The sequence below is a fragment of the Cryptomeria japonica genome, chromosome 6, assembly GCF_030272615.1.
Source record: "Cryptomeria japonica chromosome 6, Sugi_1.0, whole genome shotgun sequence".
Taxonomy (NCBI): domain Eukaryota; kingdom Viridiplantae; phylum Streptophyta; class Pinopsida; order Cupressales; family Cupressaceae; genus Cryptomeria; species Cryptomeria japonica.
The window spans coordinates 98,415,424-98,487,512 of record NC_081410.1 but is presented as its reverse complement, the minus strand read 5'-3'; the positions used below and the strand labels follow the sequence as shown (position 1 = coordinate 98,487,512).

At 37.0% G+C, this 72,089-nt stretch overlaps 1 protein-coding gene across 1 annotated transcript; it reads right to left on the bottom strand.

The window, feature by feature from the left end:
• Positions 1–32,293: 32,293 nt before the first annotated feature.
• On the bottom strand, positions 32,294–33,510 carry LOC131039748 (zinc finger CCCH domain-containing protein 56). Its single transcript, XM_057972584.2, has 2 exons — positions 32,831–33,510; positions 32,294–32,740 (listed from the first exon to the last, which is right to left on the bottom strand). The coding sequence occupies exons 1-2, from the start codon at positions 33,222–33,224 to the stop codon at positions 32,415–32,417; spliced, it is 720 nt and encodes a 239-aa protein (XP_057828567.2). The 5' UTR covers positions 33,225–33,510; the 3' UTR covers positions 32,294–32,414.
• Between the last annotated feature and the right edge of the window lie 38,579 nt (positions 33,511–72,089).

Genomic DNA, 72,089 nt, shown 5'->3' with positions numbered 1-72,089 from the left:
GTATTTACAAATGATCAGAAAGATCATTAAAGAGAATACAACAGATCGATATTTCTAAAAGAAACAATCGATAATGAATGAAAAAATAGAAAGTTCTCATATATACAAAATTCCATCATATTGACCATTAAATAAATAAAGAATATTATTCTAATATAACCTATGCAAGGTGACTCACATTTAGCTGAGCTTTTTGATGATCAGCCTTGATCTAGACCACCTCTTTCTCCTGTTCTTGACTTACTGAGCTGCGGCTTCATACAATGTGCTAAACAACTAGGAGCCAATTTAGGGCAGGCTTCCACAAGACACACCTAATGTCTCAGCTCAGAACTATGCTGCGAGCACTGGTCTCTGCAATTGCACACAAAGTAAAAGTCTTAAACACAAACAATATAAACTTTTATTAATTACATAAACTGTTGTACAAATTTTTAATTTTCAAAATACTTCGTCATTGGCAACATAGCTGAATGACAAAATAGACTTTGTCGAAACTTGCAACACTTTGTTACTGATCTTTTCTAGTGTTTCCAATTGTCCAATTTTCATTATTATATATAAGAAACAAAACTGTTTTTCTAATAAAAGAGATATCATAGGTTTTCATCTAATACTATAGTTCAATGTAATTAAGTAACGACTGTTTTGATTGAATCAGAAATATCCAACATTCAGAAAAATTTCTCTGTTTGTAAATATGATGATTGGTTTCCCAGTATATCTTATTTTTGTATTGATTCACCAATAGCTGATAATAAAGGTCCACTTATACTTTTGTATATGCAGGAACCATATTTCCACTATTGAGAGATTTAGAAAGAACAAATAATTTTATCATAAAAGAGTTCATAAGAACTTCTTGATGTGAAAGGAGTGTCTTACCTTGCCAGTTCAAATTTCTAGGCAATTTTGGATTTTCATCTTAATCGATGTGGCCTAGAACACCTGATTTGATTGTGGCAGCTTTGAGCATCAACATGGAGACACTTGACCAGAATTCACAGAAATCACGCGTCATCTTTTCTTCCCTCATCTTCCCTTTAGAAATGGGAAAACATCCAGCATATATTCTTGGTTTTGCTTTTTCCTACAGAAAGGAATGTTGTTTGATGTGATTGAATCATCTTTGGCATTCATTTTCAGACACCTACAATCATTGCAAGAGACTATTTTAAGGGGGGGCTGAATGGTCTCTCTTATTTTTCTCTCTCATGGGGGGGACTTTTTCCTCATATGGGATTTTGTCCATGACATTCTTCTTTGAGAGCATTTTGTACTTTCTCTTTTGGGAAGAAGTTTTGTCCTATTGGGTTTTCTTCATTTCTCCATTTGTGGTAGATTACATTTATACTGTAGTAACTAAAATGGCTTAGCATCCAAGACCCCATCTTCACATATTTGCATTAGTGCATCATGTGTATTCTCCCTAAATTGCACTTAAGTGGGGTTGCTGATGTGGAAGTGGTCTCTAACGTAGCTAGTTCATCACCTAGGTCCTATTCACACTTGTTACTTATGTTTAATCAGGGTACACACAGAAGTTATCACTTTATATCTCAAGTCATAAGATTAAGACACGTCGTAATCTTATGTATTCTTATGTCTCGCCTTGTCCTAAATTGTTAATGTTGTAGCTAGGTTGGATCCCTTCTAGGGCCGACCTAGCACATTTGGACGACTAATGGGCCCTTGGCCTTAGTCATGTCCCATAATGCAATAATCATATCTTGTTTGAAACGTGTGGAGCCATTTCAGTTTTGGCACCAATCTTATGCATCGAATTGTAATTAAATATATTCTCCTTGCAAGCCGACTTTGGGAAAATTAAAGAGCTAAGTCACCTATAAGTACAAAGCTTCAATCATTGTTCAAACACACCATTCACTCAGCGAATACCTCCTATGATCAGCGATTACACTCAGCGAACATCTTCCACATTCAGCATTCATCGGCGAATTACTTCTGTGATCAGCGAAGCATAATACAAGGACAGCAAACCATCATTGAGCAGAGAGTTATCATTTATTGGTGGCGAACTGTTATTAGAGACAAGCGAACTTCACCCTAGGTGCAGCGAACTGTTCTTACTGACAGCGAACATCATCCTAAGGCAGTGATTCATCATAGAAGGCTGAGCAAACTTCATTTCAGTGTCTGCAACCCTTCCTTGTGACAGCAAATATCATATGTGTTGCAGATAAGTGCATATTTGAACATTCGCCCTAGGTTGAAGATATATATATATTGTGCTTAGCTTGTTGATTGCTTCAAGTGTTTAAGCATGTTGTAATTACCTCTAATTATTGCATAATAAAGATCTGAGATTAGTTGCTGGGTTTTTCAACTCCAAGAGGGAGGCTTTCCCAGGGTATATTGGTGTTCTTTGTGTGCTTAATTTGGTTATCTCTTACTGTCATGTTAATTTGCTAGTCTCATCTAAAATTAACATAAATAACCATGGGATTCGCTTTGTAAGCTCAATTTTAAGCAATCTGATCTGTCTTGTGCTTTCATATAAGTTCCTAGATCTTGGATGCTACAATCTTCACCCAAATCTTGCATGGTGTAGAGAATTCTATACCAACTCTCACAGAACTGCAATCCATAGTAATTTTTTCTTTTGCAGAAGGCATTTAAAAGAGGTAAAATACTACTCCATTCTCTACTGTAAGACTTCATGATAACCATGGGCAGATTTTCAGTTTTTTTCAACGTACATACCTATAATAAATCATTTCCACACAACCACTCAAGAAGCTCAGTATTAGCTCATGTACTACACTGGTTTTGGTTATGAAATAATCCTATTTTTAAAAGTTAAAACTCTACAGTTCATAAACTAGAACACAACTTGACACTTAGAACCCAATCGACATGCAGAGCATTTCTCGTACTATTTATTGGTGCAAAGACGGTTTAATATCATCCATTCAGTTATTCAAAGTGTAACCCAAGTTTCTCTTCCTGTGATCCATAAAAAAATCATATGCTCCAACAGCTTTCTTGAAATATTCATCCTCTACAACTTTCAATGCATACTCTAAATTTTGAAACGAGTCTTTTAAGCTTACATAGGCATTCAAACATTCCTACTGAAACAAAATTTACATTTTAGGGAATATCTAAACCTGATTTCAAAGGACACCCAAATGCTCCAATGTGTGAAGGATAATTGGTTAGGACTTCACATTACCTATGTATATTTATAAACTTTGACCCAAAATTAAACATTTTATGTGCGAATAAAACCCACTAGGATTTCCCATTACAAATGAATATTCAGAAATTTTACTGAGACTGAGAACTTCAATTTACAGATATTGTACCCCTTTTTATGCCAAAGATTTCACAATATCAAATAGAAATTTTAAATCGACAGCAAAACCTGAGATTCACATACCAAGGAATAGAAGACAAGAAGAGACCTGGGTGAATCACCTGCAAAAGTCTTCCCAACCCATAAAAACCTGCTTCCAAAATGTGTAAAGTGCAAACAATGGCAAGATTGACCCCTTCTCTCCCTCTAACCACATTAAAAAAACACAATTTTTCTTTCCACTGTGAATCGCCTTCTCAAACCTTTCTGTCATCTTTTATAAAAGTTAAACTGCAGCATCAAGTGGAGAGATTTGAAATTATAGTTTGAGCTTCCCTCCAACCATTCCTCAAATCAGGGTATCTTATCTGATTACAGTAAAACACGGGCACGTCCCTCGCCCCCACCTCAAGCCCCACGTATCCGGAACGGGGATATATCCAGGAGGCGGGACGGGGACAAGGCGTCCCCTCACTGTCCAGCCACCAGTGCCAGTATATCCGAAGACAGGGAAACAGCCACGCATCTCTGGGACATCTCGAGGACACCCAGGGGTCTCTTGAGTGTCTTGGGGACATTTGGAAGTCTCCTGTCATCCAGATGTTAAAAAGTGCAAATTGTTTTAAAAACTTTCATTTCTTTTTTTTTTGGGGTTAGGGTAGAACCCTAATTTGATGTGGACCCCATCCATGCCCTCTATGCCTTACAAAACCCCCTCAAATCCTCTCTTTTTCTCACATTTTTTTTTCTGGATTTTTCTAACAGCTAGGTAAAAAGGAGAGAAAACTCAGAAAAGAGTGATTGAAGGAGTGAAAAGAGATAGGTTGAGTGAGTGCAAGTGTAAAAGAGTGGCAAGGAGCAAGAAGAAGAGGAGGATTCTACAACAACTTGGAGAGATTTTTCAAACACAAGGCAGGTTATTTGTTGTTTTTTGTTTGTTTCATTTTCTGATTTTCAAAATTTTTGGTTGTTTTTTCTTTGTTGAATTTTCAAAATCAAATTTGATGTTGAATCTTAAGGGCAAAATGATGAATGAATCATTCATCATTTTGCCCTCAAGATTCAACATCAAATTTTAAACTTTGTCTTCAAATTTATTAAACTAAGCTAAAACTAAGTGCTTATTGAATTTATTTTCATTTTAATTTTGTAAAATGCAATGTCACAATGAGCTCTCATGACATGAGTGAGGATGAGATAGAAATTCATTCTCATAGTGGAAATGAATTAGAATATGAACCCGAGGCTAAGAAGGATGAGCATGGGGCTGATCCTAGAGTCCAATCTAGTTCCATGGCAAGTGTGGTAGCTAGTACAGACTGCCCTTCCAAATTACTAGCACAGTATGCTAAGGGTCCTTTTGATCCTAGGTCTCCTCTCAAACAGTTTGCATCAAAAATACCAAGCACATCAAGGATGAGTGGTGGCACAAGGAAGTAGCAATGCAACATTTGTGGTGTATGATGGTTTGGCAACATTACCAAAGTTAATGCACACTTACTTTTTATTTGAGGAAAAGGTGTGGACCTATGTCCTTTTTTGGAAGAACCCAAAAACATCGCATATGGAAAGGGATCAACAAGCTTTGGGGCATTCGTGATGAAAGTGCAGTTGCAATGCCTACTACTTTGTCTGGTAGGGCACAGCTTTTGCAAAGCCAGCTACATGCTTCTAGTCATACATTGCAGATGAGAGGAGTGATGTCAAGACTTTCGTCCACTTCTAATGTTGTGGCCCAATCACGAGAGGGTAAGGGGAAATGCAAGTTGCAAACTCAAAGCAACCCCATAGCTGAATTGTTCAATGTGTAGCTGAAGCATGAGATAGATGATGCCATTGGCAAGTTCTTTGCCAATGGCATCCTATTTCATGTAGCTCGATCTCCTTATTATAAAGAGATGATATCGATGGTGGCGAGGGGAGGACCATCATATGTGTCACCAAGTGAGACCAAATTGAGGACCAAGATCTTGGATAAGAACTATTCCAAGATCAATGTTTTGATGAAGAACATGAAGGCATGCTGGGTGGAGTCTAGATGCAACATAGTTGTGGATGGATGGACAGACATTAGCCATTGTTCACTCATCAACATTATGGTTACATGCAGAGGGCCCATACCTTCTCAAGGCAGTTGATTGTACAAAGAGATTCCAGCCGCATGATGGGATGTAGAGCCAAAGGAGCCATCACAAGTTGATGAAGATGCTACAACTTCAAATGCAGAGCTGGTTGGTGTTAGTGTGGGGGATATTGACCGTGAGGAGTCTAGTAGTTCCAATGATGAGGAGTTTGTGGATGATTACGGACCTCCATTCACTACATTTTGACATTTTATACTTTTTTAATATCATGCTACTCATTGTAATCATCTTTATGATATTTTTATGCTTCTCATTGTACTAAACTTTTTGATATTTTCGATATAATAGAGATCTCCAATTTGACAATTTCATTTGTCAAATTTTAGTTAGTATTCAAGAAATCTTAGTATTTAGTATTCGCAATTTTGCTATTTTACTAATTTGCCAAAGTTTCACTTGATAATTCTTATACATATTATCATAACTAGTTTTTCAAGTACTATATGTATATCAGCATTGTCCCCAAACTTAGGCCCTTTGTCCTCCTATCCCCAACCTCTGTGGAAGACTATTTGATTATCATGCATAGCAAACAACAGCAGTCTAGTAGAGTTGAATGGTAAACATGGCTGCACAGCTCTATCTTCTTTCCATCTCCACACATTGTGACCAAAGCAACAACAATGCACGTCCTAACACCAGCAATGCCAAATATGTAATAACTCTAAACTTCTTCCTTTCTATTCTATGTGGATTCCAAAACCCTAAACCATTTTTTATCCATAACTTCACCAAAATTTGGTTAGAAACTAAGGAAGCAAATGATGAAGCTATTGTGCTTCTTGGAATCCAAATCACAATCTAAATATGTAAATATGTATGCATATTCAACAGTTGATGCCATATAAGTATAGTTTTTGGTTCTACAAAATGCCCAAGTTTCTATCCCCTTAAGGATGACCTTTACTCCTAGATCCACTATGGCTCATACAGCTATTACTAGAGAGCTCCAAGTCTCACAAAAGCTTACTCATGAACCTTAGAAGAATTTCCTCTTTTTCTAAAACGTATATGTGCAAACCTAATTTGAACAAAACTGCCTTAGATGCACTTGGCAGAAACCAAGAGATGCCCAAAGATAAGAGGTAGTAGAGCTCTTTGTATATAGGAATCATATGCTTGATTTAGAACAAAAACCTATGTACTAGGGATGTGTCCCCTAGTTATTTTGACCCATTTATTAAAGTATTATTGTAATATTTAGCTTATAATGGTCATTTAAGTCATTAGTTTGTAGTAACTTTCTATTATGTAAGTCAATTAGTTAGTATTTAAAATCTTTATATTCTATCTTAAGTTCTCGACCGTTCCCATTATGGAAAGATCTTTTGCAATTGCTTATAAAAGGAGTATTCCTCTGCTTTGTTTAACAACAATCAATTATCATTTCATGGTATTGGATCATAGGTTCTTTTTTTGGCAAATTGTTTAATAAAAAAATGTGGTCCATTTACCTAGAAATTTCAAGAAAATTTCCAAAAGTTTTTCGATCAGTTTTTTTTAATCAATAATAGTGGGGTTTTTTTGGCAAATTCCTATAGAATAAAATTCATGGTTTTCTCTAATAAAGATCGATGGTTCTTACCAACAAAATTTTTGAAAGATTTTTTGATAAAAATTGTGCTTAGTTTGCACATTTTTTATTAAAATATCATGGCTTTGTTCTTTTATGCCTAGTTTTTGGAACTAGGGTTTCTTCTTGTGGTTTTGATGATATTTTATATATCGTGGATTATCATCTCCAACTAGGGTTTCTGCCGAACCCGGCTCCTTTTTTGATGATTATTTTGTGAAAACAAAATCATGTCTTTGTTAATTTTAGTAATCAGATAAGCATTAAGAGACAGAAAATCAGAATGCAAGATAGACAAACACAAAATCAATACATGACACACAAATACCTTGGGAAAACCTCCCTCTTGGAGGTGAAAAACCCAACAACACTTCCTAATCTTTATTAGCAATAATCTGTAGGTATCTTTATACTCAGAACAACAATATATATGCACAGATGAAACCAAGTTAGGGCACAGTAGTGTGATGAACTTATATGCTGATCACGAAGGATATAAACACAGTTCGCTGATACTGGAGTACCTACTGCCCCTGAGTAAATTCGCTATCTCTTGAGTCCTTGGAATATGTTCGTTGTGCCTCTTATGGTGTTCGTTGTGCTGCTAATGATGTTCGCTGAAGTGCAAGGTATATTCGCCAGTGATTGCTGATGTTAGGCTGCGGATAACAAGTTTGTTATGTTCATCAAGCAAAGTCACAAATTCGCTGATGGCAGATCGCATGTATGCAGAGATCATTCGCTGATTATAATTGTGTTATAATGCATCAATGTGCCTTTGTTATATACAAGACACAAGTCTTCTTATCTCCCAAGTCGGCCTTGTATCTTGCTGCCAAAAACAATTCAAATACACGTGTTTTACTGCCCAGATTGGGCCTATCCTATTTACAAGTTACATGAGTTTGGGCCCAGCCCAATTACATAAATGATCTCTCAATTACATATTTGTTTTACCGCCCAAATTGGGCCGACCCTATTTACAAGTTTCAATAAAACAATTTTGGGCCCAGCCCAATGTAGATACATTTGTTCATATTTATTTGCTCATATAATCAATCTAGCTATCGGTTTTCAACACTCCCTCTTAGCTAGGGAAGATTCTAGCAAATATCAACATCCTTAATGGTTACAAGTTACATAATGCATTTGGGTCCAACCCAATACAAGTAATACTTATATTTGATCCGAACTAGCTATTATTTCAACACTCCATCTTAGCTAGGGAGGATATCTACCACTTGACATGATCCATTCATGACTTTCATCTTGCATTGCCCGCAAGAATGAATGTATAAGCTTCATAGAGTATACCTGCAATAAAAACACATAAATATCATGAACTCATTCATGATGTCCATCTTGCATTGCCCGCAGAGGATGGATCCACCTTGCATTGCCCGCAAAGGGTGGAAGAGGTCTTACACCTCAGCCTTTTCCTAGAGAAGGATACACTGTCACCTTGCATTGCCCGCAAAGGGTGACTCCACTATGCATTGCCCGCAGAGGATGGAAGAGGTCTTACACCTCAACCTTCTCCCAGAGAAAAATACAATGTCACCTTGCATTGCCCGTAGAGGGTGACTCCACCTTGCATTGCCCGCAAAGGGTGGAAGATGCAGTCTAAATTGCATCACTAAGATTGAGACTTCTTCTCAATCTATGTTGTGTTCTCCACAATTCCAAGCTTCTCTCTGAAGTACTCAAACTTCACTCGAGCTAGAGACTTGGTGAGAACATCTAAAACCTATTCAACAGTGCTGATATATTTCAGTTGGATGGCACCTCTTTGTGCCATATCACGAACATAGTGATAATGAGTTTCCACGTGTTTTGACCTATCATAAAACACGAGATTATTAAACATTTTTAATACAGCTCTAATTATCACAATAAATAACAGTGGATTCCCAAGGTTGTCCAAACAACCCAACAAGAAGTTTGCGAAGCCAAACTGCTTCTCTAGTTGCCACACTTGAAGCAATGTATTCAGCTTCTGCAGTACTCAATGCAACTGAGGACTGTTTCCTACAGGCCCAAGAGATCATAGCGAAACCCAAGCTGAAACAAATTCCAGAAATTCTTTTCCTGTCAATAACACTTCCAGCCCAATCAGAATCAGAGTAGCCTTCCAAATTGATCACTGTGTTGATAGGACACTTCAACCCATAGCCAATTGTTCCATGCAAGTATCTCACGATGTGCTTGGCTGCCACCAAGTGAACATGCTTTGGCTAGTTCATGAATTGGCTAAGTGCACTTACTGCATAGCAAATATCTAGTCTAGTGTTAACTAGATACATCAAGGATCCAATCAATTTCCTGTATTCTGAGGGATCTGCAAAATCAGAATTAGCTGTAGAAATACTCAACTTCTTTAAGTTCGTTTCCGTAGGAGTAGACATAGATTTACAATCATTCATATCAATGACATATTTTATTGACTAAGGATAAGATCTTTGCCATACTTCTAGTCCTAGACAATCATGCATTAGGCCTAGATCCTTCATTCCAAATTCAATGGCTAATTCTTTCTTACATATAATGATGAGACTATCTCCAACAGTTAGAAATAAATCATCCACATATATATAAGAAACAAAATTAGCAGTTCACCATTGAATATTTTTAAAGTAAAGGTTAGAATCAACATCACTTTTGCAAGATCCTAATTTAATCAAATACTTGACAATATTCTCATACCAAGCTCAAGAAGCTTGCTTGAGGCCGTAAAGAGCTTTTCTTTAATCTGCACACATGAGATTCTCTATCTTGATTCTCAAAACCTTCTAGTTATTCAATATAGACAACATTAAGATAACAGTCTTTATATTTAACTTCCAGCCTGCAGCATTATCTATAGTGGTTCTAATATTAGCATATCTAGCAGCAAGAGCAAATGTTTCCTTCTAACTATGAGCTACACATCTAGCTTCATATTTTCAAAAACTTCCATATGGAACTCCCTCTTGATTCTTAATATGAAATTGTGGTAATCAAGTCTCATGAAGATTGCATGATATAAGAATCAATCAAGGAAGGCAACCATAAATCAAGGATGAGAAATGCCAATCTTTTCCTTACTTCACTTTTACGAAATGGACCCATAGCACAATCATTATGATCAAGGCATACCTTCAAGTGAAGACACCAAGCTCCCTCTTAAGCTTTTAGGCATGGTAATTCAAGAAGCATCAACGTGAGTAACTTATCTCTTTATTGACTAGACTTCCACCATTGACAACATATGCCAAGATTGCTCAAAAGGATATTGTCAGTCTATGATCAACTTCAACCATAGTGTAAACCTACACAACATTCTAAAAATTGTTTTCCATATTTGAATAACAGAGAGTTAGCTATATCAAAAAACTAAGGCAAGTGTATGACTTCAGAAAACATCTTACAATAAGCCAAATTGTCTTTCCAGCCAATGCATAAAATCAAATGTGAGTATCAACCACTCAAAAAAGGATACACAGTGTAGTTGAGCACAAGCGTATGATTGAAAGGCAACTTCAATAAGTTAGATACCTCATTCATCTTAGGTTTCATCATCAAGACAATACTTACTTCAAAGAATGTAATAGGTTGTATGCTTAAATGGAAGAGATAATGTCACAATGAATAAAGGCAATCCTCTACACAAGAGGAGCAGAGCAAGGTTATAATAACAGCATAACAAAAAACATGAGAGCCTATTATGAAGGGCTGAAGAGAACCAAGTGTTACACAGTCACAACCTTACATGACAACCTTATCCAAACATAAAACAGAACAGAAAATGCAGTCCATACGATGTTAAGAGGTTTGATGCAAATCAAGAGACACACCATAAGAGTATATAATTCCAGAGCAGCAAGGCTATTGAGCATTTCAAGACTTAGATAGAATACAGTGCATCAGAACTATGCAGCAAGTATCAAAAAAGGATCAAATCATAATATGAAGATAGTAAGGTCAACATTGGGCATAGATACTAAGTAGGATGTCTATCACACCAATGACTGAGGTTCCATGTTTTTGAATCTCCTATAAATTTATTCATATTCCTATTTGTGTTTGTTGTTATATCCATCATAATACTCCTAGATTTATATCTGAATACACATGCTGAAGTCTTAAGTGCCAAGGATGTATTTAGATCAATGCATCAATTTGGATCATTACATATTCATACCAAACCACATCAAATAGGTTGAGAGATAAACATACTTAAAATAGAGAGTAGAGCATGACTAACTTCAATAATTCAAACTAGATTAGAACAAATTCTTAACACAAAAACAAGGCACAAACTAGGGTGATTGTTCCAAACCTTAGGAAGAAAGTTAGGCAATACTAAGATCTGAAAACAAGTGCACAAACCAACATATGAAAGCACCCTCAGATGAAGTAGTTAACAATCAAGAGAACCTTGTGCAAACTAAGACACTAATAACAATAAGGTAATTAGATGCAAATCTCCAACCAAGTGGACCCTACAATTGAGAATAGAGGAATGAGAGCACCTGAAATCTTATTCTTGCTATCGTCCCATCGATGCCTTCAATTTGTCAAGCAGACATTGTTGTTGAACTTTCTGATTCACAGTAGACTTCTTGAATTGCTTTAGCTCATCCAGATCCGAAGGCTCAGTCAGATCCTTACCTTTCACAAACTGTAAAGGACCTCCATGATGTAAATTTAGGGCACCTTCAAGTCTGTCTTTTACTTTCAGACGTGTAACCATCTTGCAAAACTAACAGCAAACTGAAAGTGAAGGACAACTAATAATCTGATTATTTAGAATGAACCTAAAGCTCTGATACCATGTTAATTTTAGTAATCAGATAAGCATTAAGAGACAAAAAATCAAAATGCAAGATAGACAAACACAAAATCAACACATGACACACAAATACCCTGGGAAAACCTCCCTCTTGGAGGTGAAAAACCCAACAACACTTCCTAATCTTTGTTAGCAATAATCTGTAGGTATCTTTACACTCAGAACAACAATATATATGCACAGATGAAACCAAGTTAGGGCACAGCAGTGTGATGAACTTATCTGCTGATCACGAAGGATATAAACACAGTTCGCTGATACTGGAGTACCTGCTGCCCCTGAGTAAATTCGCTATCTCTCTTGAGTCCTTGGAATATGTTTGTTGTGCCTCTTATGGTGTTCGCTGTGCTGCTAATGATGTTCGCCGAAGTGCAAGGTATATTCGCCAATGATCGCTAATGTTAGGCTGCGGATAACAAGTTTGTCATGTTCACCAAGCAAAGTCACAAATTCGCTGATGGCAGATCGCATATATGCAGAGATCATTCGCTGATTATAATTGTGTTGTAATGCATCAATGTGCCTTTGTTATATACAAGACACAAGTCTTCTTATCTCCCAAGTCGGCCTTGTATCTTGCCGCCAAAAACAATTCAAATACACGTGTTTTACCGCCCAGATTGGGCCTACCCTATTTACAAGTTACATGAGTTTGGGCCCAGCCCAATTACATAAATGATCTCTCAATTACATAATTGTTTTACTGCCCAAATTGGGCCGACCCTATTTACAAGTTACAATAAAACAATTTTGGGCCCAGCCCAATGTAGATACATTTGTTCATATTTATTTGCTCATATAATCCGATCTAGCTATCGGTTTTCAACAGTCTCCTAGGGTTCTACTCGCAGCAAGGTGTTTATACATGGGACTGAGTTTTCTGCAACATTTTTTTGCAGTGTTTTGAGATCGTGCCTAGGATTTCTAGGGAGATCAACGTTCTTGCAAAAGTACAAAGTTTTTTTAGTGACTTCGTTGCTATTTTTTCCAAAGCAGTATTTGGGTTTTTGCCCTAGTTTTTTTGACGATTTTTGGCAAAATCATGCATTTTCATAACTATGAAGGATTAGAGAAATTTTCTAGAAAATCATGCATATTCAGAGTTTTCGCACGATTTAAAAAAAAAACAAATCACATGTTCCTTTTTCCGATTTTTTATCAACAAAATATAGTGTTACCCAGAAACGTGTTTCCGGCCTTAAGGCACCTGTTTCAAAAACGGAAACTATTTTGGGGACTTGGGGATGGTTCAGAAACATTTCCAAGCTGTCCCCGATCCCCGAAAAATTTTGGAAACGGTCAACTATTTTTCCGAGGACAGTTGAACGTCCCCGAGACAGCAAGGGACACCCAAGTCGTCTCGAGGACTCCTATGCGTTTCAGGTGCTAAGGGCAATTAAAAAACAATTTTTTTATTAAAAAAATAAAAAAACATTATTTATCACTTTTGAAAGCAATTAATTTTTTTTTAGAAAATCTGGATCCCTGATCGCAGCAAGTAAAGTTTTTCTGATTTTTAAAAATTAATGGCACCCCAAAAACCCGTTTCCCCATCTCCTCGTCCCGAAAACTTGGGGCAACATTGACAAAAATCGAAGGTTTTCGATAAGCTATTTTTTCATCTTGTTTTTTGTGTCTCTGAATAGCGGGAGAGTGTCAATATTGTGGTAAACTTTGTCATATGAAGAAGTTTTACAGAAACCAGTTGGCTGATCAAAAATCCAACTAGGGAGTCTCATCAATATAATAATTACTATAATATTTATAAGTAAATTATTAAAATATTTATTATTTATTAATAATTATTGAATTATTAATAAATAATAAATATTATAATAATTTACAAGCGATTAATTTTTATTTGTTTGCAAAGTTTTGTTTTGTTTAATATTTTAGATAATATCGATATACTCTGATATCATATATGATATCAATATACTCTGATATCATATATGATATCGATATCGTGTTGCTTCTCAAAGTTCAAACGAAAAAAAGAAAACATTGTTGGGTGTCGGACGGGAGGAGTTCGTGGCAGGTAGGGAGGAGTTCACGGCAAGCATTGCTCAAGAAAAATTGGAAAATAAAAAAAATATTGGTGAAAACTGAAAACGTGAAGTCAAAGACTCAGAAGTGAAAGGGTTTTTTGATTTTGGTCTGAGACGGAAAAAAGATTATGAAATTAGAATTAGAATCAAGACTATTATTTATAAATGTTATTATGTTGCTATGATTAAATTTCAGATATATATATATATAGTCGTCCCCTATTCCGAGAAAGAAAACAAAAGCGCCCCGTTTCCCCGTCTCCTCGTCCCGAAAACTTGGGGTAACATTGACAGAAATCGAAGGTTTTCAATAAGCTATTTTTTCATCTTGTTTTTTTTGTCTCTGAATAGCGGGAGAGTGTCAATATTGTGGTAAACTTTGTCATATGAAGAAGTTCTACAGAAACCAATTGGCTGATCAAAAATCCAACCAGGGAGTCTCATCAATAAGCTCATGTCGTAGAGCATTCAAAGGAGTCGTCCTTCTATGCATTCATGGAGAAACGACCAGCAAATCATAACAAGTCTTAAGCATGGTAGTGTTGGTGTGTTTTTTAAGCACACGCAAATCAAAATAAAATACCTAGAGATATCCTATTTTCTTTTGATCAAAATCTTCTATGTGCTAAACAAATGGACTGTGAATCACAAAGACAACTCACAAGGTTCCAGATCCATGCGGATAATCTCAGTTGGTTCATTGTGATTTGCTGGTAATCTCAAGGGGGACTTACATAATTGTTCAGGGAGTGAATAATCAAAGGATTCTGCTGATTCCCAACACTTGTAACTTTCTTCTCTCATTTTTTTAAAATGATTTTACAATAGGTTCATTTTGATCCTACTTCTACGAAGACATGGGAAAAAAAAGGAAAAAGGATGAGGGTGTAGTAAGATAATTCTAATCCTAAACTAATCCTACGAACTTTGGAGACAAAAATTGCAAAAGTGGAATTAAAACCAATCCTTACTTCGCCTAATTCAACAACTACACAAGAACAGTGCAATCTTCTAAGGAATTCAAAAGATTTTCATATCACTCATATTCACCAACATATTAAAACAATGAACATAGTAATAGAAGTTTTCTTTTACTCGTTCAGACTAACTTTGCAAAATAATTGAAAAACATCCAATTATAAAAAGTATGAGCACGTCCATTCCACATTAAGCAATTCTATCAAATCCTTCGTTCAATCTATCAACTTGAAAATGAAATCCATTCTATTGAGAGCCGAGAAACCATGCTAACTTGCAAAAGTACACAAAAATTCACCAACAATTGAACAATGAATAATGTCTTCGCACTTAAGAAGTAATACTACAAGAATTTCTCAGAAATCTCTCTCTTTACAAATGAAAGGAGGGTGGTTTATATAGGCACCCCATTACAAAGCAACTGCCCAAATTGATCTAAGATCAACAACCAAGATTAATAGATAAAATACTAATTAGGGTTAATGCAAAAAAAACTCCTTTTGGCCAATGAGAAAATTACAAAATTTTGGATAACCAATGAGAAAATAGGAGCCATTTAATATCTTCCACTTGTTGAGTTTAGTTCATTGCACCTGGACATGTTTGACTTAGAACCCTTGGATTGGTTGATTGATGACTGGGATGCCACCTCAGCTTGCCTTGCAGATTTGATACCTTAGACAATATCTCTTGATACTCAACATTTGCATCATCTTGGATGATCAAAATTCCAACTTTGATTAACTCTTCAAAAACTATCTTCCTTCCTTGATTATAAAATTCCTTGCCTTGGACTTGGATTCCCGAGTGGAGTTCTTGACTTCATGTTGCAACGTTCCTCAACCAAGATTACCTCCTTGTATTGACCCTTACTCTTGGATTTCCGAAGGAAATTCAAGATGATTAGAACATTTTCTTCATTGAACTTATTGCTCCTTGGTGTGGAACCTTTTGTGTTCACCATCATTCCAAAGTTTTCTTTATGTTTGAACTAATCCTCATCTTCACTTTGATCTTGTGCTTCTTGAACAATTCTCCATATTGACAAGTTCTTTCTTTTGATTTTGGATTTCCAAAACAAATCCAAGGTCAATGTAAAGCCTTTCATCCTTATATGACTTAATCTTCTTGAGTGTCTTGGTGAAGTATAAGTCCTCCTTCTTTGTTCCATTCATCTTTGGATTCCACCTAGAAGCGTGAATGTTGTCCTTGCATGCATTGTGGAATCATTTTTCCAACTGGTTTCTTTGTTATGATACTTCATCTGCGCCTTTCTAGAAAGGCCTTCCTGAGCTGACATCTATTGTTGGCAAAATGGTCATCGCTCCCCTCGGGATTCGTGACAAGGGACTAATCGCCTCTCGTGCGATCCATATCTCTACAGTTTGTATCAAGCATTGACAGATCGGTCTTTTGACACAACGGCAAACTGTTGTTTGTAACTAGGTTAATATATGGGTTCGAATTGCCTTAAGGCAACATCCGAACCCATTTAGGACTGGGCCCTATCCTAAAGGGTAACGTGCCCCCGAGATTAAGCCCAGCCCTATGCTTGAACGCCATCCTAAAACCCCATGCCACAATAACAATATTGGCGCCAAAAAGGAAGGAGGCCGACTTGCATCAATAAAGGTTAAGACACATATAAATAAAGATACTTTGCAAAGACAATATCATCAAGCATTAAGCAAATCAGCTCTGCATGAAAAGTGTGAATTTACACTAGGAAGGTGCGAAATTGTCTAGACTTATGCGAACTTGTTCTAGAGGACAAAGGCAATCTTTGGTGCAGACTTGAAGAGCTTAGAAGTGCAGATCTGTCAAGGAAGCTAAGTATCGTACTTGGGTTATTAAGGGAGAATATATAATCTGACCTGTGGGTCTTTAATGCTGGTTTTTTCCTCCTTGGAGGTTTTCCCAGGGTATTTGTGTTTGTCTCTTGTTTACTTCCTCCATTTCTGAGCTTACTGAATTATGATTTGCTTAAATGTTACAAATCTGATTACAAACTAGGGCATAATTAAAGGACATAAATCTGATTACTAATCTAGGGCACAAAATTACATGGTATCAAAGCTAAGGTGTCACTAACTTCTGTTTTTAGTAAATCATTTGTTGCATATAGCTGCTGTTTGTTTTCAGATTAAAATGTCAGGTTTGAGGACTGAAGATAGACTTGATGGAGCCCTTAATTTTGCTGTTTGGAAAGTCTGTATACTATTGATCCTTGAAGAGAATGATCTGTTGAAATTCATAGAAGAAGAAAGCCTGTCTCCTCCAGAAGATGCTGAAGAGCTGAAACAGTTCAAGAAAGATTCCCTCAAGGCTAGGAAGATCATAATTGAGTCCGTCAAGAATCATCTTGTCACTGTCATATCAAAGTTTGTGTCTGCCAAGGAAATGATCAAACACTTGGAAGGGATGTATGAAGTCAACAACCTCAACGGGGCTCTTGCTCTAAGACAGCAGCGTCTTCACATGAAAATGAAAGAAGAAGACTCAATCATAGCCTACTTCATGAAGATCAACGAACTAAAGGACAAGCTAAGTACTCTTGATTGCCAAATCCTAGATAAAGATCTTGTTATGATTGCATTAAATGGTATACCTGATGAATGGGAACCATTCATTCGTAGCATTGGTGGAAGAGCCAATCGTCCCAACTTTGAGCGTCTTCAATCTGATTGCATCGAAGAGGAATCTCAAATTGAGGTAAGAGGAAAACTCAAGAACTCTCACAAAGATAATCATGTTCTCTTGGCTAAATCTAGCAAAGGTGGACATTAGAAGAAAGAAAAGAGAATCAAAGATTTTAGATCCTCCTCCTATGATCCAAGGAAGAAGTCAAGAGATTCCTCTCACATTCGTTGCTTCAGATGTGATAAGTATGGTCACTATGCGAGAGATTGTCAGAATGACCCAAAGGAAAGGGAAGTCAATTTAAATGAAGATGTCGAACAAAGTGAAGATTATCTTCTTATCTCTGCTCTATCAAGCAATGTTCCTACGACCAATACGTGGATACTTGACAGTGGTGCCTCCAGACACATCTCAAGTTTTCGTGAGCATCTCTCAGATCTGATTGAAAAGGACACCAACCTTCATGTGGTAATCGATGATGATGCTCGATACTCGGTAAAAGGTTCTAGTACTACCTCTTTAAAACTAGATTCTGGTATTTCCTTACAAATCTGTGATATTCTCTTTGTGCCTGGTATTAAAAGATATCTTATTTCCATTTCTGCCTTAGAAGATAAGGGTTTGCAAATAGCATTTTCAGAAGGGAAAGTACTCGCTTGGCCTAAGAAATCTAATTTCAAAACTGCTCGTATTATTGGAAATAGATGTGATAGTTTATATCAGCTTGCAGTTAATCCAATTCAAACTCTCATTCATGAGGCCCCTGAATCATGCAAGCTATGACATAGAAGACTTGGACATCTACACTTTCAAGCTCTTCCCACTCTTGGTAAAATGGTTAAAGGTATGCCTAAACTCAGTTAATCTCATGATGATGCTTGTAAAGGTTGTGCAATGGGTAAGAATGTAAAGAATCCTTTTCATTAAAGCGATAGTAGGGCTAAAGAAAAGTTAGAACTTATTCATTTAGATTTATGTGGTCCTATGTCTGTAGCATCTCCTAGCGGTTTCCTATATTATGTTATCTTCATAGATGATTTCTCTAGGAAAACATGGATCTACTTTCTTAAATCTAAAGAGTCTGAAGAAGTTCTAAACAAATTTAAAGAATTCAAAGCTTTAGTTGAAAATACTACAAGAAATCGAATTAAATGTTTGAGGTTTGACAATGAAGGTGAATACACCTCAGGTAGTTTCTATGACTTTTGTGTTAAAGCAGGAATTAAGAGGGAGTATTGTGTTCCCTACAATCCTCAGCAAAATGGAGTTGTTGAAAGAAAGAACAGAACCATTGTTGAAGCTACAAGAGCCATGATCCATGATCAAGACCTGCAACCTTTTCTATGAGCAGAAGCATCCAAAACAGCAGTTTATATTCAGATGAGATGTCCTCGTCGCGCCCTAAAGGATGAGACTCATGAAGAAGCCTTTACAGGAATCAAACCTAACATCAGCCACCTAAGGATATTTGGGAGCCCAGTGTATGTTCATGTGCCTAAAGAAAAACGAACCAAGTTGGATCCATCTGGAAAGAAAGGCATCTTAGTGGAATACAGCGAATCTTCCAAAGCCTTCAGGATCTACATTTCAAGTCAAAGGTATGTTGAGGTAAGTAGAGATGTAACTTTTGAAGAAGATATTGCTTTCAAAAGATCTAAAGGTTCATTATCCAACAATAATGATATGGTGATTGAAAATCAAGATTCAATAGTTGATGCTAACCCTGAGATACAGGAGGAGTCTACTGACCTTCCAAATCAGGAAGTTCAGAATGACCTAACAGAACCTATGTACTCTACCGATATACCGCAGGATGTTGTGGTCTGCAAGAAGAGACCAGTTTGGGTTAGAAACACGATTCAAGATGCTGAAGGATTTGCTGCTCCCAGAGGAACCTTTAGAGATAGCAAGAGATCCCAAAATCACGCCAACTACATTTCTGTGATGTGTAATATCATTGAATCTGAACCTCACAATGTCGAAGAAGCTATATCCCATCATGCTTGGAAATTAGCCATGGATGAAGAGTATGGGTCTATCATCAAGAATGATGTCTGGGACATTGTACCTAGACCCAAAGGTAAGTCTGTTGTTTCCTCTAAATGGTTGTTTGAAATTAAACATAATGCTAATGGTAGTATTGAAAAATATAAAGCTAGGTTTTTAGCTCGTGGTTTTTCTCAAAAGGAAGGAATAGACTATGAAAAAACTTTTGCCCCTGTTGCTAGATATACTTCTATTAGATCTATAATAGCTGTTGTTGCAGCCAAAGGTTGGGAGCTGCATCAAATGGACGTTAAGACAGCCTTCCTCAATGGTGTCATTGAGGAGGAAGTCTATATTGAGCAACCAGAAGGTTATGTAATTCATAAAAGAGATTCTCATGTTTGCAGATTGAAGAAAGCTTTATATGGGCTCAAACAAGCTCCTCGTGCTTGGTATGAAAGAATTGATAAGTACTTACTAAGCTTAGGATTTTGCAAGAATGATGTTGATGCTAACATTTACTTGAAAGTTTATAATGATGAGATGCTTATTTTAGTTTTGTATGTGGATGATTTATTTCTCACTGGTGAAAATAAATTAATCATAAGATGTAAGAAGGAATTAGCCTCAGAATTTGAAATGAAGGATTTAGGTCTAATGCATTACTTCCTAGGGTTAGAAGTATGGCAAGAATCCAATGAAGTTTTTCTAAGTCAAGGAAAATACACTATTGATATTTTGAAAAGATTTAGAATGATGGATTGTAAACCTATGCATACTCCTATGGAATCTAACTTAAAGAAGTTAAGTGTTTCTACAGCTAACTCTGATTTTGCAAATCCATCTGAGTACAAGCAGTTGATTGGTTCCTTGATGTACCTAGTCAATACTAGGCCAGATATCTGTTATGTTGTGAATGCCCTCAGTCAGTTCATGAGCTTACCTAAACTTGTTCACCTGGTTGCTGCCAAGCACATTCTGAGATACCTGCGTGGCACTATTGGTTATGGGCTGAAGTATTCACTTAATACCTCAATCCTCTTGGAAGGCTACTCAAATTCCAATTGGGCAGGAAGTGTCAAGGACAGGAAAAGTACTTCAAGTATCTGCTTCAACTTGGGCTCTGCAATGATCTCTTGGGCATGTAGAAAGCAATCTTTGGTAGCATTAAGCACTGCAGAAGCTGAGTACATTGCGGCATCTGTTGCATCCAGAGAAGCAGTGTGGCTTCCCAAGCTCCTTGTTGGATTATTTGGTCAAGCTAGTGGTCCAAACGTGTGGAAACACACTATCATTTCATTTGGGACATGGTGCAAAGAGGCGCCATTCATCTAAAGTACATTAGCGCGGATGAACGGATTGCGGACATCCTTACCAAACCTTTATCCAGAGTGAAGTTCGAATACTTCAAAGACAGACTTGGTGTTGTGGAAAACGGAACCCTGATTGAGAGGGAGCTCCAATCTCAGTGACTCTATATGTAGTACTTTGAATCATTCTTTGCTTGTGTGTAAGAATGAATTGTGTCCAATCTATGCTTGTGTGCTAGATGGATAATTGTAATTATGTAAAGACACACTTGTGTATTACACTTTCTATGCTTGTGTGCTAGAACCATCCTATGCTTGTGTGCTAGGTGGAAGATGTAATTCTATGCTTGTGTGCTAGATCCATTCTATGCTTGTGTGCTAGATGGAACTCTAAAGGTTTAGATTATGTATTCTCTTCTTCCCTAGTTAAGAGGGAGTGTTGTTTGTAACTGGGTTAATATATGGGTTCGGATAGCCTTACGGCAACATCCGAACCCATTTAGGACTGGGGCCCTATCCTAAAGGGTAACGTGCCCCCAAGATTAAGCCCAGCCCTATGCTTGCACGCCATCCTAAAACCCCACGCCACAATAACAATATTGGTGCCAAAAAAGGAGGCAAACTTACATCAATAAAGGTTAAGACACATATAAATAAAGATACTTTGCAAAGACAATATCATCAAGCATTAAGCGAATCAGCTCTGCATGAAAAGTGCGAATTTACACTAGGAAGGTGCGAAATTGTCTAGACTTATGCGAACTTGTTCTAGAGGACAAAGGCAATCTTTGGTGCAGACTTGAAGAGCTTAGAAGTGCAGATCTGTCATACAAGAAGGATTCAAATCTGTCAAGGAAGCTAAGTATTGTACTTGGGTTATTAAGGGAGAATATATAATCTGACCTATGGGTCTTTAATGCTGGGTTTTTCCTCCTTGGAGGTTTTCCCAAGGTATTTGTGTTTGTCTCTTGTTTACTTCCTCCATTTTTGAGTTTACTGAATTATGATTTGCTTAAATGTTACAAATCTGATTACAAACTAGGGCATATTAAAGGACATATATCTGATTACTAATCTAGGGCACAAAAATTACACAAACTAGGCCAACAAATGGTATCAGAGTGGTTTGAATCCCCTCAGATAACACTAAGGGAGAGATTGTTGGCAAAATGGTCAGCACTACCCTCAGGATTCGTGACAAGGGACTAACCGCCTCTTGTGCGATCCATATCTCTACAGTTTGTGTCGGGCGTTGACAGATCGGTCTTTTGATGCAACGGCAAACTGGGCCAACATCTATCTCATGAAAATCATGAAAACTTTCTAAGTTAAAAAGAATAAGGGGGTTGGATGTTTGTTCCCATCATGGAGTGTAAAGTTTGAAGGAATTTTCAAAGGATAATTCTTATTTAACTTATGAAAATTTTGGAAATTGAAGCATTTGCGACTAAAAGCATAAAAAGGCAAGATGATTTGAAGTGAAAGCTGCTTTGCAAGTTTGGAAAATTGGAAATCCCAATTGAAGGTTATCCTGAAGTCGGAGGAAAATTGGAAGAATTTGCCTTCAATCCTTTGTGAACCTGAGAATTTTGATGGAATTCCTTAGATTCTTTAAAGAACCACTTTCAACTTTGTCTCGAAACGTAGAGATTGACTTGAATTCTCCTACAGATTGTCTTGCACCTGCCATTTGCTTAGAAATTTGCCTTGAAGTTTGGAAAGGAATTGTTCCTTGAACTTCAACTTTCAACCTCGAGAAGCAGTGGAAATCTCTTGTGTTTTTCTCTAGAAGCTTCTCTTTGTGGCAAATTTTGTACTTTCCAACACTTAGCCAAATTTTATAGAGTTTTGAATTCTTTGACACTTAGCCAAATTTTACCTCATCTCCCTTGGGCGGACTTAGTTGGTAATCAGGAAATTCTCCTTGATTGGAGCGGACTTCACCTGTGAGCAAAGAATTTCCTTATGTATAGAGGGCAAATTTGGTAGTTGAACAAGGATTTTTTTTTCCATATGCTTGAGCGGACTTGATGTTGGGTCAAGGAATTTTCTTATTCCAAAGGCGGAATTAACATTTAGACATGGAGTTTTGACTATCCTCAAGCAAGCTTGGCACTTGACTTCAACTTTTCTTTCAATCCACCAACATTTAGCCGAATTTTTCTTCATCTTCCTTGGGCGGATTTGCTTCTTGCTTAGGGAATTTCCTTGACACTTAACCATACTTAGGCGAATTTCCTTTTAGTTTTCACTTTTTGCTTTTATTCACCTATACTTAGCCAAATTCTCCCTCTCCTCACCTTGGGCAGACTTTGCATGTGTTTGAGGAAATTTTATCATACTTGAGGGCGGACTTGCATGCTGATCAAGGAACTCTCCTTACACCTTGGGCGGACTTAAGCATGAGATAAGGAATTTATCCCTGTCTTGAGGGCAAACTTCATTTGCCATTGGAAAACCATAGGCGGACTCCATTTGAGATTGGAAATCTTCTTCTTTCCAAGGCGATCTTCATGATTTGAACAAGGAATTTCTTGATCCAAGCTCCAAACTTAGGCATTTTTCTTGTGATCTTCAAATAGCTTTTTAAAAAATTTCCTTTGGATTCAAAAGCTATTTCACACTTGATTTGTTCTAGATGATCTTTCTTGACTCGACTCTTCTTTTGACCCAATGACCACCTATGATCCCGAAAAAAGCAAAAAAACAACATTCTATTTTTAGAAAAAAAGCAACTCAAAAAAAGCAAGTTCCCAAATTGGCCCCAAAATGCCAAAAACAAAACTTTCTAAAAATTGAAAAAGCAAAAAAAAAGCAGATTTCCTAAAAAATAGGAAGTTGTTAGAATTGGTCCCAAGAAATTGTGATTTTACTCCTTCAACCTTTCTGAGCACTTCTGTAGAATCAAAACACCCATTTGACCATTCCTTCTCCTTATTGATTTTGATGACTCCTCCAAATTTTGAAAAAACTTGACTCATTTGCAAAGGCGAGAGATCGGAGACAAAACCCTTAAGACACCAATACACTACCCTAAAAAGTGAAAAACAAGGGGGTCCCCATTTGCAACGGGGCGATGTGTGAAAACGTCACAACAGGTAGTTAGTAGAATGACTATTAAGGGAGGGTATTAAAATAATATTGTAATATTTAGCTTATAATGGTCATTTAAATCGTTTAGTTAGTTTTTAGTAACTTTCTATTATGTTAGTCAATTAGTTAGTATTTAGAATCTTTCTATTCTGTCTTTAGTTCTTGATTGTTTCTGTTATGGAAAGATCTTCTATGATTGTTTATATAAGGAGTATTCCTCTACTTTGTTTAACACCAATCAATTATTATTTCACCATCACCAATAGGGAACATTTCAAAGACATTATGACAGGTAGAAAATGTCCCCACCCTATACTGTTTCAGTAAAATAAAGGAAACATTTCTAAAACAGAAGATTTTGCAGGAGGAAACAGCAGAGGCAGCTTGCCATCACCCAAGGCCTAGGCAGCTTTAAATGTTTTTTTAACACAATAAAAATAAAAAAGGAGATGGGGTGCACAAGGACATCCATGCCCCTTTACACCAACCCTAAACCTAAACCAATTTGTAAAGAAGACAGAAAAAGAACAGCTACGATAAGAGAAGAGAACAACAATGGGAAGACAGCAAGAAAGAATCAAATCTACATCTTTTGAGGTAAGTTTATTATCCATTGTTCAAATGCTCAAACTCTTTTGCAATGTTTTTGTTTTCTAAAAGTTCCAAAAACTCAAAGGTTTTTTGTATGTTTTTGTTTTATGTTTGCACTTGAAGCAGTGTTTTGAATTTTCTCAACAAAAAAAGGGAGCAGCAATGAAAATAGTGACGGTGAAGAGATTCGAACTTCATAAATAAGTCATAAAATTACTATTGTGGGTTCTTATAGGAGTGCAAGTGTTGAAGGGACTGTGAATCCAAACGTATCGAATGCCCTAAACTCATTAAAGCCTATGCAAAATGCCCATTCAATCCAAAGAAAAACCTTTTTAAAATTTGCAGCAGCCATAGACAAAGACTACTAAGGCAACTATACAAAGGTTTATTCTCATCTTTTATGCACAAGTGGATGAGGGATAAAGGTTGTAAAAAAAGCTTAACTGAGAAATTCAAGGTGATTAGGTTGCACATAGAGGGGGAGGCCAGAAATAAAGAATGTCAAAAGAGATTATATAGCCTAGTATATCATTTCCTACCCAAACCATAAATGTCGCGAATCAAAGGCAAGAGAGTTCTCCTTGGGGAAAGAAAAGGATCTTTCACATCATCATAGACTCATGGGTGATTAACGACATATATATGGCATATTATAAGACACATGTACAAAGTTATTGGGTTGATCAAGTCCAATAACAAAGTACAATAAAATAAAGCACAGTAATCTTGCTAGGCACATTACCAATAATAGAACAATAGTAAATTTAATAACACATCAACATAATTCAATCAAATTAACATCAAAATCATATACATAATATTCTCAATATCAATTAACTCTAGGTTCCCAATATTTATCTGAATCAAGCACTTGAAATGGTCATTCTCACTCTAAGAAGATTTCAATGGTCTTGGCCCTGATAGCTATGGCACATCTAGGAGGACCAAATTCTTATTCAAAATCCACACACATGCTTTCCCAAGCAACAACCCTAACCAAAACAATCTCAAGTGTACATTGTACACCAAGTTGGACACACTATATGCCCCTTCTTCCATGCCCATAGCCCACCAAACCACCACCTTCTTTCTTGAGTGATCTTAATGCCATTTTTTATATAAAGTTTGAAGGGGTGGTTTCCAAACCATCACTCCCTTTCACAAAAGTTTCCTTTTAATAATTATTTAAATAAATAATTATTCTTCCCTTTTTAAAAGAGTTTTTGTAAACATCCTTTATTAATCCCTCTTTTAAACAAAAGATTATAGCATCCTTTATTTTTCCATCTCCCTTTCAATACTAAAGGTTTATTTCATAAATTTCTCCTCTTGGGGAAAAATTCACAAAACAAGCTCTTATACCATAAAAAATTTGCAATATAAACAACAATCTTCGCCAAACTATATATAAACACCAGCAGTTAATCATACTCAAACAATACCAATAACTAATTAGGTACAACATAAACTTACACAAAATAAAACAAACTCCAATAGTAACTTATATTGATCACAATCTGATTATTATAGCAAAAGGACAATTATAACAGTGATAACAATATCAACACAGAACAACTACAACTCTACAGCGAACAATGCTCAAAAGAAGAACTAAACTTCCTTACAAATAATTGAATCTCCAATGCACCTCTTAAGTCGGAATGCCCTCAAGAACCAAAGGATTTTTGTCCTCTGATTGTAGCAACCAATGGGTTTTAGTCCATTCAAGAAATTACAAACACAAAGTGCTCCAAAAATGACAACAACGTTATAGATGATCTCAAAATGCAAAGTTTTCCTAATTTTATGTGTTGCAAACCAAATGACAAAACTAGTCAGCCTAAACCTAAATTGGCACCAAGGCCCAAATTTGAATTCTTCAAGCAACATCACAAATCGACCATAGTGAGCCTTTGCGCATTACATCATGGTTCAGCCTTATAGGCCTTACAAACTTTCCCATTGAAGGTTCAAATTTTTCCTTCCTTCCGACTTGGCATGGGACGAGTGGTATCCACACCCCAATCCCTAAAACTCCTTGGCATGCATTGAGTGGCAACTCTAATCCCCAAAACTTTGACAACTCCTTAGCATGTGTCGGGCAACATCCCTAATCCCCGACCTTTGACAATTCCTTGGTATGCATCAGGTAGCGACCCCAACCTTAGACAACTCCTTGGCATGTGTCAAGCAACAATCTCGATCCTCAACCTTCGACTAGTCCCTACCATGGGTCAAACTTTAGTGACTCAATCTTTCATCTAATTTTGAAAAAGGGATATGACATATCACCATTGTATGTCTAGCAAACATGAAATTGGAAATACTAACTTAGCTAAGTATTAGACATAAACATTATTGCTTTACTCTAGTTTGTATTTCTAGTATATAATTTACATACTCTAATCGTCAAGATATACCTTAAACATATTACAAACTATCTTGCAAAAAATTACAACTAAAGGGCCAAAGGAACTAGTCTTTAGTTAACATGAGATTGGAGATACTAAATGATATTATAACTAAGATAATGAAACACTACGAATAAGAAAAATCTATAAACCAAGAACTCACCATAATCAAGGGCTGACCTTAATGAAGAAAGCAAGTAAACTACTTGGAATGTGTTTTCCTTGTAATATGTGGAATTGTGAGTAATTGAATAAAGAGGATGATCACTGAGATTATTTAATTTATAAATTTATAGTGGTTTATGTATGTGTGTTTGGTTGTAAACCATTTCATGCAAGCTTAATTCATTAACTAATTGTCGACAAACCAAACTCCCAAAACCTAGAGGGTTATGAAAAGGTCAATGGAGCAGCCTAGGTGGCAAAGTGATCAAAGCAATTGGTCTACGGTGTGTGAATCCCTTAAAGCAATGTGTTGAAATTAGTTGATTATCTTCCAAACACCATAAAATGTCAAAACCTAGATAGATACAGGAGTCAACTTCTATAGCATTACAACCAAGGTTGAGAGAGAAAATGAGGGCACAAGTAGAGAAATATAGTTCCTTTGAAAATAGAATTCATCCTACTCTTCCCTAAGTGTATACTGAATTTAAAATCTTATTAGCCAGTTTTTAGCAAAGTTTAACTACCAAAAATTACAATAGCCTAAAAGTGTGCTCTACCTACAAAAGCAATCAATTGTATCATAGGGTTTAGTCAACTTTCACTAATAGCATGTGAGCTAGAGAAGACAAGAACTATCCACCTTTATATGGCTTAGTCATTTTCATTAATAGTATGCAAATGATAGACACCACTACTATCCCTTATTTAGGGTTTAGTCGACTTTCACCAAAAACATGTAAATAGACGTCAAGAGTTGCCCACTTTTTTAAGGTTGTGAGGAGTTCAATACAAGCAATGGTGCATCTAAGAGAATGTGTTTTCTAATAATGTTGCATCTTGTAACCGTGATTTGGAAAAGGGATAGAGATATGGTGTGGTATGGGATGCACTATCTTTCCTCTTTTCAACTAGTCACTTTCATTATAAAAGTGCTAATGTATTGGGGAACCAAGTAATAAAAAGTAGATAGTGTGGTAGGGTTGCATTCACTTATCAAAACAAATGGTCACTATGTGATTGTGCTAATACTTTAATGGTGACATGGTAATCTATGTGTACTTGTCTCTACTAGATTGGCATTATGAAACACCTTCCTAATAGTTCTACAAATCTAATGGAGGGGTAAGTAGGTGATGTCTATTCATATGGTGGGATTATCTTGCACCATTCCACTAGAATAGAAAATCTAATGCAAAATCTTTGAGGACTTGTTCATGCTTAGCGGTGAACAAGGAATGAGGCACCTCCTATTTATGCTATTGTCATTTAAACTCATTAAATATGATCAATATTCAAATTGTTTAAATTGATGGATCATATGGATACTCTAAGAGCTCATATGCACACAAGGAAGCCTTGGTGTAACTCGTTATCTTATGCTAAAATTAGTTGATCCATATCATGGTCATATCTTTTGCTATGTACATGCTTCCATGAATTGTAAATGCAAGGGCATTGTAATACACAAAGATCGTTTATGTCCCTCATTGTAAAGTGAATTGCCTGTAATATTCTTCATTAGTTAATGGAATTACGATGGTGTTCGATGGTCATACATTTTGCTATGTACATGCTTCCATGAATTGTAAATGCAAGGGCATTGTAATACACAAAGATCGTTTATGTCCCTCATTGTAAAGTGAATTGCATGTAACATTCTTCATTAGTTAATGGAATTACGATGGTGTTCCTATTTTGTGTTTGCCTTGATAGATTAGTGTTATGAAATAAAGTTGCCTAGTTAATTAAGATTGTGATTAAGTTGACAAAGACAATAGTAGAAAAATAATTGCAATAACCAAGGTTGGTTAATAGGGGAGGCCACATGCCGATATTGGCATAGTGTCATGGTTAAGTTGTGGTGTTGTTGTTCTTGCCATCAAAGTTCAAACTCCATTGGAGTGTTATTGTTGAATGATTATATCAAAGATGAGATTCACTCTTACATATATTTTCTCTTGAGAATGGATCGGTTCACTCTTCTCGAAGCTTTGATAGTAGTGCATCCTTTTCTATCAGCTCTTGTTGCAATTGCCTACAAGGAACTTGCAACTCTTCAAATCTCTCAGTCGAATGGTGCAGTTCTCTCCAAAGAACTCTATTTTTTCCCAACACCAACTTGTGGCTTTCTCGGAGATCTCCAAGCTTCTTCTTACAAGATTTGGACGTGGCTGCTCCTTTACAAATTAAAAAGAAATTAACAAAACAGTGTATATATACACACAAAAAATTCTAAGTAACACCCAAATCTTCCTACAAGACTCAAAGAATTTGTCACTCTAACATCAACTGATCCATAATTTCCCTAAAATTCAGGTAAAAACTAGGGAATAAAACTATAAAGCATTGTGCTATTTGGAATCCAAATAACACGAGATTGGATGGAATTAAGGGGCTGCTACAAAAAGAAATGATTTACTGAAATGTAAAATGCACGCATCGCAGATTTTGATGCCAGGAAAACCCCTATAAGGAAAGGAAAACCTAGTTCGTAGAGGTGATTGTTCTCTACCAAAGTGTCGGTCAGAATAGACGAGTACAAAGTACTTTACAATCCATCAACTTCAACTTCCTACTTCTCAGAGATACATTATTCATTCCTCCTCCTCCCCTTTGCTTTCAACTCTCAATTGGTTCTTATAGCGTGCTAGGGGACTCTCCTTGAGTGTACAAATCTTGTTACACAGAAACCAATGAGATAGGATCAGTGATTCCTTTCAAATTCTGCTTCTTTTTCCAGTTTGGGCAAAACCACTGCTTTTGTTTTTCAAGCAAGAGGCAGATGCAAAACTGTCCATTTCAATATGAGGCAGTTGCAAAACCAACAGGGACACTTTCAAAAACACCATGTCGATAGTCCATTACCCTTTTTCTGGAAACAAACTTTTGAACACAAATTCAAAATGAGGTGCCTTTTTTTTTAATTGCTTATCTGTTCAAGGGGAACATGAGTATGAACTTTTAATGCCATATCCTGCAACACATGAAAGTGTCTTTCCCTTCAGGATGAGCTTTACCCTTAGAGCCAATAAAGATCAATTTTATCTCTTTTTCTTTTTCTTCCTCTTCTCTTTCAACTTATTTGTAGTTATCAATAATAAGTCCTTTAATTGTTTTACATGTATCTCAAGATTCTCAACACCCCTTTCAACCATTAGTGTATGCTAAACATCCCCATTCTATGTAAAGCGGGAAATTCTCTTAATATTTACCCTTTTGTCTAACATTTCATTAAACATTGATCAACTATTATTATAGCATTGCTAACTCCAAGATACAAACAGGTAAAATTGATCTTCTCGACTCTAAGGTACAAAAATTAAATACCGATCACTCAATCAACAAAGCCATTACTGATGAATGAATGTTGACCCCTAATACCATTCAATATCCCCACACGTAATTGACTAGCCAAAAGTAATCCAAAACAAAACAATGAAGAGTTTACCTACGGTTCGGGATGAGTCAACAACCTCTAGACTTTGCCATCTCTCTACTCATTCACTTTTGACACTGTTCCGGCATGACATCATCCTCTCACATGATACCTTCCCTCTTCTTAGGGAAAACTTACCTTGCAAAATCCAAACAAGGCAGAAATTAGTCTCAATAAAAAACACAGAAAAACATCAAATAATCAATACTCAATCTTGGAAAAACCAGATCTATAGAAATAAGTAGAATAAACTTTATTCATCATGTAATCACAATAAACATTTACTTAAAACAGAAACTGAATAATAAGAAACAATCTATAATAAAAGCCAGATCTATAGAAAAAAGTACAATAAACTTTATTCATCATGTAATCACAATAACCATTTACTTATTAAATAAACTGAATAATATGAAACAGTCTATAACTTAAAATTCATCATAACGTCAAACATCAAATTCATTTAGTTATTAAACAAGTTTGTGAGGGGCGTTACACTAGAATAAACCATTAGCTGGACAAATATATTTTAGTAGGGAAAGTATCCATAATAAATCTACATTGCTTGTATCAGTTATCAGCATAGACAGATTGTAATAAAGTATATGAAATAGATTGTTTAGTACCAATGATAGAAAAAGGCAAAGCAGAGTGAACAAAATGTTATTAGATACACAAAATGGCCAATGAACAATTTTATGATATTATAGAACATATGGATGCTTCCCTTGAGAAGGATATTTGCATCCTTGTGTGCTGGGCAAAAATATTAAGAAAACTTGAAGAGTAGGCTTCACTGTTCCCTTTCTAAAATACGTTTTCTTAGTCCATTAGAAAGCACTTAAAATAAATAACAACAAAACAGAGAAAGAAAAGAAAATACCTCAAACTGCGTTTCAGATGACGAAGACCTCACCAAGAGTAGATCTAAATTATTGAAGTGATGAGTCCAACCTCCTAACAGTTGGACCATGGGACCTGTGAATAAAGAGAAACAAATTTGAAATGTTCCTTCCACTGCATTCTCCATCTGGAACATACAAACCTATTATCAACACAATACAGCTTCCAAAATTGTGTTTGAAAGGTTCAATAGTTAGGCTCTAGACCATGGACCAGATTTATATTACTTCAATTATTACAAATTTATCACACGGATTGAAATTAATTGTTGTCTCACGTAATGTTCTGATGAGTTATACTAGTAATTTTTTACATGATAAACTGGTACATTGATGCACATTATTTTTGTCGTTATATTCTTGAAATTTGTTGAGCAGAAAATGCTGCATGCACTATCTCATCATGTCTTATCTTTCAGTGTTCAAAATATATAAGCATCTTTATCAGATTATCAATGAGTGCTCCTTTGATAGGCACTCGATCCCAACCTACCAGAATCCTCCAAGCACAAGGCTTAATGTGTGTGTGGGATGCATTTCAATGGCCAGAGGATTCCATAGTGGGTTTACGAGCCCAAAATCAACACTTGACTCAAAGGATCTAACAAATACCTAACTCTCTTGTGCCTGCAGTGATTTGGTTTTTGTTATAAACATTTTGTGCCCTTGGTGGTGTACAAACCTTAATTTAAAATTAAATAAACATATAAAGAGGCATTACCCTGGTAAAATCATTCTTTCAGTTGCTCTTAAAACTCAATCCACATGACACTCTGAAAAGAAAATTTTCAATAATAAATTAACAACACCATTCGAGGGATCAAAACAGAGGAAAAACGAGTGTATTAAAAAATAAAGAATAAAGGGAGCAAATATAGAGTTCGCCAATCTTTTTCATTTCTAATCTTGTTTTTCACATATACATTCTTAACAATATACACAGATCATGTACAAATGTACAAACAGACCACCTTACTCAACTTATTCATCAATCCAATCACCATAGATTCTGCTGATTTTCTGGGGGCCCTTCCACCTGGCCAAGCTCTTCTGACATGCAGATACCTGAATTACGTTATTATTGCCGCTATCGATATCTTCTGTGGACTTGTAAATTGATGTCGCATGGGCATTAGCAGTCTTGCTCTTGTCCATCATATGGGCGGCGTCAATTAAAGCACTGGTTGAAGCAGGGCATGGGACAGAATACCCATTAGGGGTTTGGTGTTTCCAAACAGATTGGTTGGGGTACACATATGAACCGGCATTGAAATCCTTATGACCTTCTTGCACGATTTTCGGAGATTCTGTGCACGCAAACCATAAACAAAACATGAATTATAACATTTTTTGGGCTTTTTTCTAAATCTGAAAAAGGGCTTGGATTTAAAATGTACCATGAGGGTAACGGCAACTATCCCCGAAAGAACAAGTCCCTGTGGCCTCATACTGATAACAGACGCGGCGCCGCTTAAAACCTTGCTGCTGTTTCTGTAAAGAAACACACCCATTACTGTTTGAGGCCCCTTTATTGACAGAACAATCCTTTCTGCTGCCTTCGTTATTATTATATCGGGCTCTGTGAAATTCATGATCTGCGTCTCCGAGCATGGGCATTTTTGAAGGGTTTCTGAGCTCGTGAATTCCGTGGGCAAATTTGCAGGAACTGAAGCGGCATCTCCCTTGCATGAACTTGAAACACGGCTGGGTTTTAAAGTAAATACTATTGCGCGTGCATTCCTCTGAACTTTCATCGACACCTTCCGGGTCTGTTTGGTTCTTGTTTTCCATGATGTAAATGTTTGACAAAAAGTCTGGGAGAAATAGAGGAAAGCTCGAGTGTGTTTTGGTCCTGAAATGGCAGTTTTGAAACAGTTCCCCGCCATATAAATAAATTCATAATGAAGATTTCCCAACTCATAGCAAAAGAAACGCCAAATTTAGAGGAGCGCGCTGTTACAATTCGCCGTCCGCTGAAAGGGTCGCACATTGTTTTTTGAAAAACAACCAAAAATTCTAGTTCGATGCTCCCAATTAGCAAGAACACAAGAAACTGATACTAACTTTACTAAGAGCATGGTCTCATGGGTTTGCTCCCCGCTTAATTTCCTATAGTTTTGGCGGTTTATCTAATTTTCTAATTAGAATCTTCCTTAGGATTCAATCTCCCTAAATTATGCTGGTTAAGTGGTAGATTAAATTGGAAAATTAAAAACCTAGGAATGTCGATAGGAAGTTGTTTTTCGTGCGGAGGGTTGTTTGATGAAAATATAGTTGAGTAATGAATGGGAGATGGTAGTACTAAAATAAAATGTGGAGAATAAAATGTGGATTTGGATCATTATTTATGAGTACTTGCCTTTGTAACCAATTACAAATAAGGTTTTATTTTTGTTTTTAAAAATATTTTTATTTTCTAAAGTTACTTAAGTAATTTTTAAGTTTATATATTATAAAAATTTATTTTTTTGTATCCAGATTGGCCAATACAACTTTTGTTGTTATAAGCGGATTTTTTAGGAAATCTAAAACAAATAATGTTCGTGACAACATCTAGGCAAGAATATAAGCACCAATTAATTTTTATCGCCGCTTTGAAACTACTTTCTTCCCCTCTACCAAGCAGATTCCAAAGGATTCCCCATAAAACAAAAATTTATAATATAAAAATTGGTCAATTTAAACATATCACAATGAGGGCAACCAGATTAATTATTAATCATTATATCAGTAGTTTGGTATTAAATATTTAGATTAATTAGTTTTATTGATGTTTTTTATAAAAATATTATCATATAAAATTTATTTTATTTAATTAATATACATAAAAAAACCAAAAAGTCATGACAATTAATCTTGAACTATGATCTATTAGGAATTATATTTTTTTTTTTAATATATATAATTTATCATATATTTATAATATTAAATAAAAAAATCATATTGAAAATTTATTTGATAACAAAATATACTTCTACTTCATCCAATTTACATATTATATTTCTAAATTAAGTAATTACAAATAATCTCTTTTAAATGAAGAGATCATATGCTAAAATCAAATTAAAGTACACAACCATTTGACATGGAATTACATCAACAAAGATGTGAAACAAGTAAACAACTAAATTAAGTAATGGCAAATAATGCCCTTTTAATTATTAGTATATTTGAATATATAAAATTTATAGTATATTATATATCAATGGTGTTGTGACACAAGTTTATAGTTTATTCTTGAAGCCAAAGGGCCTCCCTTTTTTCTTGGTAATGGAGCACTGGTCCAACTGGTCTTCCTCTTCCTCGCTAAGGGTGGAACCGGTCAGTGGACTGAAGTTTCCTTCCCCGTTCTGGCCTAGAAGGGCCAATTTACTCTAGTCCATGCAAGACTCAGATGTTGAATTGAAGGGAAGGAGCACATTATGGAGCATCCCCTCCAGCTCCAAGGTTGTCAGCTGCTTCTTACCCCCTCTCATTAATGATGAAGTTTATTTCTTGGAATGTGAGAGGGTTGGAGTCACTCGACAGAAAGTTCATTGTGAAACGATTCCTTGACATGCATAAGAATATTGATTTTCTTCTACTACAAGAGCTAAAAGCTATTGAATTTACCCTTGAAACTACTCTTGACTATATCTGGAAGGATGCCATTAAAGTCTTCTCTAATCACCCCAGAGGCAAGGGTGGGGTTGGACTCCTTATCAATCCCAAGTGGTCCAATCTCATTACCGACAAAGGTATCTCCCCTTGCAATAGGGTTGTCTGGAGCTCCATCAATCTAAAAGGCACTCACTTTGGAATTTGTTCGGTGTATGTTGCTAATGATTATAGAGACAGGATTGTTTTATGGGATTGGCTTAGATCTCTCCTAAACATCCCCTAGATAATTGCGGGGGATTTTAACATGGTTGAAAACAACTTTGACAAAATTGGTGGCCTAGCCTTCACTTGGAACAATTTGGAAAGAGAACACTGGAATGGGCTGAAACTACACAAATCCCTATTTGATCCAATGGAGGATCTTGGACACTCCCCCCTCGGCCTATGGCATACCTAGTGCAACTACCAGAAGGGAGAAAGTAGAATTTACTCTAGATTGGACTGATTATACGCTAATAAAGAGAGCTTTTCCTTCCTACCTGATGCCCAAGGTAGGCCTGTTTTTGTTCGGCCTACGTCCCTATTCGACCACCACCCTGTTATGGCTTTTATTCACAGTAGAAATATTATGAATAGCCAGGTCAATAACTCCAGTAAATTTTTGCTTAACACCTCCCTCCTCAAGGACCAAGATGTCTTGACTGCCCTGCATCTCATCAATCTCCTTAACTGTCGAAACAATCACCTCCCTTCAAATATTGATAGATGGAACTTTAATGTGAAATCATGGCAAAAAACCCTCCAGACTATAGGACAAAAAAAGGTAAAAGATTTCAGATTTACTGAGAAATTGCTCACCAACCAGCTCCATTCCCTTGAACTTGACATCCAAAGTAACCCTAGTTGTGCTCACAAGGCTGCTTAGGTTGCGCATGCTAGAGAAGCTCTTAGAAAACACCAACAAGTTAAGATCCGTGGGGCTATGGTAAGAGCTCACATCCACTAGCTGCAATATGGAGAGAAGGGCTCCAAATTCTTCTTTAACCTGCTTAAACACAAACAGTCCAAGTAAAAGATTGATATGTTGATCATCAATGGAAATGAAATTATTGACCTTCCCAGTATCAAAGAGGCCTTTGATTTATTCTACAAAAATCTGTTCACTTCTGAAGATACTACCATTGCTAAAGACACTAGAGACAAATACAAAACCTTGATCCCCACTAGGATCTCCCCTATTGACTCTACCCTCCTCAACCAATGGGTATCTATTGAGGAAATCACTACTGCTATTAACTCCCCGAAATCTGACAAAGCACCGGGCCCGCCTCCCTATTGAATTCTATAAAGCCAATCTTGAATGGATTGCCAATGACCTGTATGGGGTTTACTTTGAAGCCTTCAACAATGGAACCCTCGGTGCTAACATTAACAAGGGGACTATTAAGATGATACCCAAAGATGGAGATAGGGCATTCATCAAGAACTGGAGGCCTATCACTCTCCTCAATGTCTCTTACAAAATTATGGCTAAAGTTATTGCCCTTCGACTTGAAAAGCTCCTCCCTAAATTCATATGCTCTACCCAAATAGGCTTTATCAAGGGCAGATATATCCTCGAGAACCTCATTACGAGCTGGGAAGCCATGGATTGGGCTAGAGCCTCTAACCAAGACACTGCCATGTTCCTGCTGGACTTTGAAAAAGCTTACGACCGTGTGGAATGGGACTTTATCATCATGATGCTACAAGCCTTTGGGTTCCCAGATAACTTCTGTCCATATGTTAAGGTCCTGCTACAGGATGCCTCGGCCCAAATAAAAATCAGTGGTTCCCTCTCCTAGAACATTCAACTTAGTAGATCTATCAGGTAAGGCTGTCCTCTTACTCCCGCCCTTTTTGTCATTGCATCCGATGCTCTGTACTATCTTCTTAGGGATGACTCTCTATCCCCCTGTGTCAAAGGAGTTAAGCTCTCTGATGACTCCAGCCTCCTCAACATCCAGTTTGCAGATGATACTGCCATTTTCCTTGAACTTTCACCCCTGAACATTGACAACCTTGTTCAAAAGCTTAAAACTTTTGGTATAATGTCTGGAGCTAAAATCTCCCTTGCCAAATCTACCCTCCTTAGCTGGAAAGAGAAACCCCCTGACTGGCTTAGTCCCTATGGATTCCAATAGGGAGGCCCCAGCAAAATCGTCCGATACCTCGGCATCCCCTTCTCTATTTCTCCCTCTCTTAAAGAGATGTGGCAGTGGATTAAGGATAAGATTGACAAAAAACTGCATAGGTGGGATAATAGATTTCTCTCTCTGGCTGGAAGAATCCAAGTCTGTCAGAAAATCCTCTCCTCATATAGTGTCTACTACTCCTCTGCTTGGATGTTCAGTAACTATCAAATCCTTGATATCCAAAAAACCATAAGACAGTACCTTTGGTTGGATGGCAAAGGTGGGAAAAAAATGCATGTCGTTAAGTGGAAATGGTGTCACATATCTAAGAAAATGGGTGGCCTTAGGTTAAAGGATCTCAGGACCCAAGGCATTGCCCTTGCTGCGAAATGGATCTTTCATGCATTGGATGGCATGGAGCCCTGGAAAGTTCAGATTAGAAACAATATTGAGAGAGGTGCTCCTAAAAATGCTAAGTCCTGGAAAGCCCTTCCCCTGGCTAACCTGGTGGCAGGTCACTTTCCTGTTTCCGTGCAAGGCTCATATGTTTTTAAATCCATTTGGAAGGCCTAGGAGCATATTAGACATCTTATTGACAACCCTAGTATTAGCAGCAATGGCACCATTCATGGGGAAAAATCGATCTGGTGGAATCTCTTTCATACTAATAAACCCCTTGCCCTCATGCAAGGCTGCTCGGCCAAGTTTTGGGACAGATCCGGCATTAGGGTCTTTGAGGACCTATTTGAGAATGGTGCCTTGCTCAGCTAGGGAGAGCTCAGCGCTTCCTACAATCTCTCGCCCACCCAGAAAAGAACCTACCATATGGTTAAGAATGCATGTGCCACTCTTGCCCTGCCCACTAGCACTAATATAGACTCGCACCATTTCTTGACTCTCAAGTAGAAGGATGGCTCTCTCCTACCCAATATTACATGTCACGCCATTTTTTACCTAATCTCTAATGATGACTCTATTATTAAACATGTTAACACTCTGTGGTACTTGGATCTGCCTGACAACTCCTGGTATAAATGCTTTACTCGCCTATGGAAAAGTCTGATTCCCCCTAAGATACAATGTTTTAAATGGCAGCTTATAATTGACAGACTCCCATTAAGGAGAAACCCTCCCAATACTGATATTTGCTCCATTTGCAGACTTCCTGAGACCGGCAGACACATTTTCTTTGACAGCTCCTTCGCCGGGGAGGTTTGGTTAATGTTTGGTTTTTATATTCCTAATCAGGTGGATACCTTTAGCATCATCACTAGTTTTATTGACGATCTAAAGAAGGACGCTAATACTTTCTGGTTTATCTTATCCTCTTATATCCTTTAGTTCATTTGGAAATTGCGAAATGAGGATAAATTTAATGGCACTGGCAAGTGTCTTACTGAGTCTCTTTGTAGACTCACCTTTTTTTAAATTGCTTCGCAGATTTCCTTCGCGATGAATCTTGAAAAGCATAAATTCCTTTGGTTCCTACAAGATGGTCATGCCACTATGTTCATACACGAGATGAAGGATGGCTACGAGTGGAGAAGGCTTGCAAAGAACCAATCCTCCTTTGAAAAGGCTCTAAAGAAGCTGCTTGAAGAGATCAACAATAACAAGTTGCCCGAGGCTGACCGCATTGCCATGCTGGCTCAGATCCAGGACCAAAAGAAGGCAGTTTGGATGGAAGGGGCCCAAGGATGGACCACATGGATCGACCCTCTCGATCACATTCTGCAATAGTGCTTTGATTCTCCTTTTACATTGTTCCTTTTTTACTTTGAACTGCTCTCTAGTAATGTAACGCAAATCCTTGGTGATTTTGGTGGTTGAGGCCTAGCCTCCCTTGTCTATAACTGTTTGTAACTTGTTTACTCTCGATCTTTAATATAAAAAGTTTATAGTTTAATTTTTTTTTCATTATATTGTATTTTTTTTTTTTTTGATCGATAAAAGGCCGAAGCCAAATTTTATTTCTTTTATAAAATTATTACATCTCCATTCAGTGTGGGCACCGGTAGGAAAGAATGGAGATAAGAAAACCTCCGGTCTAGCCCAGATCCCTTATGGGATCAGATAACAAAAACAACTGTAAATTTTTACAATTCCTCATCTGAGGATGGTGGCTGTCTTATTAAGACATTTTAGTTTCTTTTTGTACATAAAATCTTGCAACACTTTCTGGTTGGATCCATCTTCACAAATATGGCGAATCCACTAATACTTCGAGCTTTAACTTATATCCTGTATCCCGAATCTGCAAAACCTTATTGCAACTCACTTTGCCAAACTGTTAGTAGCATAGTAAACAAGATAATTTGTAACAATCATTCAATGAATAATAACATCTTTTCTATTTTATGTAAGAGGATTGTAGCCTGGATATCCCTTAGCTTGAAACCATCTTAACCTTTTAGGTTTCAATTTAAGAGATTATCCAGGCTACAATTCTGCCTACATTAATGGAAAGGATCAATTTCTAACAGTTCCTTAATTACTTTTAACACAGCAGACATCTGATACTCCATAACATAAATAAATTCATATGCATATGTATGTACATTTAAATGTCAATATGCGAGATTATCATAGAGTCTGCCAGGATCATGAATATATACAAATGCACACAGAAATATATATGCCTGGAGATAGGAGTGAAACAACAAAAGAGCAAAGGACCTGTACAGAGTCTAATCCAATAGAACCTTCTACAAATCTGAATCAATGCTTAAGCCTGGACTGACCTCTACTTCCCTCCACAAAACCACTACAAAAAAAACATTCCATCCATTTCTCAGTAGATTGTAATAACCCGAATGAACCCCACTCGATAGAGAAGGGGTATCTAAAAACCAAGATAAGTCCAATACTATGATACTCTATAGAATCCACTGCTGTACCACAATCATCGCAACAGAAACCAGTGCTATCTGTCCCCTATTTAACATAGGGCTAAAATCAATCACTATCCGATGCAATGAATCAAGAATATCAGAATGCAAAAAGCCAGTAACCTTAGCATGAATACACATAGCCTGGCAGACTCTAATTGTCAATAGAAGACATCATATATGCCATATTGAAGTCAATACCCTCGCTGCCCAGGACAGTCTAAACACAGATAACTTGCATTGGAGGGGAGACCTGCATGAGCCAGAACAGGAATACCCGACATCTACCAATCTCCTTTCAACACTCCTGAAACACCCCTTTCACCCACACACAGGGTCAGGTGAGGAGAGATTAATACAAGCATATATGAAGGTTCGAATAAGGATATCAATGAATACCTTTTTGTACACATATACACATACTCATATATATATAGTATCTGTATATATATATATATATATATATATATATATGTGTGTGTGTGTGTGTGTGTGTGTGTGTGTGTGATTGTATGTGTTTCTATTTACACCCACACACACACACACACACACACACACATATATATATGAGTATATATATATATATATATATATATATATATATATATATATATATATATATATATATATATATATATGAGTACACCATATAACATGAATCAGTCCATATGGGATTAACTACAAATATATACATATATATATATATATATATATATGTGAGCATATATATATATATATATATATATATATATATATATATATATACAAATATATATATATATATCTGTATATATATATATATATATTTATCTGAAACTTAGTATACCAAAATGCTGTTATAAGGAAACGGTGACTGCATATCCTAGAATTTATACATGAGGGCCAAGGAGAGGACTTGGAGAGGAGTGATATGAGTTGTTGACATGGCCAACGCCAAAGTATTAATCCGAGGGAGTATCCTTCCTAAAGACAGACGAATTACCATCTGCCCCTAAATTTGCTAACTTGTCTGCTATAGAATTACCTTCCCTATAAATATGTTTAAACGAAGTTTCCTCAAAGTATTTGATCAAATCCAGAATTCTTTTTAATTCCGCTTTCAATCTCCAGTTAGACACTTCCCTAGTCCTGACTGCATTTATAGTTAATGTTGAATCACCTTCAATTTCCAGATATTTAATCTTGAGTGATTTAGCTATAATCAGTCCCTCCCGCAACGTTGAAAACTCAGCCATGTTATTTGAAGCCATACCTATGGGCTTATTAATGCTAGCTATTAGATCTCCGTTATCTTGATGAATAGCACACCCAATACCTGCTACACCAGGGTTCCCACGGGAAGCGCCATCAAAGTTTAGCTTAGCCTAGCCCTTTCGGGGGGGAGCCCATTTTGTTAGCTTCCTATCTAACTCAGCCTGTTTCCCACCCTTCCCAATAAACGGGGGAATTATCAAACCCAACCATTTAGATCGAAGAACCTCATCCCATCTGGTTAAGTTAATAGACTTTTCCTGTGTATGTCTAAGTTTATTATTAATTTTTTCCACAATTGTTGCTTCGATCTTATTTAGAAGGGATTCTACCCTCAATTTTGATTCTTTGAAGATCCGCCTGTTTCTCTCCTTCCATATTTCCCATATGAGGATTGCCGGGGAAATTGACCACACTAAGTGATATATATCCTTTGTGTGAGGAGGTTGCCAGCTAATCAGCCATTCTGAAATGTCCCTAGGTCTCGGCGTCAGCCATCCAAGGCTTGAGCAAAGCCAATCCCAACATCTCTGACTGAAACTGCAATTGAGAAGCAGGTGATCCGCATTTTCTTCCTCTGATTCGCATAGAGGACATCTTGATGGTCCCAGGAATCCTAATTTTGAGAACCAGTCTGAGGTAAGAATTCTTTTTTGGAAAGCTGCCCATGAGAAGATACCAGCTTTGGGAAGACCAACGTTATTCCAGCATAGGCTAATCGGTATATTAGGATTGGTTGCAGCTCGACTGAGTTTTAAAAGTGAGTATCCTTCTTTGGCTTTGTAAATGCCTGAAGAGCTACCCACCCATATTATCCTGTCTTTCCCACTATGTAATGATAAATGCCTATGCCTCAAATTATTCCAGAGGATCTCCTTGTCTGCATTTGACAAGTTCATCTCATCAAGGGGTTTCCATTCCCAACCCAAAGCGGGATCATTGGAGATAAGCTTGATATAATCCTTAACAAACCTACCCCTGATAGATTTGCAATGTTCTATACCTTCTTCGCTTATACCTATTTTGTCTAAGGCTGGATAGCCCCCCCAAGAGTCTTCCCAGAACAGTGCCTCAGATCCTTCCGCAATATCCCAAGTTAGATAATCCCTGATCACCTTTCTACATTCTATCATAAAATTCCAAACTTTGGATCCCTTGGGTAATATTTCCGTCCTCAATATGCTATCAGGGTAGGAGTTAGTAAGATATTTAGCTTTGAGGATCCTTACCCATTTAAGATTTGGTTCCGAGTACATTTTCCAGACTAACTTTGCCCCCAGAGCCATGTTTTGTACCCCCAAATCTTTGATGCCAACTCCCCCTAAACTGATAGGTTGGCTAATTTTATCCCAAGAAATTAATGCGAATTTCTTTTTGTCTGAATCCATATTCCAAAAGAACTTCCTCATCTTTTTTACCGTTTCTAGCCGAGCTCCTTTAGGTAATTGCTGGCAGGACATCTGATATATCGGAATAGCCGCCAAAACAGCTTTAAGTAATGTAATCCTCCCAGCCGAAGAGAGGCATTTGTTCTTCCAAGAATTCAACCTGAGATCCATCTTATCAAGGATACCTCTCCATAATGAAATAATATTGTTTCCCTTATCCATCGGTATCCCTAAATATTTACAAGGAAGTTTCCCTCTATCAAACCCAAAAATATTACAAATATCTGTCTCTATGTTTTGCGAAGTATTGAAGAAGAAGATTTCTGATTTATTCTTGTTCACTTCCTGACCAGAAGCTAATGCATAAATGTCAAGAATCCTTTTGAAAGTCATGGCTTCCGTCCTATTCGCACATCCCATCAGCATTGTGTCATCAGCAAACTGCTGGTGAGTAATGGCCTCCATTCCATTAGTGATTTTAATACCTTTAATAATCTGATTCATACGAGCACAAGAAATGATTCTCCCAAGGCCCTCTGCCATTATGATAAATAAGAAGGGGGATAAAGGATCTCCTTGTCTAATCCCTCTAGATATCTGGAAGAAGCCTGCAGGGGAACCATTAATAAGTAATGACACCCTGGGAGATGAGATGCATTCGAATATTAAATTGATCCATTGTTTAGAAAAACCAAAGGATTCTAAACATTTACACAAAAATCTCCAATCGACTTTATCATATGCCTTCTTGATGTCTAATTTGATCATCATAGCAGCTGAACGATTTTGTTGTAACGAGTGCATGACTTCTTGAGCAACAATAATGCCATCAAAGATAGATCTACCTGGAACGAATCCGATCTGTTCCTCTGAAATTATGCAAGGGAGAATGCCCTTCAATCTATTCGCTAAAATTTTTGTAAAAAGCTTGTAGATTGTGTTACATAAGGAAATAGGTCGGAAGTCATCAAAGTTTCTTGATTCCTCCTTCTTAGGAATCAAAGTAATGAAAGTATTGTTGATCTCCCTTAAAATACTTCCAGAGTTTCTAACAGCTTCCAATGCTTCCACCACCTCCTTACCAATAATGTGCCAGCATTTTTGAAAAAAGCAAGCTGGAAAACCATTGGGGCCGGGTGCTTTATCAGGGTTAAGTTGCCCCAATGCTAATTTTACTTCTGATTCTGAAAATTTATTGCTAAGCGCTTTGTTTTGGTTTTCAGTTACGATCTTAGGAATATTCCTAAGCAAAGTTAAATTGGCGTCTTTAGGGGAAGATTCTGAACTGAATAGGGTTTTGAAATGGTTCACCGCTTCTGTAGTTATGTCCTTTTGATCTTCCAGAAGTATACCATTATTACTCATGATCTTGTGAATACTATTGGTGTTCCTCCTGTTTTTTGTACTGTTGTGGAAGAACTTAGTATTCCTATCCCCATTTTGAAGCCAATTCTCTCTAGATTTCTGTTTCCAAAAAATTTCTTCTTTTGTTAACGTTTCCTCATACTTCCCGAGGAGCTCCTTTTCTTTGAGGAAGCTATCCTGATCCATTCCTAGTCTAAACACTTTTTCATTTAGGTCTGCGATTTCTTTTTCTAATGAAATTTTGGTTTCAAAAATGTTACCGAAGACTTCATTATTCCATTTTAGTAACTTGCTTTTAAGATGTTTTAGTTTATTTACGAGGCAAAACATTTTTGATCCCTGAAAATTAACCTCAGACCACCACCTGGCTACGAGATCATAGAAATCCGGATTTTGCATCCACATTTTTTCAAACTTAAAGGGGCAGCACCTCGGTGTAGCCTCTCCCTCAATATTGAGGATGACAGGATAGTGATCAGATCCTGAAGATGGGAGTAACGAAGCTGAGAGGTTAACCGCTAGATCGCTCAGATTCCCTCTAAAAAGAAATCTATCTAATCTCTCAACGATTTGTGCAAAGCCTGATCTTCTATTGTACCAGGTATACACTCCATTACTGGTTTCTATATCAATCAGATTGTTATGAGCTACCCACTCTCTAAAGTCTTTTAAGGACTGCGGTTCCCTGCGAATACCACCCTTTTTTTCTGATAAATTTAGGATAGCGTTGAAGTCCCCTCCTAGAATAACAGGGGAAGAGGGATCTAGCCCCATCATAAACGAGATTTTCGACCAAACTTTACGTTTCCCAGCATCTGGAATCGAGCCATAGATGTTTATTAGGGTAAATGAGAGCTTGCTGAGTTTGCTTATTACCTTTCCCAATAGCCAGTTTCTGTTTCCTGCTATTGGGCAAAATAATATACTACGCGGATTCCAAATGATACCTAATCCACCAGAGGCACCCCTAGCTTCCACAAATTCACAGCTAAGAAGACCTAATTTCCTTTTAAAAGCCTCAACTTCTACCTGGGCTAATTTAGTTTCTTGAAGGAGAACGATGTCATGTTTCCATTTTATGATGTTGCGTCTAATTAGACGTTGTTTGTTAGGGGCATTCATGCCCCTAACATTCCATGAAGAGATTTTCATTGGACCGTGGGAAGGCCCTTCCCCTTCCCAGCATCAAAGAAGGCAGTTAATTTGCCTTGGTCTTTTGCATTTCCATCCTGCAACCTTAATTCGCTCAAAGATTTTCTGCCTCTACTTTTAGCTTCTCTAGCGCAGTCAGGAAAGTTTTTCCCATCATAAATGTTTGTTATTCCTAAGGTTTGCTGGGGAACTATCACTCCTTCTCCGTCATCCTCTCCCAGCTGGGACTGAGCTGCTGTGTAGTTATTGACAGGGAGAGGGGTAATATCTCCTACCCTATTCTCATTATTTTCTTCCTCATCCATAGAGGCCAGAAGCTCCTGAATTAGAAACCTCTTCTCATCTTCCTCTTCCGGGGAAAGATTTTCAACTACATTATTATTGAATACCTCTAGAACAGCAGCCATTCTAGAAGACATTTCTTCTTGATCTACCTCATTATCTTGCCCCAAGTTTTCGACTGATTTTGTTTCAGAAGGAGATTTCAATGAATCCACCGAATCGGAGATTCTTTTTGACATCTCCACTAAGGCTTCTTCTTTTATGGAATTTGCCTCATCTATTATCTTATCGAGATCATTAATATTACTGAGATTATTGTGTTTATTTACATCTGTGTTAGTCACGGGAGGACAATTAGCATTTTCATGGATAGAATTTAATGTGATTTTTTCATTCTGATCTGAAAGAGGGTTTTCCTTTTGATCGATACTATTTACCAGTACCGGGCTTGATTTCAACCATATATCAGTTTCATTTATGACCCCATCATAGAAGGTGGGATGAATGTTCCACTCCCCCCTGTTTGTTACTAGCTTGGTGGGTTCCAAGACCCGAGAATTACTGTCAAATTCAACTAAGATTTTGGTGTTCTTGTTTAAAACCATTCTTTCTAATCCTTCACAGCCCAAAAAGGACCCAAACTGTTCCCCTAAGTATTCCAAAATTTTAAAATCCAAATATTCAATTGGTAATGAGCCAGATTAATCCATCTTGGATATTTGTTTAAATTCTGTGAATGTGGGTCAAAATTCGGCATCCATTCACATCGAAAAAAACCATAACCTCTATACAATTTAACCTTACCATGCATAATGTCATTCCTTGTATTTTGATTATCACACAAAATTGCAAGAAAATTATTTTCCAGGATAGTGATACTTACCTGTCTCGGATATAGGGCCAACCACCAATCGACAATCCTTTTTGTATCTTCACCAGATCCAGTCCATTTTACAAAAACCCCACATTTGCTATATAAACTGAACTGGGGTTCCATCAGATAAGCCGGGATATTGCATATACACCTCTGCCTAATATTAGGTTTCGGCTCAAAAATTCTAACTTTCCCGAGCGGCACCAAATTAGCCCCAGTTGCCGGAGATTGCTTTGAGGCTATGTGTTTGAGCCTATCAATATTTAAAGATGTATCTCTATGATTGCCCATCTTTTTCATAGTTTTTTTCGAACGAAACACTTGCCAATTTCCGTCGGAGGGTAGCGACAGGGCTTCGGCATTTTTTGCCCTAATTTCATCATTTATCCCAAAATTGCCCTCTCTAAAAACCGAATCCCTCCTTTCGTTTGACAACGTTATGTTTCTAGCAGGGATTTTCTTACATGGCGGACTAAAGACAGAGATGCTTCTCGGGCATGTGGCAAACACCTGTCTGCACCCCCCCGTCGAAAACCTTGACAAGTTCGCTGCGTGATGAATTCGCATTTTCGCCAGATCCCCAGAAACTTTATATTTTTATGATTGAAATATATTATATTGTATTTATTATTAAATGATATAATCAAAATTAAAACCTCTCATGTAATTTTTTAAAATAAAATGAATAAGATTTACATTTTAGTTTTTAGAATATTAACAAATATAATATTAATTAATATTTTCAAGAAAATAATTGATCTTTTAAGTAGATAATTGTTTTTAAAACAAAATAAATAGAACGGAGAATTTAATTTTTAGAATCATTTAAAAAACGAAATCATTGTTTACCTATTTTCCGGCACATTGTTTTTTTTTTGACAACTTTTTCAGGGCCACTTTTCTAAAAAATTAAACTTTCTTTATTTTTGTGATGCATTTTATATTGCTACATGTATTATAGATATTTTATAGAAGAAAATAAATATAGAATTTTATAATGTACACTTTTGTTTATTATATTTTAGTTTTTAAAGTAGATTTAAATCTAAAACTATTTCAATTATTTAACTTTATTTTGTGAAATTAAAAATTTATTAGAATTTCTTTAATTTATATTATTTTTTCTAGTAAAATTTTAATTATTATGAAATAATTATGTTTAATTTTTTATCTTAATTATTATAATTTTTAAAATATAATCATTATTCAAATTAAATCATAATTATTATTAAAACTATACTAAAAACAAGGCAAGTACTAGCCACTATGTGACACTTGTTTAATTTATTTGTGAAAATTCTATTTGCAGTATAAATTAATAGCATTATAGTTAGCAACCAAAAATTTACAAAGCAATAGAAATAATTGGACAAGATCATCTTAGAAATAGGAGGTTTTAAAGACCATTTCCAATTCACCCCATGACAAAGGTTCAAATTCTCATACCACAAAAAGGCATCCATCATCAAGAGGACATGTCAAAAGTTCAAGTGTTTAAATTTGGGAGGTTAAGAAGTTTTTAAAACAGAGTAAATTTGAACTGCAAACCAACGTAAGGCATCATGTAAACAAAATAAAATGTTAAAATGACTTGTTTGCTAATGTTGGGAAAGTTATCCCAACTATTGTAATTATATACTATGCAAATACAACTTTGATTTGTTGGTTGAGAAGGCGTCTTTCAATTAACAGAAATTTAAATAATATAACATCACTATAATTTTTATATTTTTTAAACAATAACAATTACAATTCAGTGCACATGCAGTTTCATTAGCTTGAGTTCAGTTTTGAATTTGGCAACATAACAACTCAAACAGTGACTTGTATAGTAGATATAAGAAAGTCTTAAATCACCAGTCTTATATGTGTATTTTGTTGAAATTTGAGGCTCACAATAAAAAATACAAGATGCTTTTTCAAATATATTCCATAGATGAAACTATTCCATGATTCTAGTTATGAATAGTATTATGCTCAATTTGCATTTCTCATATAAGTTGAGTTTAATTAAGCATTATTTCCAACAAATATAGCATTCATGGCTTCTATTCTAACCACTACTATGTAATGGATCCATTGTGCTTGGGAAACTACTACTTCCTTGAATTGAAGAGAGCAAATGAAAATGCATAAGAGTGGGTAAATATATAACTAGATATAAACAAGGACAGTATAGGCAGAAAAAAAAATGAAAAAAAGCAAGTTTTTGGCAAAAACAACTTGCAGAAATGCAAGAAAACAAATTGATAGAGCAAAGTATATGCTTATAGCAATAATTTTTTTTTTTTTAAAAACGTTTGAAAAGGATATCATAGAACGGATAAAAAGCAAGTGTAGAATAATAAATTAATATGATGACTACATGGAATATATAGAAATACTTAGTTGTAGAATACTTACGCAAAATGCAAAGGACATAATCACAATTGCATGGAGCTGAGTATCCCCATTGTGAAAGAAAGAAAGAGGCAATTTGATTCTCTCATAATACTATAACTACAAGCAAAAAATAAAATCTCAAAACAAAAGCTTCTTGAGTAATAATCAATTCAAATTTTATTTCATTGTGTGTGATCAATTTTTAAAGGGTCACCTTCAAGCAAACGGTCGTCTGTAGAAATAATATCTCCAAGCTTTATGGTAATAATATCTCCTAAAACCAAAATTGTTGCATCACATTCTTGTCATTGCCCGTGTAAAAGAACCTAATCAAAATTAAACAATCACAATTTCAAGCAAAAATAAAGGTGAACTATATTACTTTGTATTCATTTTTGTGCTTTTTAAAATTAACATTTTCTACCATTAACAATATCTATGTTATTGATCGCCACTTCCAATCCTCCTCCTTTTGGTTTGTGTTCTTTCCTAGTTTTGCTAATTTTAGTTCTTGGAAAATGTTATCCCAATTTCAACTGAGTGCAATTTTGGGATCGCCCCAATGACTTCCATCCAAATCGTGGCCCATAGAATCTAAGCTCTTTTTTATTCAAAGTGATTAATTCATCTCTAGTATCAATTTTAAGTTAGTTTTTTTTTTTGTCATTTTAGTGTATTGTTGAATCCTAGACCCAACTCTACACTTGGTTTGTCACAAATGTGCAAATCGGGTTTGTGAACCTAAAATGCACATTTAAGTGCAAATCAGGTCCATGAACCCAATTTGCACCTCATTTATTACCCACGACTTGAGCTTTAATGCTTCTAAGTTTGAGTTTAATTAGGTCTCTTTTTCCTCTTTTGATCCATCTTTTAAGCATTTATGTTTCTCTTTTACCGTTGTTACTCGAATTGGAAGGTCAAACTCATTGATTTTCTTCATTTTCATCCATCCTCAAATTGTTTTTCTTTCAGGTATGTTTCTTTTCTTTCCTTTCCATTTTTTCTTTGGTTATTGTTAAAAATCTAGGGTTTTATTTTTCCTCCAAGTTCGGGCCCGTGGCCATGAACTTTTATTTCCTTTTGGCGCCCTGCAAATGATTTTAAGTGTGGTATGATCTAAGTTCATGGCCTCAAATTACACCACAATGTTTTTTCGTTGTGATGTGGTTCAAGTCTATGAACTCGAACTATACTTTATTGTTGTTTTATCCTTTGCATTTGCTGGTATGTCATGTAGATAGGGTTTATCAGCCCCCTCTACATGACGCACCACTTTTGTCATGTGGAGTAGGTCGATAGATCCTATCCACACTGTCATTTTTCTATGCATTGCCATATAACGTTGTCATTCAGGCCAACAGACCCAAACTACACTATTGTTTGGTGTAGTCAGGTTCATTGACCCAAACTACATTGAAAGCCCTGCCTTTTGTATGGTGTCAAACAAGTCCATAGACCCAAACGACGCCATAGTCTGTGTTCTTTTAGGTGTTGTTTGGGCCTTTGGACCCAAACTACATAATAATAATATGCAATTTTTTTTGCCAAGTTTATATCGAACCAAATTTTATGTGGTTCGGGTCCATAGTCCCAAACTACACCCTAATCACCTCTTTTAGGTGTTATTCGGGCCTATGGACCCGAATCACATTAACCTTGTTCTACACCATTTTTTTTAAAGGTGTAAATCAGCCCTATTGACCTAATTTACATAATGCATATGTCATTCATTTTTTAGGTGTAAATCGGGTCTATTGAAACTCCCATTGCTTTCATGAGCTTCCCATTGAAGTCTTGCGAGTTAAAGTATTCACAAATTGAAAAGCATGCTTTCGTTGTTGTTAAGGTAGTGAAGCATTTCAGGTTCTACATCCTTAACTCTCATACTCTTGTTTTAGTTCCTGACACAGCTATCAAATTCATTTTGACTGAGCGAGAATTTGGCACTAAAAGAGGTAATTGAATTACCAAGATCCAAGAGTATGATTTAGAGATCAAGCCCTCAAAGCTTGTTTGTGGTAAAGGTTTATGCCAGCTCATGGCTAAAAAAAATTTCCTCAAGTTTTATTTGTTAGCACCATTGATGAATGGTATTCCAACATTGCTTATTTTCTTACATATGGAGAATGCCTTCATCATTTAAGTTACAAGGAAAAGAGGAGCATTAAGCTCAAACCTGCAATTTTTTTTCTTTGGGACAATTGCTTGTACAAAAGGAATATTGATGGTACTTTCTCGAGATGTGTTGATAAAGCATAACAAGAGAAATTGTTGGAGTCATTTCACAACTTATCTTGTGGTGGACATTTCTCTGCACCTATAACAACTCACAAGATTCTTAGGGCTAGGTATTATTGGTCCACCTTTTTTTAAGATGCATACTTGAAGTAGGTGTGTAAGTGTGATCTTTGTCAACAGTTTGTTGGTAAACAAAAGTTGGCAGCTCTTCCTTTGAAGCCAATTGTAATTGAAGAACCTTCCAAGCAATGGGGGATTGATTTCATCGGTGTCATCAATTCATCCTCAAGTGTTGGACATACATATGTTCTCACAGCAACAGACTAATTCACCAAGTGGGTGGAGGATATTTCGGTAAAGCATGCTACTTTAGAAGTGGTATGTCGTTTCCTCAAGGAAAACATCATATGTAGGTTTGGTGTTCCACACAAAATTGTAGTAGATAATGCAACTACTTTTTCTTCTTGGGAGGTGACTCGGTTTTGTTTTGAATTTGGCATTACTCTTGCTCATTCATCTTACTACTACCCACAAGGCAATGGTCAGGAAGAATCTAGCAGTAACAACTTGGTCACTATTATTAAGAAATTGGTTGATGAAAATCAATGATTATGGCACAAGGCTTTGTATGGTACTTTGTGGGTAGATAGTGTAGACACCTAAAAGTTGCACAATGAATTAAGTAAATTTTATTCATTTAGTTATCCCTAATTCTTCCAATTAATTAAATTGAGATTTAATTAATATTCCTATTCTTTTAATTGACCTTTTAATCAAATTAAAGTTTTGATTAAATCTCCTTCTTATAGCCTAACCTATTAATTAAACTAAGGTTTGATTAAGCACCCTTATCCATTTGATTGAATAAATCTTATTTATTTGATTAAAATCTCTTTTTCCCCTTTTGATTAAATCCACATTTAATTGTAAATCCCCTTTGCAAATAAATAAATCATTATTTATTTGTGAATAGTTCCCCCACTTGAAAAATCCTACAAATGCAAGTCGCATCCCTTTTAGCTAAATTAAACCATTTTAATTTGCTAAAATATCTATTTTCCGCCCCCACTTGCAAAATCCTACATTTTCCATTATTCCCCTAATCGTCCTTCTAGAAACCTCCTAATCCCATCCTAATCATGTCTAGTCTCCTAATCATGTCCTTTCCCTAAATTTGGAGGTCACTTCTCCAAATTTGGAAGAAAGTCTTCAAAATGCATTTAAGACTTTATCTATTTCAACAAGTTAACTTGTTGAGTCTTCCAAACATGTAAGGCTCTTACATTAGTGGTTTTCCTCTTTAGGCAAGTTAGCCTCCAAAGTCTTCAAAAGGAATTTAATGCCTCTTACAAGCCCACACCCCTTAGCCATGATGGTTGTCCCTTTAACCATTTTCCCATGTTGCACAAGAGTTTACCTCTTGGGTAATAGCATGCCTCTCTAGTTAATGACATTATCCAATGATGACACTCCTTGAGGTTATCCCTAATTGCTTGCTTAGTATCTAATGCTTGTTTAGCATCCTCTCAAGCCCTCTCAAGGTGACATTTGTCAACTTGGGATTGGATTGAATCTCTCCCATCGATTGATAACTTTCAATCCTAGCCCTTTTTGAGATTACTCAATCTCAACCATCCATTTCTCTATTTTGCCTATAAATAGATCTCATTTCTTCAATTCAAGGATCCCAATATTGTGTATCCAAATTATAGTCATTTTGCAGGTTATCAAGGAGCTCATTTGTCATCTTCAAGCATCCAAGTCTTCTAGCATTACCATCATAACATTTAGCTTAATTGCATTATGTTTTAGATCATTTAGCCTAAATTGCATATCAATTGCATACTTTTTCATCTTCATCTAGCTTAATTAGCTCATCATATTCTTCAATTTGGAATTAACTTAGCCTCATATCATCTCCACCATCTTGATCGTAACTAGCTTTTCATCTTGCATCTTTATCTTTCATTTCTATCATCATCTTAGCATTCACTATGATCTTAGTTGCAATCATTTTGATCCTAGAATCATCATTTAAATCTAGTTCTCTAGGTTGACATCCAAGAGATCAAGTGCTCTTTCAAGTGAGGGCCACCTTGAATCTTAAGGATCTTTAGGGATAGAGGATCATGGAACGATTTTGAGAGTTTTTGGTTCACTAACATGTTTTTGTGATTACTAACTCTAATGCAATGTTTCATTTATGTGTTTGAGGTGTTTTCTTCTATTACAGGATGATCCCACATTTCTAGTACACAGATAGTATTAGACCTAAGTGAACCATTGGTATGTCTCCATTTCAAATACTGTATGGATTGAATGTTAAGATTCCAATTACATTAGAACTATTGGCCTTAAGGTTGGCAAAGGTCATTGAAGATGGGGCCTGTGAAAGTTCCATTGACAAAGGTTCATGTTCCTTACTCAATTAGAGGAACAATATGCACAAGTGGTGGATCACATTGTGGAACATCAAAAGCAATTTAAGGTTCTCTTTGACAAGAGAGAAAAGCAAAGAGAATTCAAGGTTGGTAATCTTGTCCTTCTTTGGGACAAGAGGAGAGAACCTAAAAGCATGCATGGGAAGTTTGATTCCCTATGGATAGGTCCATTTGCAATTCATCAAGTTTATGGTAATGACAATTATCTCCTTGCACATGATGATGAGACTCCTTTTGTGTTGCCTCATAGTGCACGACTTCTAAAATTATTCACTAAGTGAAGTTGTGAAACACCCTTGTAAATAATTTTTACAATCTTTAATTTTTGTCTTTTTTTTTGCGTCTTTGTCTTTTGCTTGACTTTGTAACCCAATGGAAAAAATGAAGGCACTTAGAGTTTTGGGATTCTACTACTTTTCCGATTGTTTAAAAAAAAGATCAAGAAAATAGTTCCCCAGTCATACCCAGTTGTTATCCCAATTTCAACTGAGTGCAATTTTGGGATATCCCTCACGTTTTTGGTCCAAAATGTGGCCCATGGACTCTAAGCTCTTTTTTATTCAAAGCAATTTATTTATCTCAAACATCAATTTTAAGTTAGTTTTTTTGGGGGTTCGTTTTAGTGTATTATTGGATCCTAGACCCGACTCTACACTTGGTTTGTCACAAATGTGCAAATCAAGATCGTCAACCCGAAATGCACATTTGAGTGCAAATCGGGTCCACAAACCTGATTTGCACCTCATTTATTACCCACAAATTGAGCTTTAATTTTTCTAAGTTTGAGTTTAATTAGGTCCATTTTTCCTCTGTTGATCCATCTTTTAAGCATTTTCATTTCTCTTTTACCATTGTTATTCGAATTGGAAGGTCAAGCTCATTGATTTTCTCCATTTTCATCCATCCTCAAATCATTTTTCTTTCAGGTATGCTTCTTTTATTTCCTTTCCTATCTTTGCTTTGGTTCTTGTTTAAATCTAGGATTTTATTTTTCCTCAAGTTTGAGCCCATGGCCACAAACTTTCCTTTTGGTGCCCTACAAATGATTTAAGTGTGGAATGATTCGAGCTCATGGTCTCGAATCACACCACAATGTTTTTTGTTGTGATGTGGTTAGGGTCCATGAACCCAAACTATACTTAATTGTTATTTTATCCTTTGCATTTGTTGGTATATTGTGTAGATAGGGTTTATCAGGCCTCTCTACATGACACACCACTATTGTCAAGTGGAACGGGTTGATAGACCCTATCCACACCATCTTTTTTCTCTGCATTGCCATGTAATGGTGTCATTCAATCCAATGAACCGGAACTAAATTGTTGTTTGGTGTAGTCGAGTTCATTGACTCGAACTACACTGGAAGCCCTACCTATTGTATGGTGTTAATCGGGTTCATAGACTTGAACAACACCATAGTCTATATGGACCCGAACTACATAATAATAATATGCAAGTTTTTTGCCAAGTTTACATTGAACCAAATTTGATGTGGTTTGGGTTCATAGACCCGATCTAGACCCTAATCACCTCTTTTAGGTGTTTTTCAAGCCTATGGACCCGAATCACATAAACCTTGTTCTACACCATTTTTTTTCCAAAGGTGGAAATTGGGCCTATAGACTCGATTTACATAATGCATATACCATTCATTTGTTAGGTGTAAATTGGGTCTATGGACCTGATTTGCATCTGAACAATAAGTTTGCCCAAGTTTGTCAATGTGCAAATCGAGTCCATAGACTCGATTTCCACCAATGCTTAGAAATTTTTCAAAGTATATAAATTGTTCCAATATTGAAGAGTTATTAGTATTGAAGGTGTTTTTCCATGGTGATGTTTTCATCTAATTTCGGAGGACCTTTTTGAACTCTGATGTAGTTCAATCTATTTACAGATGTCGATACCATCTCTAGGAAAGAAGATAATGAAATTCAAGAAACAAGATCCTCATCTAGTCTTTCCATTGTCTGCAGTGGGATCAAACATCACAAATATCATGGACACTAAAATAGGCCACCTGGATATTGATGATTTTACGAGTTCAAGTTAAGAATCTTCCACATTACTATCTAATGGAACCAATCGTTAATAGTAGTATTCATTCAACTGTAGCTTTCCCTATGTCAGATCAGAATCTAGAGTTCGTACTTGTAATGGAAAATCATTTTGATCCTATGAGTTAAAGTGCGAAAGATGCAAATGGCAAAAAAGTAATCATGTTAAATGAGGATTTATTTGATTCCTTGTTCAAGTGTCCTAGTATAGGGAAATATTTGGATATAGATATAAAGTTTGTTGAGGCTTAATATGAGAAGAATTCAAATAAATGTTGGAGGAATATCAATGATAATTGGTTGAAGACTCCTAGGCCTACAATTTATATATGGCCTAAGACCTTCCCTCAAAGTGACTTCAAGGAGGGAGTGAATGACTTGATTACTCTTATTAGCAGAGTAAAAGGCCTTCCTACTTCCAATACATATTATGAGTGGATGTATCAAAACATTCACATCATCAAACTAAACAGCGAGAAGATCTTCTTGGGTAGGAAGATCAATGATGCCTTGTGCCAACAAATCACTAAGGTACCCACCACTTTGAAGTTCTATATGACTTCCTACTTGGTGTATGTCGTTGCCGCTATGACGAATTTTGCAAGTTTATCTTCACAAGGAGATAGAAGACAAGTCCCAGTTTGGAAACACTATTCCCAATTAACTCTTAAGTAAAGTTTATAAAATTTTAGGAGAGTTAATGATGACTTCTTTGGTTTCTATGTGTGCATGTTTGATAAGAAACTTGGGAGTTTGTCAATCAATACATGGATGTATGTTCTTACAATTTTCTACCTTCACCTATCTAAGGATAGGATGTTATGATGATCAACCTTTCATGCTCCCATGCTATCCATCTGACAAGATTGTTCTAATGGAGTTGGAAAGGAAAATGTTGATGGTACATGAGAAACAATCAGGGTCTCATAAAACAAGTTTTAAGTTTTCATTGTCCATTGGGAGATACTCTATCTACTTAGTTTTCAAAGAAAGAGCTATGAAAGATGAAATGATAAGAGTGACAATGAGACAATTCAAGTCCAAGAGTGATTTTGACCACAAAGATATGAAGAACAAATTGAAAAAGAATTACACCCGTGTTCATAGAGTTGAGGATATCTGAGCAGATTGCAGAACTGAGGAACATATCAGGAAACTTGATTACTATTGCCTCATCAAGGATCAAATAGTCAATCTCAACCTAGCAAACATTCCTGATGACTTGGTTGGTGATGCTAATGTCCTAGATCTTGTTTATGAAAGCAGAAAGATTGGCAATACTCCTCTCCCTTTTTCAATGGTCTCGAAAGGAAGTGGTTTCTATAAGAGCTAGATTCCAAAGGATTCTTGCAAATACAAATGTTTGGCCGACACAAAAAGGAATCCATTTGCAGACATTTACCATTGGATCAAAGGATGATATTGTTGGACCTGCTGGAAACAGATCAAAACTAAGAACAAAGAATGGGCAAGATCTTGTTGCTTCTCCTAAATCTCGCAAGTACTAGTTCACTGTAGGAATGAGTAAAGGAAAGGAACAAGAAAAATCTTCTACTTCGGGTTATCAATAGGAGAAAGAACAAGAACTAAAAGAAGGGGAGTGTGAGGATGAGCTCACTGATGTGGATGAACTTGAAGAAGAACAACAACATCAAGAGAATCAAGAAGAGAATAATTTGATGAATAAGGTTGACAATAGATGCCCAGAGGCACTGAACCTAAAGACACAGAAGGACATGTTCCATAGGTATCAAGTCTTGTTTTAGTTGCTACATCTTCACAGGGTCATGTTTTTGAGTTATTACTATCCGGGTCTACTATTTCATGTCTTAGATTCTCCTATTGTGTTAGCTCTTGTTGTCTCTTCTACTAATGAAGTTGTCTTGGATACTCCTTAGGATAACATTGAGAATATATTTTCCAGTTTTCCAAATTTGTCTGAAGTATCCACATCTATGTTTGAGGATTTTTTATGAGTTCATGTCATACATGGGACCCTTGCCCAACGTGTCAATTGCTAAAAATCCATCTTCTATTATGAATTCCACTCCTCCAATTGTAACCATTGTTGTTCAAGGTCAAGGAACTTCTTCTCGAGCATTGGCTACAAGTGTTGATGATGATTCCATCCTACCACCTTGGTTGCTTTCTAACACTCCTAAGAGGAAGAAATGAGCTATTTCTCCTTATGATTTTTGTAGACACCTAAAATTGTCATGACTAATTAAATAAATATTTTATTTATTTAATTACCTAAGCCTAATTCTTCTATTAATTAAATAAATCTTTATTTATTTAATTAATTCATTTATCCTCTTCTAGCCTTATTTCTCATTTAAATAAATACATTTATTTATTTAAGTTATCCTTTTCCTAAATTAAATAAATATTTTTATTTATTTAATTATCCCACTTCTTCTATTAATTAAATAAATCTTTATTTATTTAATTAATTCATTAGCCTTTTCTACCCATGACACATGTCATTCATCTCTTAATTCATACACTACCTACCCCTTTCATTATTTTATTATTTCTTTTATCTACCCTCTAATCATAGCCGACCTCCTTTTACACCTCTCAATCTTATCCCTCCATTTCATATAGTGTCTTCTATATAAGGAGATGCTTCCTTCATTATCAAACCCTAATCATTCTATGCATTCTAATCAATCACTCAGGCTAATCATTCATGTTAATCATCTTTTATGCAATTGACTACACTACGATCCTACTTGCAACCACATTCCGTTCTTTGTTGAGCTCTTGTGCATATAAAATCTGAGAGCAAATATATCAAGCAAGATCAATGGAGATAGGAAGAATGGAGATCAAAACCCTATTGGACATGTGATGGTATAATCTTTGTGATTTCATTTGATCTGCATTGTCTTAGGTAATCTTCATATGTTATGGTGGATCTTTGTTGTTGTTAGGCTAGGGTTTTGGTGGTTGAATTCATTTAGCCTTTCAATCTTATTGTTATTGTTATCCATTTTCACCATATACATTTTGGCACGCCCGATGGGACCCTTGTCCCTTTGCATTTAACCTCCTTGTTGCAAATCTTGTGTTTTTTAAGTTGCAGATCGGACATTTTCGGCAGCATTTTTGGTATTTTTGCGTCTGCGCACTTTCGGATCGCGTTTTTGATTTTCAGGCGCATCTGAGACAACTTGATCCGCGTCTGTGTTACAGAAGCGCGTCTATGTCATTTTTACCCGCGTCTGTGTTTTGGCAATATTTCATTTTGTAGGTTCCAGGGAGGCGCGTCTGTGTTACAGAAGCGTGTCTGTGCCATTTTTACCTGCGTCTGTGTTTGGAAAGAGCGTCTGTGGTTTTTACTCGCGTCTGTGACTCACAGAACCGTGTTTGTGTCACAGAGTCGCGTCTGCGTCGGGGGTAATCGCATCTGTGTATTGCCTGTTTCAAAATTTTGAAATTTTATTGATTCAGTTTTCGGATTTTGCATTTAGGGTTTCAGATCTGGTTTATTTTGAGCTAACATTTTCAGATCTAGCTAACAAAAGTGGTGCAGCTTGCCTTGGAAGCTAAATCGTTTGGTTGAAGGCCCCTATTTCACAAAGTCTTTTGGGTTTTAAAAATTTACCTAACTTGTGTGTTTGCAGGAAGGGGTGATTATTTCAAACAACCCAAACTACTAACAACCTTTTGTTGCAGGTCCTTGGCAAGGGTTTTTGGATTTTTATTGTGTGCCTTGTTTTCATAGACTAGCAAACACTTCTATTGGTGCACTAAAATTGAATCATTGTCTTTTGTGTCTTGAGCAATAGGCTCTTTTTGTTTAATCTTTAGAGGGCCTGTCTTCCTGTGTGGTCATTAGGACTACTAGTGAGAAGAGAACGACCCAAGTGGTAGCGAGGAAAACCCACCTCATCTGAACCACTATAATCAAATGTATTCATGGTGAAAACTATGAATAACGTGTGTTGATTAGTTCATACCGACACTATGTCTCCCCATAAACCCGTTTGATCAAATTTATTTGATCAGTTGTAGGGCGTAACCCCTACCGGTTGGGAGCCTTCTGTATTTACAGAGCTGAAAGTGCCGCATGTATGGCCACACGAGCGGATGCCCTTACTAGCACCATTTTGTTTTAGAGGCCCAAATCCTTCTAATTGTTGGGGCAGGAGGTCGGACCTCTGGTAGCGGCCCACACACATACGGTTCTTAGTAGAGATACAAAGTTCGCCATGGGGAGTTTTCATGGGGACTGATGCTTGGCTGACCCGAGAAGTGAGTGCCGAGGGTGGAGCCAGTGAGGTCAAGCATCTAAGTATCCGCTCTGAATAGCGTAGCCTTGGGGGTAAAACCCCATATGGGATCAACAACTATTGTCTTGGCTAGCCATAAGAATTGTGCTTGACTTATGTTAAACATTCAAAACATTCAAGACCAAACAACAAAACATTGTGTCTTTTGTGTCTTCAAGTGTATGCAAAACAATTTTACATCAAACAACACACTTTTCTTGGAGTCATTGTCAGTCTAAACACTTGCAAACATTGAGTCCTCATCAACATTGTGTCCTCTTGTCACGAAAAACAGTCAAACAGTCAGATTTGGTCACAACAAAATGACTTCACAGATTGGAAAAGATTGCACAAATTTTACAGAAACACATCTGTGTCTGTTTTAACCACGTCTGTGTTGTCTAGGCGTGTCTGTGAAGGGCAGAATAGCGTCTGTGTTTATAACAACGTCTGTGTTGAATAGAAACACATCTGTGTCGGGTAACCGCGTCTGTGCAGTATACAGGCGCATCTGTGTTCAAAATTGCAAAAAAAGTTTACAGTCCAGCAAACAAAAAGAAATCAGTTTCGGAATACTTGAGCTTCCTAGGTCATTTCTCCAGGTTTCATCTAGCATTCAACCCGTCTTTGGGTCTCACAAAATCCATCATTTCTTTACATCTTGCTTTACATTCACACTTGTCTAAACTTGAGTCAAAAGGTCATTTGCTTGTCCTCACTATACTTTGTCAACACATTACATACAACAACACTTTGCTAGGTGGTCCCTCATCAAGGTTTCTTACCTTTGGGTCTCATTTGGTCTTACTTAGGGTCAAGGTCAGCTTACCTCATCAAGAGAAACTATCCTCTCTTTGGAAGTCACACCTACTCTACTACATACATACTTGGTCTTACACTTTGGACATTGCAAGTACACCTCAGATTCATTTACACTCCATACAACTCTTGGTCTTCCATACTTTTTACATTTTCATCTAGTCTCACACATCTTGGTCAATACCTAGTTCATGGTTGAAACCCGTCTTCAAAAATCTAGGAGAGAAACTAAAGAGGCTCAAGAGTCCGCAAACATGAGTTCTTATGAGTATGAGAATGATATCTTTTTCAACACTGATCACACTACATTACCCGACATGGATGTCTATAGAAACATTCCAAATGTTGAAAACACAGGCACCACAAACAACAATGTTACACACAATGACAATTTGGACAACTTATCAATACATTCAGCAGATGTGGAAGAATCCATTATGAATCCCCATTTCAATCGATTGGTTGAGGAAATAATGAGGAGAGATAGACAATACTTCTTACACATGATGGCACAAAGTGGAGCCAAGATACCTTATGATTTTGACATGTCTCAAATAATGGAAAATCGACCTTTGCAACAAACTCACTCCAACATGGATCAAAGGAGACCTAATAGTGGAGGAAATAGAGGACCATATATGGTGCCTGAATCACCATCATCTTTGCTTCAAAAACCAGAGGTCCCACATACACATGGTCAAGCATATGATACTTACCTTCATAGACCATTATGGAAGTCTTATGCAGATAGATATGTTCAATCACATACTAATGCTAAGGATCAACCAAAGCAATTGGATGTTCAAAGGCATGCTCAAAATTTGGACACAAGGAAACCTCATGTCAAATTTGGGGGCAACACAATGGAACATGACATGCCTGTAGAATATGGTATACATGCGCAAAATAGATATGGTGTTCCTCAACATGAATCTATACCAAGTGCTCCATATATGCCGCATCACTATAGACCTCCTCCATATGAACATGTGTATGATCAATATCATCCATATATGCAACATGCTCCTCCTCCAATTGGTGCCTCAAACATGGGGTATGGTCCAAGAAGTCGATCTCCACCTAAGAGCAATTTGGAGCAACAAATAAGGGACTTACAAAAGAAAATGGAGGACATAAATACACCAAAGCCAACATACACAATGAAAGACATATGTCCCTATCCATTCGACAAGAACATTCCAATGCCTCCATTTCCTACACATTTTGTGACGCCTAAATTTGATAAGTATAGAGGAAAAGGGGATCCTAAGGCACACATAAGACAATTTTTCACAGCTTGCATTGAAGTAGCTTCAGAAGAGACATATTTGATGAGATTATTCCCACAAAGCTTAGGTGATCAAGCTATGGAATGGTTCTCCCAACTCCCACCTGGTATTAAGTCATGGGGTGACTTAGCAGAGGCATTTATTCAACATTTCTCCTACAATATAGAGACAGACATATCAGTCACTACTTTGTGCAACACCAAGCAAAAAGAGGGAGAGTCTTTTGCATCATTTTACAAAGATGGAGAAATCTAGCCAGCAGATGCTCTTGTGAAATTCCACAAAAACAAATGGTAGAGATGTTCACACAAAATGTTAACAAAGACATTGGCTATGATCTAAGGAAAGCTTGTTGGTCTACCTTCAAGGACGTCATTGAAAAAGGCTTAGCGACAGAGAAGGTCCTAATTGAACAAGGAGTCATTAAGATATTCAAGGAAAACAAAGATGACTTTAAAGGAAAAGACAAGCCAAGATTTTGGAATAAAAACAAGAACACAGTCAATGATGGCGTTGTTGATGCCAACACAGTGCGACCCAAAGTCATCTTTTCAGGATCAAGTTCTACAAACAATCAAGTGAATACTCAAACAACTTCTAGATCATGAAGGAAGTATACCCCGTTGGGAGAACCACTTGAGTCAGTTTTCAAGAAGTTAGTGGCAAACAAGGTAATCACAGTTCCATATTTTCCTCCATATGAACCAAAGGTTAAACCAAATTGGTGGAATGATGATGAGTATTGTGAATTTCATAAGAGCAAGGGTCATAAGACAGGAAATTGTCATCGACTGAAGAACATTGTATAGGATCTCATTGATAGAGGTGACATTGAGATTGAGGGACACTCATCCAATCAAGAACATAAGATGTTTAAGGAACCATTCCCAAAGCACGACAAGGGAAAAGCTAAAGTCACAGATGATCAAGCTAACTATACTAGAGCACCTTACAACTATGATTCAACTATTAATCACATCTCGATGGACAATCATATCTCTACTATTACCATCAAAAACAAAAACCCTGAGAATCCTACTCAGAGACCCAAGATTGTCCTAAGAGGTGTTGGATCTTCTTCCGAGCCTACCTCTGAGTGTCATGTTACAACCCGTCGAGGTAAAATTACTTTTCCAGGTGCTTCAACTAAAAACACCGCTTCTTCATCAACCAAACCTGAGTATGACCTTGTAGAACAGTTAGGGAAAACACCCGCACTAATCTCCATACTCAAACTATTATGCATATCTCCCACACATAAAGCCATTCTTGATAAAATCTTGAGAGATACTGTTGTTCCTACTGATCTGAACGTGGACTAGTTTCAAGCCATGGTGGGATACCTTTCCGTTCCACATTCCCTTACATTCACAGAAGCCGATGACGCCTCCGTAAGTCAGCCACATAATGCACCATTACACATTGAAGCCTTCATACACAAACATAGAATAAAGCGAGTCCTGATAGATGGAGGAGTTGGTCTAAACATTTGCACATTAAACACTATCAAACAATTGGGATATTTCGACAAAGCTGTAAATTCAACAAATCAAATCACCATCAAGGCATATGATGATGAAGAGCGCTCATCCAAGGGCACAGTCACCTTACCTCTAAGAATTGGGCCAGTTACAAAGGATGTGGTTTGTCAAGTCCTAGATCTAGACCTCACTTATAATATATTGCTAGGACGTCCTTGGATTCATGAAATGAGGGCAGTCCCATCGACATATCACCAATGCATTAAGTTTCCTCACAATGGAGTCGAAGTAACAGTTAACGGTGATCCTAATCCATTCATATATTGCAATAACCTGAGATCACATATGGAAACCATCATTCCCAGTAATCGTGAAGCTGTTCCTTCTTCCGCATACGTTGATCCCGAGTCATTGAAACCTTCGACATCAAAACAAGGTGAGCTTAAAGGCAAATTTCAGGACAAAGGCATGGGAGAATACACTTTAAATCAGACCATGTACTTACGACAAGTCATGAGTTCTCCAAAAGAATATGGAAGACCACATCCTAACAAACAAGTATCTGTCGTGATACTCGAATGGGACCCTACTGTCTTTCAAAAATGGGGCAAACTGGAGGAGGAAGATCTATACAAAATGCTTTACAAAGACATTGAAGATGACACACAAGATCACATCAATATACCCTGTGAGAAATATGGTAAAGGCTTCAAGATTTTACAAAAATTTGGGTATGATGGAAGAAGCCCTCTTGGGTTATGAAAGGAAGGCATCATTGAACCTTTACAACCTGAATTGACTTTCAAAAAGGAACGCTCGAAGGGACTTGGTTTTCTGACTTCCAAGATCCACACTAAAAGGACAGAAGAAGCATTACAAATCAAAGCTGCCAAAGTTCAACAAGAGGATCGCTATTCCACAGACTCCAATGAATGGGAATGGGGTTCAGACAAATCCTCCAGTGATTATGAGCTCACCGAGACATTCAGAGAGCCAAATGAACCCACAGAAGAAGAGGAATTTTATAAAAAGTTCAGAGTTGGTCAAGAAACAACCCATGAGGATTCCACACAGTCTTCGTCTCAAGGTTCTAGGTTGAAATCACATAGGATGAGAACACCTATCCCAGAATGCGCTACTAGTGATGACAATTTGGATTCGCTCGCGATTGAGACTGATGAGGAGAGTGCCATCGATGACCTCGATAATTACCTTGACATACCCGAATATAACCACATCTTCACTCTTAACACCGCAAACTCAGAAAACATTAAAGGCCTTCCCCTTGTTCATCACCAACTCATTGACTGGGATTATGAAGGACCAACATAGTTTGACACATTCCAAAATGATGAAGCTGTTATTGACTATCTTGGCATACGAGATGATCTCCCTCCTGGGAACCATAAAGCAGGATACACTATAGAACTCAACAACATGGCATATTTTGGTGAGGGTGTTGGACTTTCCAGTCGCAAAAATGTGAAAATAAGAACAAATCAAGGGTCTTATGGCGAAAACCACACTGTGGCGCTATCTGACCCCAAAAAAGTAAAAAGAAAGGACGTATCTGAGGGCGAAAACCTCTTTGAGGCACCCGAAGATGGAAGGCTCGACATTCTCCCAGCATCATATGAGGAAAAGTCATCCATGTTGGTAGAGGAGACTATCAAAACAAACATTGGCACGGAAGAGGTTCCACATAACATATTCCTGGCTAAATCATTGACAGAGTCCGAAAGGTCACAGTTCATAAGTTTCTTCAAGGAACGACAAATCAACTTTGCATGGTCATACGCTCATATGCCTGGATTGGATCCGGATTTGGTAATGCATCATTTGACAGTCAAACCGGGGGCAAAGCCAGTGAAACAAAAATTAAGAAAAATGCATCCACAAGTGGCATTACTAGTCAAAGCAGAGCTGGAGAAGTTATTGGATGTCGGATTCATACGCCCAATTGATTATCCTGAATGGATATCCAATCTAGTGCCTGTCAGTAAACCAGATCGCAGCATCAGAATATGTACAGATTTTAGAGACATCAACAAAGCTTGTCCAAAAGATGACTTCCCATTACCAAATATTGACTTGATTGTTGATCTCACGGCAGGTCACGAAATGTTATCATTGATGGATGGAGTTTCTGGTTATAATCAAATCAAGATTGCACCCGAGGATCAACATAAAACATCATTCACTTGTCCTTGGGGAACTTTCTACTGGAATGTCATGCCCTTCGGACTAAAAAATGCAGGTGCTACATATCAAAGAGCAATGACTACTATCTTTCATGATCTCATGCACATAACTGTGGAAGATTATGTTGATGATCTCTTGGGTAAATCAGTAGACAGAGATACACATTTGGACATACTTTCAGTCGTCTTTGATCGGTTGGAAAAATATAAAGTAAGATTAAACCCCAAGAAATGTGTCTTTGGAGTAACCTCCGGGAAGCTCCTAGGATTCATTGTGTCCAAAAGAGGAATCGAAGCCGATCTAGCAAAGGTCAAGGCTATCTTGGATATGCCACCACCCAGAAATATCAGTCAACTTCGATCCTTACAAGGGAGACTCTAGTCTATACGAAGATTCATAGCACAACTTGCAGATAAGTGTAATCCTTTTCAACACCTGCTACATAAAAATATCAAATTCAAATGGGATGATAACTGTCAATAGGCTTTCCAGACGCTCAAGGATTATCTCTTGAATCCACCTGTTCTGATGCCACCAGTCCCAGATCAGCCTTTGCTACTATACATATCAGCTACTCCAACAGCACTGGGAGCACTCTTAGCACAACAAATTGCTGGGGGCAAGGAAAAGGCCGTATACTATATTAGTCGCACATTGGTGGGATATGAGCTAAACTACACCCCAATCGAGCGTGCATGTCTCACCGTGGTCTTTGCTTCACAGAAATTACGACATTACATGCTCACTCATAAGACTAAGTTGGTTGCAAGAATTGATCCATTAAAATACCTTCTCAATAAAGCAACACTTACGAGGCGACTGGCCAAATGGGTAATGATCCTGAGTGAATTTGACATCGAGTATGTGGACAGAAAAGCAATAAAAGGACAAGCCATCGCAGATTAGTTAGCAGATGCCCCCATGATTGATGATGTTCCTCTAAATTCAGAATTTCCAGATGAATCCATTTTAACAATATCACATGCAAAGCCATGGCAACTGTACTTTGACGGCTCATACACACAGCATGGGGCAGGAGCTGGTATTCTCTTTATAACTCCTCAAGGAGATTCTATACCAAAATCATACTGCTTATCATTTCCTTGCACTAACAATATAGCGGAATATGAGGCATTAACAACTGGATTACGGATTGCAGTTCAGTGGAAGATCCAGGAACTTTGTGTTTTTGGGGATTCTCAACTTGTCATCTGTCAAGCAATTGATGATTACCAAACAAAAGATGAAAAATTAATGCCTTACAAACAAATGGTGGATGAACTGAAACAACACTTCACAAGGATAGATTTTGAGCAGATACCAAGAGAGCAGAATCGCGTCGCAGATGCCATGGCTACAATTGCTTCATTGATCGATTTACCTCCAAATGAGACCCGCTATGAGTTCTTGGTGGATGACCTTTTGGTTCCATCATATGAGATCACTCCTACTGAAATGATATGTGTTGTTGGTCCTGAATCCCAATTATATGGTTCCATCTTCACATACCTTCGCGACAATATCCTACCTCCTGATCTATCAAATAACCAACGCCGCACCTTCATTCGCCAATCCTCTCGATATGTCATTTTAGCTGATATCCTATACCGGCGAGGTCTAGATGGCACTCTTCTTAGATGTCTAGAAAGCGATGAAGCTCAGATTGCTTTATGTGAAGTGCATGAAGGGATATGTGGTCCACATGCTAGTGGTCCTACCTTGGCCAAGAAACTCATTAGGACTGGATATTACTGGCCCAATATGGAAAAAGACTCATATCAGTTTATCAAGAAATGTAAGAAATGTCAAATTCATGGAGACCTCATACATGCGCCAGCACAAGAACTACAGCCACTTGCGTCTCCTTGGCCCTTTTGTCAATGGGGACTCGATCTCATAGGCAAGATTCACCCTCATTCTTCCAATGGTCATAAATTCATTATCACAGCCACAGAGTATTTCACGAAGTGGATTGAAGTTGTGCCTCTCACACAAATCACTGGAAAACAGATTGCCACCTTCATCCTTAACTATATCATTTGCCGATATGGTATCCCTGTTTCCATTATCACTGATAATGGGCGGCCCTTCAAAAATCAGGATGTTCGTGAACTCTATGACCGCTTCCATATTTCCCATCGTTTCTCCACACCATATTACCCCCAAGGTAATGGCCAAGATGAGGCGTCTAATAAAACAATCCTTAAAATCCTCAAGAAGACAGTCGACAATGCTGGCCGTAATTGGCATATCCAACTCAATCCTGCACTTTGGGCCTACCGCACAAGTGTCCGCACACCTACAGGAGCTACACCCTATTCACTAGTCTATGGTTCTGAAGCCATCTTGCCTATTGAGGTCGAGTTACCCTCTTTACGGGTCTCTTTGCAAAACATCATCACTGATGAAGATTACAGAGTCTCTCGCTTACAAGAACTGGAACTGCTAGATGAACGGAGACAAACTGCTTTTAATCATCTCAAGGCTTACCAACAACGAATGAGTCGCAGCTACAATCACAAAGTCAAGCCTCGCACATTTGAGGTAGGTGACTTGATTCTCAGAGAAAACCCCAAGAATCAGCAAGACAGAAAGAAGAAGGGCAAGTTTGAACCAAACTGGCTTGGTCCTTACATCATCACGGCAGTATATGGCTCTGGGGCATATCAACTCTCAACTACAGAAGGTGAACCTTTGGAGGATCCTATCAACAACATGCACCTTCGCAGGTTCTACACATAGCTCTTCGGAATATCCTAATTCAAAAATACAAAAAAATAAAAAAATTCAAAATACAAAAAAAATTATAAAACAAAAAAAAAATCGTTACTTGGTGAAAACCTGGCAAACAGGCGCCTTGTGACACAAAAAAACATTGAAAAATCGAAAAAAGTAAAGAGAAATAATTTCGTCCAACGGTGAAAACCACTTCGGTGGCGCCCTGGGCAAGTACCATGGTGAAAACTGGGTCACCAGCGCCATGTGTAGAGACATTGCTCCTCCCTCCTTCAGGATTCTCTTTCATCATTTCACTTTGCACACACTCACAACCTATTCATCCATAATAAACTTACCCATTCCCATCATGGCTTCTTATTGATCTACCCAAGATTGGTTAGCCATTCATAATAAATCATCCCTTTCCATCCATAATAAACCAGATCCTATCTGTGGCTAAGGCAAATCCTACATCTAGTAATGGGTGTGGAACTGAGAACATCACATGTTTCAAGGAGTACAGTTTCTTCCAGCTTCCTTCAGTCTATCCGCGCACAATCTGCAATAAAGCAGCATCCGCATCACAGATCCGCAATAAAGTTCCATCTTCTTCGCAATAAAGTATCAGCTTCATGGATTCAGTCAGTTTCAGATGAGACAGCAGCAACAATGGGCTTCAACAAAATCAAATCTTTCAATAGATTCAAACAACATTATGGTTCAGTGCTATCTATCCTTTCTGTGACAGTAAACATTATGACCACAATCAAATAAGACTTATACAAGTGACAAGAGACACTAAACTTGAGGACTAAAGTGAATGTTGGTGTCGAGTCTTGGTTTTCTTTTGATTTTATCTTTCTGGTGACATGTCTTTTAGCTTTTCCAGGATGTCTCTGACTAGAGATTCTATCTCCAGGATGTCTTTGACTAGAAAGGCGAGGATGGGGTATCGTCACTTATTTGTATTTGCTGTCTGTGGATTGTCTTTTAGTAATGCTATGACTTGTCCAAGGATATGAGGACACTGTGAGTCTAGTGTGAACTGGGGCATTCCTTGTTTGTGACTGTCTTATCTCCATGCAAATAGGTACAATGACTTTCTGGGTCGAACATATGCCTCGATTGTCATAACCTATTTTGCCATAATAAAGCTCAATGATGATAACGCACAAGAAGCTCTTTCACGTTCATATCTTTTGTCTTTCATCCCCCTTTCTTGATTGACTTCCATCGTCCTTCTCGAGTCCGTGTAGCCTGCTATCACATGACTGAGTATAATGACACACCAAAAACATTTGCATGTCATATAGTTGTACCTGCATTACCACATATAAGCATTTCATACATACATATAGATATCACAACTGCATCACATCCTGCACACAACACCTATTAGCACAATTTACATTTGCATTATCATATTCATCTGCATTACTTACATTCACATTTGCATCATGCATACACATATAAAACATAAACGAACAAAAATAAATAAAAAATATTGCATTGCATCATATACATATTTGCATCCATATCATAAGCATCACATAAGAACATCTCATCACATAGGTACACATGCATATAGCTGCCGCAAAGATGAATCATCTCATATATATATATATATAAAGTGTCATGATACAATGATGTCAAAATCATATGGCTACAATCACCCGCAGGTGTCTACATCATTATACAAAATGGTCCAAAACTGATACAAAGGAACTCACTGATCACTCCTGCCAACACTATTGGTAGTGCTCATCCTATCCATGTCATGGTATCCCATGCCACATGTCCCACCCTCATCTCCAGTCTTGGATCCTAGAACACTCGTCTAAGGGCATCCCTGTCTCCGTCTCAATCGTACGAAATTAGCTCCCCATCAATCGGTATCCGCATAATCCTATATACATCCTCCAGGGTGACTGTCATCTCACCCATCGGCAGATGAAACGTGCACATCTCAGAGTGCCATCTCTCAGCTAGCGTAGTCAGCAAACCCATGTTTGCCCAAAACTCAGGCACATACAACACATGTCTCAAACCCATCTCCTCGATGGCACCTCTGTCCTCGAGCGACAACTCAAGTCACAACCTCTGCGTCGATGGGAATCTCTCCCATGACTCTAGCATCGACAAATACTCCTGCAGTCAAACAGCTCAATCATGTCAGTTATAGTGGCATTCACTGTTTATCACAAAATGCTACTCGCTATCTAAATGCATATGGCTATCTACCCTAGTGACACTCACTGTTCATCACAAAGTGTTGCTATTTATCCTAGTGGTACTCCCTGTTCATCACAAAGTACTATGTGTGTGACACTCACTATTCATCACAAAGTGTTACTCACATTTGCACTCCCTGTTCATCACAAAGTGCTGCTCATATTTCAGTACTCCCTGTTCATCACAAAGTGCTGCTCATATTTCAGTACTCCCTATTCATCACAAAGTGCCTTGATCTATCCTAGTCTTCCTAGAGGACCTGCTTGAGTGTATCCCCTCAGCAGCTTATCCAATCGATAGCATATGTTCATCACAGAACTGTCGATTTGACCTAGAAGATGCAAATTCATACTTTTCAAACGCAAACGCGCTCAAAGACTGCATAGACGTGCCTGAAAAACATAGACGCGCCTTCTTGACACAGACGTGCCTATGCTCTGTACAGACGCGCCTGGACGTTTTTTGACACTTTTTGGACCCTCGTCTAAGCGCATTTATTACCCTATTCGACATGCATTAATGACAAAATTAAATGTGTCAAAGTACGAGGAGGTTTGGTGGTACTTACCGGCTCTCCTGCCTCTGCTGGCCTCTGAAATCGGCGAATGCAGTCGAATCTGTGAGTGAAAGCCATCGCTGCTGACTGCTCCTGCTCTATTTTCGCTCTGCAATATGCTCTTGTGAATGTGTAGATGACAATGTGGATGTATTTCCCCCCGTGGTCTATCTTATAGCCTACCCTAGCCCTCGCATTCATTTCCCGAGTCAGTCTTCGTTATCCCGTGACTTTGTCACTTTATCCGGTCAATCCATTCTATCTTGTCTTTCTTATCGAGAGATTGTCTGCAATCTTTTCAGACATTTTCATCCAATCTTTCAAGGGGGCATATCATTCCCATTCTGGGGCAACTCTGTATCAGTTCATCTTATCTTCTTTGAAACAACGCGACAAGCCGCATTGTCTCAAAAGGGGCAAAATGTAGACACCTAAAATTGTCATGACTAATTAAATAAATATTTTATTTATTTAATTACCTAAGCCTAATTCTTCTATTAATTAAATAAATCTTTATTTATTTAATTAATTCATTTATCCTCTTCTAGCCTTATTTCTCATTTAAATAAATACATTTATTTATTTAAATTATCCTTTTCCTAAATTAAATAAATATTTTTATTTATTTAATTATCCCACTTCTTCTATTAATTAAATAAATATTTATTTATTTAATTAATTCATTAGCCTTTTCTACCCATGACACATGTCATTCATCTCTTAATTCATACACTACCTACCCCTTTCATTATTTTATTATTTCTTTTACCTACCCTCTAATCATAGCCAACCTCCTTTTACACCTCTCAATCTTATCCCTCCATTTCATATAGTGTCTTCTATATAAGGAGATGCTTCCTTCATTATCAAACCCTAATCATTCTATGCATTCTAATCAATCACTCAGGCTAATCATTCATGCTAATCATCTTTTATGCAATTGACTACACTACGATCCTACTTGCAACCACATTTCGTTCTTTGTTG

Coding starts and splice junctions, on each gene's coding strand:
- LOC131039748 (XM_057972584.2), bottom strand. CDS start 33,224: ATGGAAAACAAGAACCAAACAGACCCGGAAGGTGTCGATGAAAGTTCA. Junction 32,741..32,830: donor TAGTTGCCGTTACCCTCATG/GTACATTTTAAA, acceptor TTGCGTGCACAG/AATCTCCGAAAATCGTGCAA.